The sequence below is a fragment of the Thamnophis sirtalis genome, unplaced genomic scaffold (assembly GCF_051295495.1).
Source record: "Thamnophis sirtalis isolate CommonGarterSnake01/CBP01778 unplaced genomic scaffold, rThaSir2_p1.2 scaffold_7, whole genome shotgun sequence".
NCBI lineage: Eukaryota > Metazoa > Chordata > Lepidosauria > Squamata > Natricidae > Thamnophis > Thamnophis sirtalis.
The window spans coordinates 49,082,883-49,154,971 of NW_028261387.1; the positions used below are offsets into that span (position 1 = coordinate 49,082,883).

Below are 72,089 nucleotides of genomic sequence, written 5' to 3' on the forward strand. Positions count from 1 at the left end.
TAAAAATTGAGTCCTTTTCTTTTTGGCAGTGTCATTAGTTAACTATTTGTGTCATTCAACTAACCTTGTATTATTAGTGCATTGAAAGGAAATAACCAGAGTTTATGTAATTTTTGAAAATGTTATGTTCTAATGTTAATGAGACAAATCAGCATTTAATAGAAAAGGTTACAAAGATAGAAATTTGAAGTTTGGTTTCATTACGCTGCTGATGTATAGCACTAATACAATACAAACTTTTTAGCTGAACATTTCAGTTGAAGTTTCAAATTAAAACATTCTAACAAATGACTATCCAGCCTGGAGAGGAGAGGCCATTGTTTTCCTTGATAAGTGGCTCCACCTTGTTTAAGTTTCCATAGCTAATACTGAGAAAAATGAATCTTAAGAGCCAGCTAAGGATTATTTTGAAAGACAGCAGGCAATGCAAGGCAGATCTTATTACATAAGGGGCTGCAAACATTGCTACTATGTGTAAAGATAAAATTCTAATCCCTGGCATGTTTTTAAAATTTAGATCCTTCATATTTAACTAAATTACAACAATCTGGAACGTAAAATACAAAATAAACACAATCGTATTCCATTATTAAATGATGGAGAAAGATTGAGAGAGTACCTTTTAAAAAGTGGTGATGCCACTATTGCTTATACCATAGCAAGGTGATCCTTCTTTATATTGTTTTCTTATTGCTCTTATCAAGCAAGGTTTTGAAGAGTGATGAAAATATTATAAAATATTTTGAATCAGCACAGATACTATGTATATCCTATGAGTAATAATGACTTGATATACATCTATCTACACTAAAAAACAATTCCCAATTCCTGCAGAAGTAATTCTACTCTGAAATTGTCACATTAGGTGGCAGCAGCAGCTAGCTGTTTTTGGCTGATTTTATAAAGGTGAGAGAGTCTGATCTGGTTAGGATTTTGCTAGTTCATCAAGAAATTCAAGAATTGTAGATGAGATTGGGCAGTTAGGAAAAAAACCCATCCATGTAAGAAGAAAATGAAGTGAAGTATTGTACGTCATAAATGTAGAGTTGGTATCTACAACAGGTGAGATAGTAAATACTTTCTAAATTGTACAAAGGTTAATTGAATACTTTCAATTTTTAGGGATAAAATCTTTCACATAATAAATTATAGAAAAGATTATTTCTGATCTAATGTTCCCCTGAGGATATTAACTTTATAAGTGCAAGGACAGCCTGGCACTTTAACTTGGCATAAAATAGATCGAGAAATGAGTCTGCTCATTAGAGGTAATTGTTGTTCTGGTGGTGGTGGTGGTGATGATAAAATGGCTGCTAGTATATCACACAACATGGAATCAGATTTTGCAGCATTATAGTCTCTCTTTTTGTGTTTGTCCCTCCCAAATAATTCAAAATGTACAGTATTTGCTGTCTAGTATTTTCTGCTTGATTTTCTTTTCTGTACATCATCTCCATGCTACAAATATATGGAGTATGACAGAAGCCTGTCCTCTTTCCTATAGTATCTTTCAATTTGCAAGGTTTCTGATCTTGCTTTGGTACCTGAAGTTTGGCTTGCCTGTTAGCTTCTCAGTGGCTAAAATATTATTGGCTAACTCATGCTTAATGTGTTGTGTGAATCCAGGGAATAGTTACCTAAATAGTTGGGCTAATTCAGTAAATCATGTTTTCAGTTAGTATGTTTTATGTGAAAGTAGCTAACGTTATTGAAAATTTCAATAGGTAAATTAAGTCAAAAGTGGTGGAGGAAAAAATTATTGCAATAGAAGTCTAATTAGAGATTACCATACCAAATTCTATAAACTAGGAGTGATTAACTTTTTGATGAGGCAAAATGTGTTTTGGGGGAACAAGGACTGAGGTGTGCAGAACAGCGATGTACAATGGGAGAGATGATGATACAGAGTGGGAGATAGTGCTTCATTTGACAAGATTTTTCTTCAGTTTGGGAAGGTGAGTATTTGGAGAATTTATTTTCATATGTAATCTACTTCAGGAGTTAGAAAACACAAATATATGTTTTATATTTAAAAACAGGAAATTGTGTAATGTTTGTTATTGTCTGAATAATTTTGGTTTAGGCATGTAGCAACTACTACAGCATGCTGTAAAAGAGTCTGGGATCCACAAAAGAGTTTGAAGTGATTTGCTGTCACGTTACTGCAGGCCATTCATATCTGCTATGGTCAATATAACCTGGGGAGTAGCCAAGATACCTCCCACACCTATGCAGTATTTTCTTTCAAATCTCAGCTTGTGGTTAGCTACTTAATAATGAAAATGCTACATCTTGCATTTTCAAAGTGGCCAGTAAGGTGGTTAAAACAACACACAACAAAGAGCAAAATATTCCCATAAATAAGCTAATTGCTTAGAAACTTTTTTTCTTGTAGTCAGAAAAAGAAAAAAAAAACCCAGAACCAGGTGAATTTTTCCAAAAAACTAAAGCTACATAATCATTCTCACTAGCTATTGCTACTTCAGAATTTCAGCAGATGGGTGTGTGACAAATATGACAAGTTGAGTAACTTGTGAAGGCTAATTACAGGATTTTAGGTGCTTATGTATGTGGTTAAATTGGTTTAAGTCATTTTATTTCCAAGGTCTTGAAAGGAATAATTCAGAATTTATTTTCTATTTGGGCAGAACATGAGAGAGATAAGACATGGTTTTGTAGTTGAGCACAATTGTTAATCCTATTTCACTAATTGAAGTACAATAGAACTGCATCCCAAGGAAGCTTTTTTATTAAAGCCAACTCCGGCTAACCACTCTTTTTCCATCCAGGACTGTAAACAGTTGCCAACCAATATCCCAGTTACCAAACTACATTCTGGAGTCTAGAATAATTTAAGAACATCCAGACCTTTAATAAGCTGGGCGACCTTGGGCCAATTACTCTCTCAGCCATAGGAAGGAGACAACTCACTTCTGAAAACCTTGTCAAGAAAACTGTAAGACTTGCAGCTAATGCATGGGAACTGTCAAGTAAAACATCTACAGAGAACCAGGTTGGTGGAAGCTAAACTTAAAAAAAAATCATGGTTTCAAAATAACTAAAAACACACATTCACACGGCACAAGGAGAACAAAATTGGAAATAGTTGAATGTCACTAGAACAAACTGCTATTAGTTCGTCTCCTAAATCTGACCAGAGGTGTGTGTTTTTCTCTCTCCGAAACTCTAAATCTCCGTTTGGATTTATCGTCTCAAATTCCTGGTGTCGGGAGTTGTAGACAAATATATCTAAGGGAACTCTAGTTTCAGGCTGCTCGTTATAAATTACCGCAATAAAAATGAAAACACGTGTTTGAAAAATTACTCTCCGTGTCCGGTAAATAGGTTCAGGTCTCGAAATGCCGAGGCTTAAATCCCGAGGCTTCCTTTTTGCACTACTTTGAAAAGAGCTGCCTCGTTGGGTACTGCCTGCTTGACTCGTCATTGTGCGGAACCGACTATGCTTCAGGGAAGAGCCGAGCGTCTCTTAACCCTGGTTGAGCAATCTTTCCGCCCTCAGGCAGTCCTGTGAGACGCACGCACAGGCTCAAGAACGCGACTCTGTGGGGAAAGGAGACCCCCCCAGTCCCGGAGGAACACCAGCGGGGGGAGGGGCGGGGAGCGGACGGCTGAGGCGACTCGATTGCGAGAAACAAACCTTCCTCGTAGAGGGCGGGAACAGGCTTGGGCTGTCGTCGTGGCGATATGCTAATACCACCCTCGGCTCGCTAGGCAAGCCAATGGGACCCAAGTGCGCGGGTAGCGTCAGGCTCAGCCTGCGTGACGTAGGAGAAGTGAGTCTCTGCTGCTGCTGTGGGCCCCGCGGGAAGGGGGAGGGCGTGAATGACCAAAAAAAAAAAAAGTTCTGCGGAGCGTGTGACCCGCGAGCGTGGGCGCCTCGCCGCCGGCAGGTGAGGTGCGGGTTTACCCGGGCAAACTCGGCGTGAAGAGAGCCGCAAAGAAGGCGGTGCGCTCTGGGTTTTTTCCCCGGATTCGGCGTGGTGGGCGGCCGAGCGTCGTTTTAGGGCGCTTAGAAGGCCCCAGAACCTCGTACGAGACTGTGGCGCCGGCCTCGTCCAAGCCCCTACTGAGCCGAACGCTCTCAGGTTTCGGTCCGGTCGCTTGGCTTTGCGTCCGCGCTGTGGCGTCGGCCTCCCCCTCGCTCCAGCCTTGAGAGGTCGCTGGCCTGATGCTCGCTGGCCGGTGAAACCGGGTATACGAGTGGCCCCCGTCTCCAGCCTCCCCTCCTCTGGCTCCGGGAAGCGCAGGATCCAGGACGACCGCTGAAGGGGATCGAGCGAAGGCAGAGCCACTTTCTGCTTTCTCGGAGCAACGCGGTAAATAGAAGAGTTGGCAAGGATGCCCCTGGGCGTTTGGGCCGGAGAAGACAGGGAGCGGGAGGGGAATAGAGTTCGCTTTGCTTTTGCTGACTTTCGCCGCCTCTTGGGTTGCTGGTAAAGCGGGCGGGACTCGGGCCTGCAGTGTTGCCTAAAAAGAGCACCGGTGACCGACCCAGTCGGGCTGCCTTTCAAAGGGTTCTGCCATCTAGGCATAGCAGGAATAAGGGCGGGAATGTAAGAGACCACCTGAGTCCTCCAGGTTCTCTGCATACTCCCTCCCAGGGGTAGACAAGAACAAGGTGTTTCGCTGCCTCAGGTAGAAAGGTAGATGGTCCACAAGGTCAGGCATATCTGCTCTCCCATTGACATTACAAAGGGCAGCACTCATAATCAATAAATAAATAACAGGTTGGTGTCTTTTCAAAGCAGCCGTAATGGACTTTCTGAGGCAGCTGAAGATCCCAGCCCTCCCTACAGAAATTCCCAGAGAAGAGGACAAGCAAGGAGAAATAAGCATCACTCTTCTTCAGTGGCGGTACTGAGCTCAGCCTTTCCCCATTATATTGTCCAGGAGCAAACCTGCCCATATAGTTTTATACTTCAGTGAGAGAGGGCATGTTTTTGACAATTCACCTTCAAATGTTGAAATGGTTGGGACTGGAGGAAATGAAATGGAAAAACATAGGTAAAACATTTTCCCAGAAAATACTGCTGCTGATATTACCTTGTCTGGTAAGGAAACTAAATTGAAACAAGCTTGGAGAGCAAACCACTGCCAGAATAAGTTTTTTTCCCCCTGCTCTTCCCCGCTGACCCCATAAGAGAGAACACAGTTTAAAAATATGATGCTTTAACCTTCATATGTATAATCATATATATAATCATAACTAAAGTGAACTATTTTTTTAAAAGTTGTCCTACATCAAATTGGAAGAAACTTTTTGTTGATATATTCAGATAGCAGCTATACACCCAAAGCTAAGCAGCTATCACAATATGAAAGTTCACAGTTGTAGATAATTGGAATTATTTTGTTTTAAACCTGATACAGTATTTTTTGTTTAATTAATGCCAGATATCTCAGTGATACAGAATTGAACTTTGAAGGATCTTTGTTATTTCTTCTCTTTGTCCAAGTTTTGAAGATGAATGCACAATGTACAGTAAAGTCTAATAAATACTGTGCATCTCTGATTGTTCATATTTGTTTTAAATAATTATTTTTAATTTTATTGAAAATATATATTTAAACCAATGTTATTATGCTTTGCAGTTCTTAAGTTAAGAATTATGATAGTTATCTCAATGAAAATTTTTATGACAAGAGCATACAATTATAAAAAAGTGATTAAGCTTGTTAATAGTTTTTTTTTTGAAATTCTTTGGTTGTGCAAGTAGATCACTTGACATCAGGTGTGTCTAAATGTTGATGAACATTTAGGATTATAAGAATTATCTGAGTATGGATAGAGGTACCGTGTTTTTTGGAGTATAAGACCCACCTTTTTTCCTCAAAAAAGAGGCTGAAAATCTGGGTGTGTCTTATACACCGAATACAGCATTTTTTGCCTCCCGAAGCCCATCCTCTTTGCCAAAATGGCTGTGCATACCCTTATGGAGGCGTTCAGAGATTCCTGGGGGCTGGGGAGGGCAGAAATGAGCAAAAAAATGAGCAGTTTTTTGCCCCCCAGCAGCACTATATAAGCCTCCATAAGGCTATGCATGCAAATTTTTTTAACAAAAAATGGGCCCGTTTTTGCAAAAAATGGGCCGTTTTTTGCTAGCTTTTGACCCTCCCCCGCCAGGAGCACTCTGCAAGCCCCCAAAGGCTGTTCATGCCTTTTTTTTTTTTGAAAAAACGGGCCTGTTTTTGCAGAGTGCAAAAACTTTTTTTTCCTTTTGGAAAGCTCAAACTGATTGATGAGAGTTACATTGATCAAGTGCTATGCCAGCAGAAACACCTTCCTATTTACTGTATTTCTCTCTATCTCTATGTCTCTCTCTCTCTCTGTCCACTTACCTACCTACTACCTACCTACACACACACACACACACACTCCCTACCTATCTATTGTATTTCTCTCTTTTTCTCTCTCTATCCCTTTATCTATCTACCTACCTACCTAACTACTCACTCTCTCTCCCTACCTATCTACTATCTCTCTCTCTCTCTCTCTTTCTCTCTCTCCCTTTATCTACCTACCCACCTACTCTCTCTCTCCCCCTACCTATCTACTGTATTTCTCTATTTCTCTCTATCCCTCTACCTACCTACCTACCCCCTCTCTACCTACCTACTGTATTTCTCTCTATATATATTTCTCTCTCTCTCTATCCATTTATCTACCTACCTACCTAACTACTCTCTTTCTCCCTACCTATCCACTGTATTTCTCTCTCTATTTTTCTCTCTATCCCTCTACCTACCAACCTACCTACTCTCTCTCTCCCCCTACCTATCTACTGTATTTCTCTCTCTCTTTCTCTTTCTCTTTCTTTCTCTCTATCCCTCTACCTACCTACCTTTCTACACCTATCTCTTTCTATTTCTCTCTTATATATATCCCTTTACCTACCTACCTACCTACCTACCTACCTAATTACTCTCTTCCTACCTACCTACTGTATTTCTCTCTCTTTCTCTCCCTGTCTATCCCTCTATCTACCTACTTTAAAAAAAATTCACCTCTTCAAAATCTTGGTGCATCTTATACTTCAAAAAATACGGTAATCAATACATCAGCTCTAGCGAAGGACATGAAATGCATATATATGAGAGCAAGTCCCAATGAATAGAGCAGGCTAACTTTTGTGAAGATAGGCACATAAAGGCATTATCTCAGGCATGTTTCCAGATGCACTGTTGCATAACATTGCAATAATGACTTATGGAATGAAATAATTGAAAGTTTTAATAATTATTTCAATTATTTCAAATAGTTTTCCCTGAATAAAAGTTGCTAACGTAAGACTAATGAGTATCTATGGAAAAGATATACAGTGCATGGGTGGGGCTGGAAACCCAGAGAATCCAAATATGGTTTCTGGTTTACTGAAACTTTAAATCTTAATATTTACATCAGGACATCTGGAGGGCATTACATTGAAGAAAACTGGTACTGGAGAAAAATTTGCACAGGAAGAAATATGTTAGGCAAACATTGAGCTAGACATTGTAGTATTTCCTATTTCTTCTTCTTGGTTTAAGGAAGTCTTTTGTTTCCTTTGCATTGTAATAAGGAAAAGAGAGATAACAAAAAGTCAAGTGCCAACCTGAAGAATAATAGAGTTCTAATATAGTGCAGGGGGTGAGGGGGCATGAGTTGAGCTGGTTAGTATTTTGATGAAAGATTACCAAGGAATATCAGGACTGTAAACCAGATAGAAAAAAAAACCAAGATAAATGAAAGAAAGAACTAAGGATTCTATTTTCTTTCCCAGTAATAGTTGCAAAAGATATTGTATTTTTTGGAGTATAAGACGCTCCGGAGTAGTAGTGGAACAAAATTCTGCCTACCAGGAATTCATCTGGCTAGCGTCCTTAGCCTTGTCAGTTTCAGTTGTGAACAAAAGTTGATTAAATCTAAGCATAGTGTACTAGTAAAGGATATAGTCTTCTTGGGGAGATTTATTTAATAAAAAAAGTAATGAGGGAATGGCTATTTTAAAATTTCCCCTTGTATATTTTAGTGTGCAGCCTGATAAGTGTTTTCAACTAGTGTAGTCTATTTAGATCTCTGTCATACATTCCATCTTAATAAAGTTATCAACTACTAACCTATGGATCCTTTTTCTTTTTTCTCTTTTATAGTTTCTTTGTTGTAGTCCCCATCACAATCTTCATTTTGCTTAAATTTGACTGAAAAAATGTCTAGAAAAAATACTTATTTAAATATTCTGACATTTTTCTTGATGCTAATATTTTTTTATTGCACCTTTTAATTTAAGCCCCTTTTTCTCTCTGATGAATAGGAGTGCTGTTACCTGGGCAGTTGCCTTACATCTGTATAAAAAGTAGCAACACAACATGTGCACACTCACCCCCTCTATATTACTTATTGGCATTTATTGGTATTTTTTCTATTACACACACGCACACAGTACTGTGCAAAAGTCTCATGCCACCATTAGATTTGTTGTTGTAGCAATGGTATAATGAACATATATAATTATATCTCAGTCTCCTTATTACAGTACAACCAGAAAATATAGGAAATTTGTATGCAGTTTTCCAAAAACAGGAAAAAGGCAGGAAAAAAATAGCTTCCATAGACTAAAGTGGCAAGTATGTATTGTGACCTCCCCTTCCACTTGAGCAACAACAGCAGACATCTGGCTCTGACATTGCCAACACCTGTATGTGCCCTACTATTTCATGCCAAACTGACTCCATAATACTCTTTCACTGATCCTTAGGCCAGTCTTTTTGAGCTTTAGCACATCTTAGCTTTTTTACCCTTTTTTCCTTCAACAAAAGTGGTTTCGTGGTTGCTACCCTTCTACAAAGACCATTTCTGCTTCATACAATAGAAGGGTTAACTCAGCATCCCAATAAAGCTGTCAGATGCTGAGCCAGGTCTTTGCTGCCAGGTCTTTGCTGGATTTCCTCCGGTCTCTCAAAAAAGAAACCGAGGAACTTCTCATCAAAATTTGAAAATTTCCTTGTCATTGACCTCTCCTGATTCTTTTCTTTATAACAGTATGAATACCACATCCTGAATATCCAGCTTGTTTGTTGATTTCCCTTTGAGAGTGGCTTTGCTGAGGCAAAAGTATGATTTTATGTCTGTCAAATTCTGTGACCCTTGGCATTTTGATGGGAATGATGTGTTTGAAAGTTGATTTTACTAGCAAGCTTCTAATGAATTAATCTCATACAACATGTGATTATACTGTATGTAATGCTCAAGAATGTCTTGCACAGACTGATCTAATAGACCTTTTTGCACAGCAGTCATTTTGGCATGAAATAGTAGGGCACATACAGGTATTAGTAATGAGAGTACTTAGGGTTCCATTCCATTTAGATTATGGGAACTAGATGTATGCTGTTGCTCTAGTGTAAAGAGAAGTCACGCTACATATTTACCACTTTAGCCTTTAGAAGCTTGGGGGTTTTTTGCCTTTAAAAAAATACTTCACACACATTTCCAGTATTTTCTGGTTATATTTTAATAAGGAGACTGAGGTATGTATGTATGTATGTATGTATGTATGTATGTATGTATGTATGTATGTATGTATATTATACCATAGTACAATAGCAAATCTAATGTTGGTCTAAGACTTTTGCACAGTATTGTGTGTGTATGTATGTATAATGCGTACATACACATACATATATATCTTCTATTATCCCAGTGATATACAATAGTAATTTTTCAGTCCTATTATATCATGATTTTGGCAGGTTTCAAGTTGCGCCACTGTAAACCTTTATCCTGCACCTTATTCTAAAGTGCAGATATGGACAGATCTGTATAAGGGGTCCTTGGTGCTCTCTGAACTTGCTTGTTTTTTTTTTTTGGTTTTTTTTTTGCAGATGTTTCATTTCCCTAACTAGGTAACATCATCAGTGCTATGTATAAATATTTGTAAAGATTACTAATGTATTATTCAGTAGTCCTCCCATTTGTTGGCTAGTAGCTAGTGTGTTGTTGTTTTTAAGCAAGATTAACTTGAAAGATTGATGTGACAAAGTGCTGAATATCGAGCTCTGTAGAGTTGTGCAGTGATCTTCATTCAAAACACAAAATGTGATTTGCAATGTGCATAGCCCTGCTATAGCATCTAGAGTGATCAGGTTAAAGAAGCTGTATTTTTTTTTCTGGCCTTGGCTGGCTGCCCTCCACTGCTAATGCATAAGCCTGGGAAAATATACATTTGGTTTTAAAATGTCCTGATAATATTCCAGATCTTTGTGCAACCCTAAAGTTCAGCACAACTGACTGTTTGGTTATCACACATCAGTATTACTTAGTCGATGTGTAATTTACCTTAATTTAAAAGTTGTTTTATATATATTTGTAATCGAAGATGCTTTATTTAAAGGTTGGGTAAATGTAGGAGGTCAAAACTATGTAATCTTAAGAGAAGTTAAAAGCTTTACTGTAATATGTTGCTTCTATGTTTTAACCCTAGTTTTTTGGGGAGGGTGTTGGGTGGATTAAAAAAAAACTCATCTATTTCCTATAAATAATTATTGAATTATTATACTACTGTTAACAGAATGAAAAAAATATTCAAACTATTCTATTCTTGTAGCAAATATATTTTATAAATTTGTTACAAAATTAGTAACTAATGATGTACCACTATTAAGTTACATTGGATTCACACATTGAGGTAATTTATAAGGTAATTTGTTATTTTATAAAGTAGGAACCCAGTTCATTACTTATGAAGATAACTATTGATTTACAGGTTAATATGTTTTAAACCATTATGGTTATTTAAAATGTAGTTAATGAAATGTTACATAATGGCGACAGTACTGATATGTAAAGAGAAGATACTGTAGATTGGGATGGGAGAGATAATCAATCAGGTTGCATTTAATTGGGAGGAAGCCCAGGTATTTAAATGAAAAATCATTTTTATAAACATATAGATATCACAATTAGAACTGCAATTTTGCATAATCTTCTTAAATTCTGCTTTGTTCAGTATAAATTATATATCTTTAAAATTGCTTTGTAAATTTAATTTTTGGAATACCATATTAAAAATATGTATTTTTAAAGGTTTTGAAATAAGATCATCTATGAAAAGAAGGCTGGGGTCATACCCTTAATAATTATAGGAAAGTTGGCATAGTACACAGTTGGAGTTGAAAAGGTGGGAAAAACTGCATTTGTCCTTGCTGGGTAGAATAGCGGCAGTAAAAATGAACATTTTACCAAAATTTTTATTTCTTTTTCAAATGTTACCAATACTTAAAAGAGATGCGAATCTTTTAGAATGGCAGAAGGGTATCAATAAATTTGTGTGGGCAGGAAAGAAGCCGAGGGTAAAGATGAAAATAATGCAAGATGCACGTGAAAGAGGAGGATTGAAATTACCTAACTTAAAATTATACTATGACGCAGTGGCATTATCTGCAATTAGTGATTGGATTCATCTAACTAATGACAGAATTTTGAATATCGAGGGATATGACTTGTTATATGGTTGGCATGCTTACTTGTTATTTAACAAAAAAACGGATAAGAAATTTAAAAATCACATCTTAAGAAATGCTTTATTGAGGGTTTGGAAAAAATATCAACATAAATTAAATGATAAAGTGCCCATGTGGGCAATTCCTAGACATGCAATTGAAAATATGAATGTAGAACAAAAACACGATAGAACCACCTATAGACAACTTCTTATCTCAGAAAGAGGGGTGATGGAACTAAAATCTTTAGAGGTACTTAAAGAAGAGAAGGTAGTTCAAACGTGGTTTCAGTATGGTCAATTACAGGCTAGGTGGAAAATAGATCAAAAAATTGGCTTTGTAAAAGTTGAGGATAATTTGTTTAAACAAATAAGAGATCAAAGCTCAATGCATATAAAGAGGATATATAATGTATTAGTACAGATGGATTCTGAAACGGAACTGATTAAGGATTGTATGATAAAATGGGCTCAGAATATTGAGGAACCAATAATGCTTGAAACATGGGAAAGAATCTGGGTAAGAAATGTGAAATTTACACAAGCACAAAACTTGAGAGAAAATTTTTATAAGATGTTTTATAGATGGCACCTATATCCTAAAAAGCTTGCCTCTATGTATCCAAATGTTCAACCTAAATGTTGGAGATGTGGTTCTTGTGATGCTACATATTTTCATATATGGTGGACATGTCGTAATGTCAAGGCATTTTGGATAAAAATATGGTGGATCCTGCAAAACATCTTTAAAAGAAGGATAAAATTTACCCCCCAGTTGTTTTTACTGGGTATATGTATTGATTTTACAGCAGCAGAGACTAATTTGGTTCTGTATTTAATAACGGCAGCAAGACTCTTGGTGGCGCAGTATTGGAAGAAGAAAGATTTACCTACAATTCAAGAATGGACTTTGAAAGTTATGAACTTAGCCGAAATGGCCAAAATCTCAGCATATCTCAAAGAACATTCAAACGAGAGATATAAACGAGACTGGAAAAAATGGATTGATTACATAAAAAGTAAATATGGGACTAAGAAACTCCAGATAGCTTATGCTTAGTATCAGTAATAATTTAAATTGTTTAAAATTTGGGTAACAGTAAGAAGCTGAGTTCAATGTAGAGATATTTTAGACTGTGATTGTTCAAAAGTTATACCACGTATGGTCTTTGGGAAGTCGGGGGGAGGGAAGGGAGGTGGGGATTTAGGGGGAGGGGGGAGGGGGGAAATACAATATGTGTTAAATTCCATGATTGTATTTGTATACTGTGGCTTTTCAATGTTAGTGCGAAAATAGAACAAACCGAATATACTGGAAGGTAATAGATACCGAAGGAAAGAGTCGAGTGAAAGAAGAAGGAGGGTGGAGAGGGTGAGAGAGAGGAGGAGGAGAAGGGAGGGAGGGAATGGAGAGGGTGTGATAGGGTTAAGGTTAGAAAGAAGGGGAGGGGAAGTAGGCGTAGAGGGGTGTGTGAGAAGGAAGAATGAAAGTTGGAGGGGGTTGAAAGAGGGTGTATGGCGGGTCAAGGTGGTATACTGGGTTTGTATTGTAGAGGGCATTTTCTATATATGCCCTGATTAAGCACAGTGAATATGTGATTGTATAGAATGAAAACATAATAAAATATATATATATATATATATAAAAAAACTACAATATCAAAAAAATAAAAAATAAAAAAAAATAATTATAGGAAAGAGTAAATATAAAAAGGCTTTTCTACAGGTATAAAGATTGCTCTACCATTTATATTTGTTTTTGTACATGCTTAATAACAGGATAGAAACTCGTAAGAGGAGAGTTTCTTTTGAATAACTTAGATTTGCAAGAATATAAAGCTGACATTTACACATAGAAGGAAAGAAAAAACTCTAATAATTTTTCTCTTTAATTTAAAAAAGCAAGTATAACTTGATTTAACAGAATAACAAAGTTATTTGGGACCTTGAAAGTCTTCTAGTCCAAATTCCTGCTGAAGCAGGAAACCATATTAGACAAATGGTTGTCCAATCTTATCTTAAAAATCTCCAGTGTTGGGGCATCCCCAGCTTCGGGAGGCAAGCTGTTCCACTGATTAGTATTCTAACTGTCAGGAAATTTGATTCTAGGTTGGATCCTTCTTTGATTAGTTTCCATCCATTGCTTCCTGTTCTGCCTTCTTGTGCTTTGGAGAATAGGTTGACCCCCATCTTCTTTGTGGTAGCCCCTTGTGGAAGACTTCTGTCATGTCACTTCTAATCCTTCTTTTTGTTATACTAGACATAACCAATTCCTGAAATTGTCCTTTACATGCTTTAGCCTCCAGTCCCCTAATCATTTTTGTTGTTCTTTTCTATACTCTTTAGAGTCTCTACATCTTTTTTTTTACATTTTTTTGCATATTAATGCAGCCTAGGACTGCATTGGCTTTTTTGACTACATTGGCTTTTTTGGCAGCTGCAGCACACACTGCTAGCTCATATTTATGTGATTGTCCACTAGATCCAAGATTGTTATTAGTATTGAACCAAGTATCACCTATTCTATACCTGTACATTTGTTTTTCTTGCCTAAATGTAGAACATTACTTTTTTACCACTGAATTTCATTTTGTTAAATGGGGCCCAATGTTCAAGTCTGTCAAGATCCTTCTATATCTTAAGCCTATCTTCTGGAGTGTTGGCTTTCAGCTCTGATGAGTTCTATCTATCCCCTCATCTAAATCATTGATGAAGATATTGAAGGATACTGGGTATAAGGCAGAGCCTTGACGTAATCCATTGCATGCTTCCATTCATGTAGTGAGTATGCTTTATTGCTCTATATAATTGCAAGAAAAAACTTTATAATATTGTGTTGCCCAAACTGGTGTATTCTATAGGCATGTACAGTGGGGCAAAAAAGTATTTAATCAGCCACAAATTGTGCAAGTTCTCCCACTTAAAAAGATGAGAGAGGCCTGTAATTGACATGATAGGTAGACCTCAACTATGAGAGACAAAATGAGAAAACAAATCCAGACAATCACAGTGTCTGATTTGGAATGTTTTTTTTTGCAAATTATGGTGGAAAATAAGTATTTGGTCAATATCAAAAGTTTATCTCAATACTTTGTTATATATCCTTTGTTAGCAATGACAGAGGTCAAATGTTTTCTATAAGTCTTCACAAGGTTGGCACACACTGTTGCTGGTATGTTGGCCCATTCCTCCATGCAGGTCTCTAGAGCAGTGATGTTTTTTGGCTGTCGCTGGGCAACACGGACTTTCAACTCCCTCCAAAGGTTTTCTATGGGGTTGAGATCTGGAGACTGGCTAGGCCACTCCAGGACCTTGAAATGCTTCTTACGAAGCCGCTCCTTCGTTGCCCGGGTGGTGTGTTTGGGATCATTGTCATGCTGAAAGACTCAGCCACGTTTCATCTTCAATGCCCTTGCTGATGGAAGGAGGTTTGCGCTCAAAATCTCACGATACATGGTCCCATTCATTCTTTCCTGTACACGGATCAGTCGTCCTGGTCACTTTGCAGAGAAACAGCCCCAAAGCATGATGTTGCCACTCCTGTGCTTTACAGTCGATATGGTGTTCTTTGGATGCAACTCAGCATTTTCTGTCCTCCAAACATGATGAGTTGTGTTTCTACCAAACAGTTCTACTTTGGTTTCATCTGACCATATGACATTCTCCCAATCTTCTTCTGGATCATCCAAATGCTCTCTAGCAAACTTCAGACGGGCCCGGACATGTACTGGGTTAAGCAGGGGGACACGTCTGGCACTGCAGGATCTGAGTCCCTGGCAGCGTAGTGTGTTACTGACGATAGCCCTTGTTACGTTGGTCCCAGCTCTCTGCAGGTCATTCACTAGGTCCCCCCGTGTGGTTCTGGGATTTTTGCTCACCGTTCTTGTGATCATTTTGACCCCACGGGGTGAGTTCTTGCGTGGAGCCCCAGATCGAGGGAGATTATCAGTGGTCTTATATGTCTTCCATTTTATAATTATTGCTCCCACAGTTGATTTCTTCACACCAAGCTGCTTGCCTATTGCAGATTCAGTCTTCCCAGCCTGGTGCAGGTCTACAATTTTGTTTCTGGTGTCCTTCGGCAGCTCTTTGGTCTTCACCATAGTGGAGTTTGGAGTGTGATTGTTTGAGGTTGTGGACAGGTGTCTTTTACACTGCTAACATGTTCAAACAGGTGCCATTAATACAGGTAATGAGTGGAGGACGGAGGAGCCTCTTAAAGAAGAAGTTACAAGTCTGTGAGAGCCAGAAATCTTGCTTGTTTGTAGGTGACCAAATACCTATTTTCCACCATAATTTGCAAAAAAATTCCCAAATCAGACAATGTGATTGTCTGGATTTGTTTTCTCATTTTGTCTCTCATAGTTGAGGTCTACCTATGATGTCTCTCTCATCTTTTTAAGTGGGAGAACTTGCACAATTGGTGGCTGACTAAATATTTTTTTGCCCCACTGTATTGCATCATTATAATCTTTTTCAACATTGTTGGTGCATAGATAGCTAGAACAAAATCTTCCTTTGGATAGGATTACAACTGGTATACTAGTCTAAATTAGTAAGCAGTATTGCTAGCTGCTACCTGAGCTTCCCATTAAAGTGGAATCCAGGACAACTGCCAAGCTGCATATTTGGTCCTTCAGGGAAACTCTAAGATTAGTTGTGAGCCTTCATATACAATAACTGATTCCTTTATCCAGAGTACCTCAGTTTTATGTAATTAAATTTGAATAACTTATTCTTCCTTCTCCTTTTGAAAACTACTATTGGGCTATAAGTGTTATTTACAGTACAGATGAAGCAGAATGTTTCAGTTAAAGTTTGATTTAGAAATTATATGTCTATTGTGGAACTATTTTTATTTTATTTTGTCGTTGTCAGCCACTCAGTCGTGTCCAATCCTCAGCCACTCTATGAATCTGCCCTCTCCATGCCCCTCTGTCCCATACGCCTTCCTTCAGGTCTGCCATGTTCATCCCAGTGTCACCCTTGTGTCCAGCTAAGGGGTACTAGGGTGGCCCCTTCTTCTGCTGATCACTCACAGCATGATTGACTTTTAGAATGAGTCACTTCTTATGACATAACCAAAGTAAGACAGCCTCTATTTGACGATCTTGGCTTCAAGTAATATTTTTGGGAGATTTGGCCTAGGACTTCTTTGTTTGTTATTTTGCAACCCATGTAAGATGCGTAATGGTCGCCTCCAGCACCACAGTTCAAAGGCATCCACTTTTCTCTTATTTGCCTTTTTCAAGAGTCCAAATTTCATAGCCATAAGTAGCAATTGGAAAAAATGTTACATTAACTAATCTGCATTTTATTGTGAGACCAATGTCTTTACTCTCCAGAAGTTATTCATACCAAGCATTGCAGTTCTTCCAAATGCTATTATACGCCTTCTAATCTCAGGGTTGCAGTCACCACTTTAGTCGATTTTAGAGCCCAGGAAGATGAATTCCTTTAGTGTTTCTCATGGTCAATCTACATTTTGGCCTGTGTGTTCTCTAGAGTTGTCAATATCTTATGTTAACATGTAGTCTAAATTCTTTACTGTCTTATTTGACTCTCAGGATTAACCGCCTTGCTTTCCACAAGCAATGTCTTATCTATCATCTGCATACTGGAGGTTGTTGATATTCATTATACCAATTTTAACTTCAATGGTAATTCTTCTAAATGTGCATTTCTCATAACTATATCAGTCATGTATAAATTTTATGGTATATATTTTATTTCATTCTTACTTATTAGTTTTATATTCTACTCTTCCTTAAGGAGCTCAGGGCACTGTACAAAGCATTTTTTCCTTCTGTGACTGAAGGTGGACTAGAACCTGTCTCTCCCCATTGCCAGTCCAGAACTGTGCTCATTGCATTATATTGCCCTTGAATTTTTATAATTGTTCTTAAAGTAGTTGTGCTTATATCTGTTGTTTTCGTTTATTGAGAATATACTTCATTGCAGAATTCTAGTGTGACAACATTTCTTTGAAAGAAAAAAAAAAGATGGTTCAGCAAAATTTATGGTGCCAGGTATGAAAGATGTATTGAGTGCTATCATGTTTAATTTAACATCATTAACAGTAAAGCTTAATTAACTGGTAAGTAGTTGTTTATTTTTAGTATAGTAAGAAAATAAACTTTTTAAATTTAGTTTCCTCTCTCTCTCAGGGTTGAACATATAAACCTAGGCACTGCTGTAACTTTGTGTGTTATATAGATACCGAAATTGCCAAAATGAAATAGCCCAAGGCTTCTTGTACATGTTAAGGACTTGTTTGGTGCTTTTTATGACTTATTCTGCATAAAACTATTTTAATAGCTGGATTTTAATACATAGATTGGAACTGTAATTTCATGAATAAATTAGAGTGAACTAATTAAGATGAGCAGGGTTGATACTGAAAGGGTAAGAAATCCTCACATGGTCTTAGTTTTAGAATATAAGTTTTTACTCATTCATCACTCAAAACTAGAAATGTAATAAATATAGTGTTAATACTTTTCTGGATTTGTTGCAACATTTGTAGCACCTTAAAAATTGGCATAAGGTCTGGCTGATTATATCTAATTCATCAAATTAAGCTGATACATAAGGTTCCTTTTAACATTGTTTCAGCTAAGAATCTGAGTCCTGTATGGAAATCCTTTAAGAGGGGTTCCAGCACTACACTTAGAATTCATAAAGGATCTCGTGCATTCTTGTCCCGCAATAAATATGCTGTTATGCAGCATGAATATGATTGCATTTGCTACAGTGGAATATGCTGCAATGCTATATAACAATAAAAAACCTTACCATACAAATATATACTAGGAAGTAAGCCTTACTGAATACAGTCACATTTATGTCCTGAATTTAGAATTAGAATTTTTTTTTTTTAGAATTTTTATTAGAATTTGTAGGCCGCCCTTTTCCCTGAGGGGACTCAGGGCGGCTCACACAAAAACTGGGAAAGGGGAATACAGACAGTAGGACAAAACATGTAATAAAATAGCAAACAACAAACACTCATCATTCGGGCGGGTAACTATCCTATCCCCAGGCCTGACGGGCGAGCCAGTTCTTCAAGGCTATGCGGAAGGCCTGGACGGTGGAGAGGGTACGAATCTCCACGGGGAGCTCGTTCCAAAGGGTCGGGGCTACTGCTGAGAAGGCCCTCCTCCTTGTAGTTGCCAGCCGACACTGGCTGGCCGATGGAATACGGAGGAGGCCTAATCTATGAGATCTTATCGGTCGTAGGGATGTAATTGGCAGAAGGCGGTCTCTCAAGTATCCAGATCCACTGCCATGTAGGGCTTTATGGGTGATTAATAGCACCTTGAAGCGCATCCGGAGATCAACAGGTAGCCAGCGCAGCTCGCGGAGGATAGGTGTTATGCGGGTGAATCGGGGTGCACCCGCAATCACTCGCGCGGCTGCATTCTGCACTAGCTGAAGTCGCCGGATGCTCCTCAAGGGCAGCCCCATGTAGAGCACATTGCAGTATTCCAGCCTAGAGGTCACAAGGGCCCGAGTGACTGTTGTGAGAGCCTCCCGATTCAGGTAGGGTCGCAACTGGCGCACCAGGCGAACCTGGGCGAATGCCCCCCTGGTCACAGCCGTTAAGTGGTGGTCAAATGACAGCTGTGGATCCAGGAGGACTCCCAAGTTGCGAACCCTCTCTGAGGGGTATAAAATTTGACCCCCCAGCCTGAGTGGTGGAATAATAGCCAAATCTTTGGGAGGGAAACACAACAGCCACTCGGTCTTTTCTGGGTTGAGCACAAGCTTGTTCACCCTCATCCAGTCCATAACGGCCTCAAGACCCCGGCTCATCACGTCAACCGCTTCATTGATTTGGCACGGGGCGGACAGATACAATTGCGTATCGTCCGCATATTGATGGTATCTAATCCCGTGCCTGCGGATGATCTCTCCCAGCGGTTTCATGTAGATGTTGAATAGTAGGGGGGATAAGACCGAACCCTGAGGCACCCCATAATTTAGGGGCCTAGGGGACGATCTCTGCCCCCCCACTAACACCGACTGCGACCTGTCCGAGAGGTAGGAGGAGAACCACCGTAACACGGTGCCTCCCACTCCCACCTCCCGCAGTCGTCGCAGAAGGATACCATGGTCGATGGTATCGAAAGCCGCTGAGAGGTCAAGGAGGACCAGGATGGAGGAACGTCCTTCATCTCTGGCTCTCCAGAGATCATCCATCAATGCGACCAAAGCGGTTTCTGTGCTGTAACCGGGCCTGAAGCCTGACTGGAAGGGGTCTAGGTAGTTTGCTTCCTCCAAGGACCGTTGGAGCTGGAAGGCCACCACCTTCTCAACAACCTTCCCCAGGAAGGGAAGGTTGGAGACTGGACGATAGCTATTAAGAACAGCTGGATCCAAGGATGGTTTCTTCAGGAGGGGTCTCACCACCGCCGCTTTCAGTGCGGCGGGGAAGTTCCCCTCCCGAAGGGAGGCGGTCACAACCGCCTGGATCCAGCCTCGTGTCACCTCACTGCAGTTAGTAACCAGCCATGAGGGACACGGATCCAAAACGCAGGTGGAAGTACTTACAGCTCTCATGGCCTTGTCCACATCCCCGGGGGTAACGTCTTGAAACTCAACCCAGAGCTGTTCTACTTGGTCCCCCTGCGCCTCGGCTGGAACTGCGGGGGTGGAGTCCAAGTCCGACCGAAACCGAGCAATTTTGTCCGCTAAGAATTGGGCATATTCTTCAGCTCTGCCCTGCAAGGGTTCCCCCGCCTCCCTTTTGTTCAATAGGGAGCGGGTTATCCTAAACAGGGCGGCTGGGCGGGACTCAGCGGATGCTACCAGGGTGGCTATGTGCGATCTTTTTGCTGCCCTAAGTGCCCTGGTGTATTCCCTGGTGCAGGTGGTTACCATTGCCCGGTTCGATTCGGACTTATCGGACCTCCAACGGTGCTCTAGGCATCTCCTCCGGCGCTTCATCTCCCGGAGTTCCTCGGTGAACCAAGGGGGTCTCCGGGATCCGCCGCCTCGGAGGAGCCGCAGTGGCGCAATCCGGTCGAGGGCCTCCGACGCTGCCGAGTGCCACGCAGCAGCCAGAGTCTCCACCGGATTGTGGGCGAAAGAGTCAGGAATAACCCCAAGCTCTGTCTGGAACCTTACTGGCTCCATAAGACGCCTGGGGCGGAACCACCTGGTCGGTTCCTCCTCCCTACAGTGGGGGTTTGGCCTCCGGAAGTCGAGCCTCAGTAGGCAATGGTCTGACCACGACAGGGGTATGATGTCACTCCCCCTCAGACCAAGATCACAAATCCACTGCTCCGAGAGAAATACGAGGTCAAGCATGTGTCCCGCTGAATGGGTTGGGCCCTGAATTACTTGGGTCAAGCCCATGGCTGTCATGGAAGCCATGAACTCCTGCGCCCCATCAGAGTTTTCACCGAGCGACGGCAAATTAAAGTCCCCCAGGACCATCAACCTAGGGAACTCAATTGCCAGCTCGGCTACCGACTCGAGGAGCGAGGGGAGGGCTGCTGCAACGCTGTTGGGAGGCAGGTACGTTAGCAGCAGACCCACTTGACCCTTGAGGTCCAACTTTAACAGCAAAGACTCACACCCGACAATCTCCGGAGCAGGGACCCTACGAGGAACTAACGACTCTCGGATAACAGCGGCCACACCCCCACCCCTTCCCTGGGCTCTCGGCTGATGCAGCACCTGAAATCCTTCTGGGCACAGCTCTACAAGGGGGACTCCTCCCTCTGGGCCCAGCCAGGTTTCAGTAATACATGCCAGGTCTGCCCTCTCGTCTAAAATTAAGTCCCGGACGAGAGGAGCTTTATGTACAACAGACCTGGCATAAGTAAGTATACATAAGATTCAACAGTAAACTTCTACTTTTCCTGATTATTTTTATGCTTAAAGTGGAAATCTATTTTGCTCTTTTGCAGCTTCCCTCTACTATACTTGGAATGTTCCTTATGCTGATATGGTAACTTCAGAGTGTCAGTCATCACAGGTGAACAAAGGTAATAATCCCATATTAAAGAATATAATTTACAGTTTTTACATTTCAGTTTTGAGCTTATGTGTATTTGCATATTGCAGATTAGATAGTTATTCTGAGTAGTGAAAGCAATACATGCAGAGATTCACCTTGTAAGAAGCCTGAGATACTAGTACTGGATATCTATTTAAAGTTTAATTGTAAAATACATTCATGGGTCAGTGGATGCATATTATTCTTTTCATTCAAAGCAGTGGAGTATGAGTTTATCTCTGAGTTTTTACTAGTATGCTAAAATCACTACTCACTTTTGATGCTTCATCTCTGTTGCTTGCATCTTATTTCTATAAGACGATGTTTAAAAATAAGAAAAATTAAAGTGTTGGATGAGGTTTGTTAAGGGTCATGAGCTTGATATCAATAGTATTTTGTAGAAGACTAAATTAGCCTATGAAATTATTCCAGACTATAATTTTATAAATATTGTGTGGTAAATACTATGCTGCAAGAAAACATTAACATTTCAAGGATTGTTATAGGTTCTTCTTGGAACTTAAGTGTCTGATGCACAAAATCTGCACCATTAGTCTGTTGAAGTTATAATTTCTAAACAGAAAAATGAAAATGTATACTTTCTTGCCTTTATGAAATGAATTATGGTATACAACTTCATTCCTGTTGTGCATTTTTTTTAAAAATAGAACAGCATAGAACTGTGATGGCGAACCTGTGGCACAGGCATGCAGAGCCCTCTCTGCGGGCACATCAGCCATCGCCCCAGCCCAACTCCATTGTGCATGCGTGCGTGCCCCTCTGGCCAGCTGTTCTTTGCATTTTGGGGCTTCGTGCAGTGCCTCCGTGCCCCATTTTGGCTTCCAGGTTGGCGCAGGAGGCTTTCCAGGCCCAAATCAGGGTGTGGTGGGATGTGTGTGGCCTCCCACACCCTATTTTGGCTTTTAGGTTGGTGCACAAGGCCTTCCAGGCCCAAAATGGGGCATGGAGGGTGCATGCATGGGAGAAGGGGTATGCGCATGCGCCTCCACAACCCATTTTGACCGTACATGTGAGGGGTGTGTGCGCGGGATGAGTGCGGGGGGGGGGGAGATTACACATGCATTGCATTATGGGTGCAGGCAGGCGCACACGCTTTTGACACTCAATGACAAAAAGGTTACCCATCACTGGCATAGAACGTTGTAATGGTTTACTATATTGTTAGGTGGATTTATCAATTAATATAATATGGTCAGTGTAGCTAGCACATGACCACACTGCTCAACAAAAGCAAAATCTGGGTAAAAGAAGCAGGTACAGTGTCCCCTAGAATTTTGTGCAGTCTTGTCTTAGTTATGTTGGTCTTATAGGTTTTCTGGCCTGCTAAGAGCATTAAGTGCTGGTCAATATAATTCTATGGCAAATGAAGATTTGTTAGCTTGAAGCAGTGTATGCGAAAATAAATAGATATCCCACTTAGTGTGGATTTCTGCTGAACAGCTACATGATAGCTTGACACATATTCAGTATCTATGTCTTTTTGTTATAATTTGAATTACTACTTTTATATAAGAAATCTCTTTGAAGCTAGAATTTTAAAAAGCAGATTATCTGGGCATCTATTTATTTGTTCTCTTTGCTAGTTATAAAGAAAATCCACGATTTTTTGCAATTAAATTACTATCATTAATTGGAAATATAAGTGGATTTTGCTGAGTATTTGAATAGGAGATTACATTAATATATTACTTTTGCTTGAACAGTGTCAGTATTGGATCAAATAATCTTCCTATAATATATGTTTTCATGTATGTGTACTGAATAATTATATATAAGAAGCTTCAATAATTGTATTGTGGAATTTTAGAGCCTGCTAAAATCTCCTCCGTTTCCCTGTATACAGAAATGGGTTACCTTTAAATAAAATACAAATTATATGAAATCAGTCTCTGCAGTTTTAGAATTAAAATATACTATTTATAGAGCTAGAGTGTATTAAAACAACATATAATTGTCTGATTGCACAATTAATAATTGTAGTGTTTTAAAGGATTGGTTCCATTAGGCTTTGAAAAAAATCTTTGTAGAAAAATAAATCAGTCTTCTCTATGTATTAACCAGAAGAAATAAAACACTACAGTGATGCCCTAGTCCTATTAATTAAGCATTCAAATTTCTATAATACTTTTTTGGTAACTTATATTAAGATCTTGAATGTTTTGCTACTAAAATAATTTTCTGGCATTCTTTTAATGTCAATGTAATATTAGTAGTAGTGACATATAATATGGTAAGAAACATGAAAGATGATGCAAGGAATGTTGTTCCTCTTATAGACTTCAGATTTATGGAATACCGAAAACCAATATAACACTTTAAACTCTGCAAGAACATTTTTCTTACTGTGTAAAGGCAAAACATGCTTGAACTATTTGAAATTACATCTACAATTTGCTCATATCTATTTCTCTAAGCTACTTGAGTAAAGTCATTGGCTAAATTTATAGAAGAATCTATGTATCATATCTAACAATAATTTTATGAATGGCCACTAGCAGGGTAGAAATTAACGTTTTCTTTTCAACCTTTTATTTTACTATTAATCTCACTGTTGTTCTGCCCATAAAAATAAGGGGGGGGGACAAATTGGATGTGTGCTTAAACTCCTATATCGGGATAATGTACCACACATATATAACATATTTCCCAAAGCATATATTGCAATCAATATGTTGGTTTTAAGATTATAGTATTTTTTTTTCTTCTGAAGCAACAGATTAACAGATTAAATAATTTTTCTGGAAATTGTAACCACAACTTTTATCTAAAAGGGGCTGTCTTTATGTAAATGCTGAGAGCAAAATTTTCAGAGTTTAAGAAATGGGACACTTCTTCCTAACCATTTTAACGTTGGTTGTTATATTCAAAAGACAGAAAGGAACATTTTGTTTGCTATCCTCATTCTAACCCTAATTTGCTATCCTAATTCTAACCTTTTATCTCTGAAATATTTTTCAAATTCTTAATAAAAAATTCTGCATGCTTTTTTTCTTGTAAGAAAAGTTCTCAGTCATAGACTGAGAGAGCTGGAAAGCATCATTTAGATATTGAATCCAGTCCTCTGTTCAGTGCAGGAATCCAAATCAAAGCAGTTGTGACAGATGGCTGTGTACCCTTTGTTTGAATGCATCCAGTGATGAGAAACTCACTTCCTCTCTGCTCATTTGGTATTGCTATCAAACAACTCTTACTTAAAAGGCATTTTTCTTTAATGGTAAACAGGAATGTGCTACCCTGTAATATAAAACTATTATCCCATGTTTGCCCACTGGATCCTAAACAACAAATCTTGGTCTTCTTGTGATTGAGATTTTTTCTTAAAGATTGTTTTCAAATTCAGTTTTCACTTTCCCCCCCCCCCCCATGATATATGTATTAGTCATTATGATCCTACATTTTTTTTCTTTGAAACTCTGTATGTATTCCATGGAAATCTGCAAGTTGCATTCAGGAGCAGTTGTAAAATATTACCAAAACACCCAATATATTGATTTGCATTCTGGGCAGAAAGGACAGAATAAAAATATTACAAATGTTATGCTTTATTCATTCTTACGATGATACACCGGTATAAACTATGCATAGTAATCTGCAACTTTAATTACAATTTTATATTTAGTATACAGCCATTATTTTGTTTGTACTTACTGAAATGTCAATTTCAGTAAATAATAAGTCCTTTGTACTGGCAAGAGAATGTACTGGGATAAATGAGTAAGCAATAATCATTTTAATTTTCAGACAGACAAACAATATTAATGTCTATAGAAACATTGTCTTGCAATCTATTTTTAGTTGGTTGAAAAATGGAATAAAATATTCATTTAGTAAACAAATCTATTTAACATTTTATGTAGACAGTCCCATAGCAAAGGAGTAATGCACACATCTTTTGGTGACCATTTCTCCCTTAACACCCAATTTGGGTATTGTTTTCCAATTCAGTAGCTTCGGCTCTGTGTGTGTGTGTGCGTGTGTGTGTGTGTGAATGGATAGATCTAATTGAAGATAAACTCTTTCAAATTATGCTTCTGGTAATTTCATAGACATGCCATTCAGTTTTCTTTGCCTATAATTATAGAATTTCCAAGCAATCCTCTATCCAGATATTAACTAGGACTTTGTGGTGCTTAGCCTCTGAAATCACATAAGGTTGGTATATGCTGCTATCTGCTAATAATTGCATATATTTTAAACTATATCTGGAAAAGGTACTGTCACATACTCCCTTTTAATTATAGTTTTCCTTTGAGACCTTTAATGATGCATATTGAAGAAAGCAGGATGGATGGATTTATGGTTTTTGTTTTTGTGTACAAATAAGTAATGTGATAGATTAAAAATTGTCTTTATTTAAATTCATAGTATATTTATGTATCATCAGATACTTGTATTTGACAAATTTAGATCTTATCTTTCCTTCAAAAGGTCAAGGCAAGATGCATTGCATTCCCTCTTCCAGTTGTCCTTAAACAAAAAAGGTAGGTTGAGCTAAGACATAGTGAAGTCATATAGTAAATTTCTGTCAGAGGTGGACTTAAACCTGGGTCTTCCCAATCTAAGTTCAATGTCCTTTTTACACTATATTCTTTCTCTCATGGAACTCTCTTAGTTGCAATATTATAAGCAGTGGTGGGATTCAATTTTTTTTACTATCGGTTCTGTGGGTGTGGATTGGTGGGCATGGTGTGGCATGGTTTGGTGGGCATAGCTTGGTCTTGGCAGGGGAAGGTTACTGTAAAATCTGCATTCCCACCCCACTCCAGAGGAAGGTTACTGCAAAATCCCCATTTCCTCCCAATCACCTGGGACTCGGGAGGCAGAGGATAGATGGGGCAGGGCCAGTCAGAAGTGGTATTTACCGGTTCTCCAAACTACTTAAAATTTCCGCTATTGGTTCTCCAGAACTGGTCAGAATCTGCTGAATACCAGATATGATTGCAAGGCTATATAAATTGTTCACACATTTATTCACTCATTTTTGCTTTATATACTGAAAATGTTTTCATTGTGAGACATGATAGTGCTGATATGGTTGGTAAAGGAGATAAGAAAGAATTGCTTTGATAATTCAGTTATTCTTAATAATTCGTAGAAGGACAAGAAACTTGGTAAAGATTTACTGGAGGAAGAAATGATTTTTAAAAGGAAGATGGAGCAAAGCAAGAAATAACTACTACAACGGTATAAGGCACACTAAGATACAGTAGACAAAGGTAATTAGATTACCATAATGTATGGATGGAAAAAACTGCTGGTTTAGAGTTAGATTGTGTTTCCTGGCCCCCCCGGAAGGGCAAAAAATCAGCTGGCTGGCGCATGCATGTGTGCCGGAGCTGATGGCTGGCATGCCACCAAAAATGGCTCCGTGTGCCATAGGTTCGCTACCACGGGACTAGATCCTAATTAAAGACTTACGATCTGTTTCAGCAGGTAGCAGGATCTGGCTGTCTGTGGCTTCATTACTATAATTTCTTTACCCTGGTTTGGAGATGGTTCACTTATTGGTAGTTTAGGACCTTTCCTTCCGTCTAATCTCCATCTTATTGCCAGCTTTCTTCTGTGCTAGGCTGAAGCCAAACCAAGAAGACAATGTTTTTGACTAAAACATTGTGTGTCATATAGAGAAAACCTCACAAATATCAACAGTCTGCAGGGTGCCCTCTACACATTCTCATTCCATATTTTCCATTGTGGGTGTCCACAATGCCATCTCATTGCCAGAAGAAAGCTGGCAATGAAATGGAGATTCAACTTTGAAGAATGTGTGCTACTCGTATGCCTTCCAAATCCCTTTGGTGCACTGCTTTCACTCAGAAGTTGGCCCCAGGTCGGCTTTAGCCTTTCTCAGTAGTGGGTAGGTAGAGAATACATACAAGTGAAATTAATGATAAGAACAGCAGTGGCAGCAGTTTGGCTTTGGGACAGACAGGGAGAAGGATAGATAACCACCACTGGTGAACGGAAGTTGCAGTAACATGGCATGGCATCAGATTGTAGTGTCCACTCTTGTACAGTAGCATTGGACTGGATTAGACTCTCATGCTTTACTTTTGTTAGAAGGCATCAGGTGTTGCAGTGAACGGTATAATATTGTGCTATGAGAGTGCTAGATGCAGGAAGGGAGAAGGGTGCCTAGGAGCATATCACTTTAGGAACAGAAAGTTTGGAAGCAAGATTTCCCATTCCCAGTGGACCCCATTCTACATCTTGAAGATGTAAAGATAAGAAAACAAAGCTCAAGATTGGTCTTCGTGCTGGGAAAAAGTAGTATGCAACATCATCTCTTGTTGCAAACACTGTTTCTCCCTAGTCCAGATGAACCAGTTACCAAATAGGAAATGTACTGTTTTCTTTGCAAGGAGCAGTTTTATTAACTTTGATGCAGAATTGTGGCAACAGTATCAATGTTGGGGCAAAGATATGAGGTGATGTACAGTATTTTTTGCTTCAGGAATAGGAAAGCAAATCCATAAGCATGAGTGCATAAGTACCTTATCTGGTCTTGGAAGCTAAAAAAGGTCAAGGTTGGTTAGGACATGGGTGGGAGAATAAAGCAACTTGGAAGAAAACAATAGAAAATCACTTGTATATTGTTAGATGTATGTGTCCGACTCATCTGAAACAAAACTTTATCTACTTTATAATGAAAGGAAGCACCCAATGGAGTTTTTTGAGTCTTGCACATTTGGTTCTATAAGAAGAAAATGTAAATTGAAAGCCCATTGGTTAATTTGCACAGCACTTTACAAGAACTATCCCTCATATGTCTAATGATTTAAGTGTTGTGGTTCAGATTCAATAGATGTAATGTTGGCCTCTGATTGTCCAATTATAATAGATATTTTTCAGTAGTGTAGCCTGAATAGAGACCAGGTCTTAACAAGTTAGTTAGATGGGCTTCTTCCTCTTTAGGCAGATAGAACTTTTTAAAAAGTGCAGCTAATCCTTGAGTTACCAAAATTTCTGTCACTAAGTGATGCAGTTGTAAAGAAGAAATTAGTACTCTAACTTAAAAACATCAGTAGCATCTTAAATACTTTCTCAAGTACTGCACATCCAGGCAATAGGGGCTTTGGAGATTCTTTTTGTGTTTTTCCCTCTCAGATGCTTTCGAAGATGTTGTCTTTGCTGCTGTGCCTGTGGAATGGATGGATGCTTGTTTCTGCTACCCAGAATGCGTCTACCATCCCTGTGAAACTGTGGGCTTGTTTTCCAAAAGGAGGAGCATCTGAAATAAAGTTGACATGCCGCATGCATGGATTATATGCCAACAGTTCCAACCCCGGAGTGTTCCAGAGCTTGTACATATTCCATGCTGCTTCAGACTCAGTCAGCTGCCATTGGAGAGATTTGGCTAATTGTTCTGTCAAGGCCAGTGGAGAAATTGGACATTTTTGTTATGACATGCAAACGGACAGTTCAACTTTTAATATACCTGTTTCATGCCGACCTTTGCCAACACATTTGGAGCCCCACAGAACTGGAAAGATCATAACTCAGGATAATTCATGTGACATTGCCCTAATTTCTGCTGCTTTATGGAAATTTGGTGCACCATTGCATCTGAGAACTATTGTTGGATCCCAGCATGATAAATTTCTTAAAAATCATTTGCAGCTATCCTTAATTTCACCTTCTGGGAAAAAAACTACGCAAACGATTGTTAATTGGGAATCACATGACTGGGAATTAAAAGGAAGAGACCTAATTAGACAGGGACCCCCAGATTGGGTAGTTCCAATTAAAGGAACACATTGTGATCAGATGGCATCCTCTGTTAAGTTTAAATTCTATGGTCATATTTCCATAACAGAAAAAAATAGTGAACAAGGGTTGTATCAGTTAGAACTAGGCTTTCAAAACAAAACAGTTCTTCAATTTAACCCACTGATCACGGATCTTCTTTCACTGCGCCATATGAAAAATCCAATTATTGGATCTCATGTATTAAAATTAGATCAGCCTGAGCAAATTGTTAGGAACCCACAGACCTCTCTGAAGGAGGTACAGATTAATTTTGAAGGTTTGAATGTGTCACAGAAAGTGCCCCAGTGTTCTCCCTTTCTTGATATTAGCCACAGAGGTTGGGTAGAATGGGTTAAAATGTGGGAAGGAGTACACCATGGAGAAAGAATAAAAAGGGAATTGTTAGATTGGCTGGGTCCCCTGGGGGCGGGAGTTTCTTTTATAGATGCAGCCAACATAGAAGTATTAGCTAATAAACTTTCATATTCCACAAAACAAATAGGAAAACTTACTGCCCCATTAACCAAATCTTTCTCACAGCTCACAAAACAACCACAAGCTATCAGTAAAGTGCTTCCAGTCTGGGAAACAATTTTAGAAAACGATAACATACTGATAGTCTCTGGGATTCAGTCTCTCCAAAATAATGTTTCTTTGGCTTTAGCATGTGCACAGGCCCAGGTAATCACCCAAAATGTAATCATGGATATGATTCGAGAAGCTAAGGCAGGAAAAATTCCCATGGAGGTAAGCAATTTAATTCGACCAGAACTCACACCAGGTGAAATTGCTTTAGAAGCTTGGTGGAGACTACTAAATGCATCTTATGACTCTACTCAAAACATACTGCGGTTATTTTTAATAACTGTGGAGGCTACTCAGATTATTTCTATCTATCCAATAGTGCCCTTGGGATTCCAGATTGACAGAGACTTGGTCATGTATTCCAGAGACTCTAATAAATGGGCACACTTGAGGGATGGTGAGTGGCAAAGCGTTAATGTGCAGGGTTGTGTTAAAAAAGAGAATTTAGGCTTTGTATGTGATGATAACAGCTTAGAAGAGCACCATGAATGCTTTTCTCCTCAACTTATAAATAACTCTCATTGTTCTTTTGATGTAGTCCAAGAAGAAATGTCTACTGTTGTATATACTGGTAAGGGCTGTATTTGTGTTAGAACTCCATGCGAATTTATAATCATTAATAGTGTCATCATCCAACCTATGCTGCCATATATCAATCGTTGCTTTTGCAATATTAGCTTGATTGTAGGGTGTGATTTCAAATTTCATGTACCTGTTTGGACTGTGCAACATATGAAAGCCTATCCCTCTTTATATAAAGAAATATTTCCTATTTCACTTGGACTTGGCCTTTCTACTCTTAAAAATCTGCTTTCTCATCCCTCTCTCAAGCAAGAATTATTGAAACTCAGAAATATGGGTGAAAATGCTGCTCTTGAGATTCACCACAACAATCAGGAAATTGCCCAGATTGTAGCAAAGGTTACATCAGCTGGAGACCATGCCTGGTGGGAGGTGCTCCTGGGATGGTCACCAAGTTCAAATGGAGTACTAAATATTGCTCTACACCCTATTGTGATGATTTTAGTCTTTCAAGTAGCACTGGTGATTTGCTTATTGGCATTGGTCGGGTGGATGAAATGGCAAGCAAGTAGATTACGTTATCTACAGAAGCAGATAGTTTCCACCAAAACAAAGATGTAATGGAAATACTTGCCAGGCCACCTGCCATGAAAAGGGAGACATGGCTGTGTCATGTCCTTTTGAAGGCCATAGTTATGTTCTTAGTTCTAGTTTGTTTCTACTTACTAAATGTTCATTTGCTAAATGTCTACCAGTTTTAGAAAAGAATATTTGTTTGTAAGGGTTGTGTGATAGTTTTTGTTGTTGTTGTTGTTGTTGTTGTTGTTAAGGAAAAGTGAGTGTCTTAGTGCTTGAATCTCTTGGGTGCACAAAACCAAAAACTCCTTGTGTTCTAATGCTGTCAGGATTGCTATTTACAGTTTTATAGTTGATAAAATCATATATGTTTCAGTCACTGTTCTATTAGTAACTACCCCAATTCAATATTTAGTGCTCTTCTTTTCTGGAAATAGCTTGGGCATTTCCACTTTTCTATTTGTCATGGAAAACCTTGATATCCTTCTTGATAGAGAGATGGTTCTGATGCTGTAGCACAGTCTGAAAAAAATGACTTAATCCTACCATTGAAGAGCCGCCTTATGCATATGTTCACTCTCAGTAGACACTGCCTGACAGCTTTTTAGATCACTGAACTCATTTTCTCTTAATATTTTCCTTATGTCAAAGATATTTTGGTTGTGATTTTATCTATTACTGCTTTTAATAAAAATGTTATTTTGTTCCAGTGTCTACTTCGTTTTAATTCATGAGAATGCAAGGATTCCTATTGAATATTCACAAGTGATCAATATTTAGACCCTGATGATTAAAATTGATCAGCATCTTGCCCCTTCCGCAGCTTTCCTAGAGGTTCACAAATGTTTTGAGGGTGATAAGAGAGTTTAAGGGAAATTTCAGCAATTCTTACTGGCTTTATGCCCACATAAAGATGGGATGACGGGCAATTATTTGGTTGCTTTGGCTAACTGTCTTCCTTATTCTTGATACTGTGATGAAAGTTTGGTTCTAGAGATTTTTTTAATAAATGCATTCAAACTTCGTCCTTTTAAAATATTATCTGAGAAATTTAAGGTGAAAAACAGGTTTACACATTTTTGATCAAAATAAAAACACTGGATATATATCTGGGGTTGCTAGTGAAAGTACAACGGAAGTTTTCAGATAACAGAGACAAAAATTATATCCATGCATTTAAATATCTCTTTAATATCTTTAATATCTAAAATCATAAGAGTATGTCTGATTTACTTTGGTGATGTCATGCGTGCAAATTTATTGAAGAAGGCAATGATGCTAGGAATGGTTTGTGGAACAAGAAGAGGAAGCAAAGAACATGTTGGCTTGATAATGTCAAATCTGATACAAAACTGAGCATGCAACAATAGAAAGAAGTTGTGCTTGATAGAGTAGACTGGAGAGCACTTGCCTATAAATTCACCAAGAGTCGAACATGATTAAATGGTTAAAACAATAACAGCTTTATCTCACCATTGAAACAGTAATCTAGTGATCATCTGGATGCCTCTTGTCATATTAGTTTAATAATATAAATCCAGGTTGTATCATTATATGCAGAAGTTCTAAAAAAAACCCAATAATGACCAATTTTCTCTTAAGAAAAAAAACCATGTTCAAATAAATAGGATCTGTATTATCTTTCTTTATTACAAATATTTGCCAGGAGTAATTTATCCAATAAATAACTATTCACCCAGGGTCTTTAATTCTTTCACGTAGTGCAGAACTACATGTGATAAAGAAGCTTTGTTCTTAGAATGTAAGTTGTAATTCCTTAACAGTGGCTAGTGTTTTGTGAATGTAATTGGTACCATTTATCAGTAACATGCTTCTGCCATTAACATGTTGTTTTGTGACCTGATGTCCTTGGGAAGTTTTCCAGAGGTTCTGCCTATCTCTAGTAATAATAGTGGTACATAGCAGCATTTCCTGTTCTGCCAATATATGGGTTGTCTGCCAATTACAATATAGTCTGTCTTTGGATATGATCAAGGACAGCACTAAGACCATGGTGGCAACTAACTACTATCATTTATAAATAGGGAAATAGTGTACTTTGTGGAAACAGTTGTTTTTCCTTTTAGTAATTCAAGTGTACAAAGCAGATACATATTGATAACTTCTTTTAAAATGAGTTCTGGGAATAAGTTGCTGATTGATGCTTAAGTAAAGGCAATAATGTACTACTTTATTTCCACTGGTATGAATAGAAATAGGAATACATGTCCTAGAATTGTGCTTGTTCTCTGGAGGTTTAGAAATCTGACCTGGGTCACTCCATATGAAGATTTTTCCCTAGTTTGAAAACAGATCCCGACCTTGGTGATCTTATAACTCTGACATTGTTAAGAGAAAAGCCTATTTATTTCTGGTTCAGAGACAACATATAAAAACCACACTAAATAAATTGAAATTTGTCACTATTTTGATTGCTTGATACATGCTTTATAAATTAATATCGTATTCTGAAGATCTTTGAAATATGAACATCTCCATCATTCTGTCTCCTAAAGTCAAAACAATTATTACTACATTTTTCTTCAACTACATGTTCTATAGAGCTTTAATGGAACTTACAAGGAAGTTGAGAATTTGTGGATGGTTTGCAGCCCCACAGACTCCATTCTGGATTGCAGGTAGTGTTCTTGCCAAATTCCCATTTCACTTTTTCAAGGCTGTTGTATGCTCAGGAGGAGTTACAAGGATCTGCAAAGAATTTACAAAAAATGAATCAATCCTGGCTGCATTTTCTTATTCCTGCCATTGCAGCAGCCCTATTGGAACTGCTGCAAAATAGTTGATATTTGCATTTTTGTTTCCCAATTCATAGTAACATTTTCATTGTTGCCACAATTCTGCATCAACGTTAATAAAAACAAGTTTGACATTCTGTATGGAGGTTCTACTTATCAGGCTTTCATTCAGGATTGTCTTTTTTCCTAACAACTTGGCCTACTAATGCTGATTTTTTTTCTGCAGCATAGAAATCATAATGTATGACCTAGTGTACAGAATTGTAAGGAAATCCTAAATGATATATAGGCAGTCCTCGACTTAACAATAGTTCATTTAGTAACCATTCACTGTTACAACAGCATTGAAAAAAGTGTCAGATTTCCTATTCATGTTTTTCTGAGTTGCTTGTGCAAGGTATCAGTTTAGCATTGTTAGTAACTTATTCTTGAGACTAGTTCACTGCAATTAGTTTTCTGAATCCTGGTGTTCACATTATTCCTTATATCATTTATATGCCTTAGTGCCATAATAATTTTTAGCCATAATAATTGTAGAAATCCACTGCAATGGACTATCTGTTCTGCTGGACTTTAATAGGCTATAGTTACTATAAATACTGCTATAAAGATAATGGGAAGAACTGCTGGTGCAGAGGTGTGAAACTCACGTCATCACGTCAGCATTACGTGATGTATCGGAACTTTCCCCCCCTTCGCTAAACTGGGTGTGGGCGTGGCCAGCGCATGATACATCTGGCCTTGTGCCAGGAGGTTGACAGTCCTGTGCTTGTCAGTTGAAGAACAGCAATAGCCAGTGTCATAATGATGTCTCTGATTCTATATGATAGAAGTGATCAATCTGTAGTCCTCCCGATGATGCTGAACTCCAGCTCTTGTTCTGTATGGTGAATTCAAATTGTTCAATAATGTTATACTGTGTTGTTTTTAAAAAACTACATTACTTGCCAAAGCAAGAAAAATGCACAATACCTTCCCCTTGACAAGTGCTTATTAAACAAAGTTTAGCATTTATTGTATATACTTAGATATTTTTTAAAATATACAGTACTGTGCAAAAGTTTTAGGTAGGTGTAAAAAATGCTGTAAACAAAGAATGCTTTCAAAAATGGAAGTGTTAAACATTTATGTTCATAAATGAACAAAATGCAGTGAATGAACAAAAGAGAAATCTAAATCAAATCAATATTTGGTGTGACCACCCTTTGCCTTGAAAACAGCAGCAATTCTTCTAGGTACACTTGCACACAGTTTTTGAAGGATCTCGGCTGGTAGGTTGTTCCAAACATCTTGAAGAACTAACCACAGATCCTTTGTGGATGTAGGCTTTCTCACATCCTTCTGTCTCTTCATGTAATTCCAGACATACTCGATGATGTTGAGATCTGGGCTCTGTGGGGGCTATGCCATCTCTTCCAGTACTTCCTGTTCTTCTTTATGCTGAAGATAGTTCTTAATGACTTTGGCTGTATGTTTGGGGTTGTTGTCCTGCTGCAGAATAAATTTGGGGCCAATCATATGCCTTCCTGATGGTATTGCATGATGGATAAGTATCTGCCTGTATTTCTCAGCATTGAGAACACCATTAATCCTGACCAAATCTCCCAACTCCATTTGCAGAAATGCAGCCCCAAATGTTCAAGGAACCCCCACCATGCTTCACTGTTGCCTGCAGACACTCATTATTGTACCACTCTCCAGCTCTTCGACGAACACACTGCCTTCTGCTACAGCCAAATATTTCAAATTTTGACTCATCAGTCCAGAGCATCTGCTGCCATTTTTGTGCACTCCAGTTCCTATGTTTTCGTGCATACTTTAGTCGCTTGGCCTTGTTCCCATGTCAGAGGTATGGCTTTTTAGCTGCAACTCTTCCATGAAGACCACTTCTGACCCGACTTCTCCGGACAGTAGATGGTTGTGCCTGGGTCTTGCTGGTTTCTGCCAGTTTTGAGCTGATGGCACTGCTGGACATCTTCCGATTTCGAAGGGTAATAAGCTTGATATGTCTTTCATCTGCTGCACTAAGTTTCCTTGACCGATCACTGCGTCTACGATCCTCAATGTTGCCCGTTTGTTTGTGCTTCTTCAAAAGAGCTTGAACAGCACATCTAGTCTGCTTTGAAATCTTTGTCTGGGAGAGACCTTGTTGGTGCAGTATAACTACCTTGTGTCTTGTTGCTGTGCTCCATCTTGCCATGACATGAAACTGTCTTTCACAACCTCACCTTGGTAGCAGAGTTTGGCTGTTCCTCACCCAGTTTTACGCCTCCAAAACAGCTATTTCTGTTCAGTTCATGACTGGGTGTCAACCTACGTGTGACATTGATGATTAGCACATTTTGGCATAATTGGTTGATCGCACACCTGACTATAATCCTACGAAATCCTTGACTTTTTGCAAGTGTATGAGAATGGAAGCTGGTTTGGAGGTAAAAGGTAGTAACATCAAATATTAATTTGATTTAGATTTTTCTTTTGTTCGCTCACTTTGCATTTTGACAATTGACAAAAATAAATAATCATTATTTATATTTCTGAAAGCATTCTTTATTTACAGCATTTTTTCGCACCTGCCTAAAACTTTTGCACAGTACTGTATATATATGTCTTTCTCTGCACACTGCGGGAGAGTCCAACCCACCCTGTTCTGTTCGGGGTTACGGATCGTCGTGTCAACACGGTTCCATTCTACGGTCGTCTTCAGCTGCATCTCCACGGCCAAAGTGTCTCAAATTTCTGGGGATTAGGCCGCCTGGAGGCGTGGCCAAGGAAAAGTCTTTCCTCAGTTCCAGGGCAACCAGACTGAAGTAACCCACAGCTTGGACTCTCCCGCAGTGTGCAGAGAAAGATCCTTCAGGTAAGACCAATGGTCGTTTGCAGCATTTTTTCGCACCTGCCTAAAACTTTTGCACAGTACTGTATATAGTTTATTGTTTTTTAATAGCTAAATTAAAAAAATCAGAGTGAGCATTTTCAAAAATGTATTTATTAATTTTCCCTGTTTTATCATACATAAATTTATATATTTTCTAAATAAATAAAAATAAATATTATCAGGATAGAAACCGGGAGACCATGACTTCTAGTTCTGCCTTGGCAAGCCACTTCTGAAAATCTTGCCAAGAAAACTACAGGGGCTAGTCCAGGAAGTTACTAGAAATCAAAGGCACAAAAACAAACAAACCCTGTCCCAATTATTTTTGTGATTTGTTCACTGTTGCTTCATCTGTTTGTTTTAGTTATTAAAGAAAATACATTATGCACTATAGGTAGACGCTGCATATGTACAATACTGTTAGTCAAGAAATTCTTAAAAATTCAGCATTTCAGGATTCAGTATTGCATTCAGAAGTTGCTTATCTCGCTGGTACAGCTATTGGAGGTAGACCAAACATGTGGCAATCATTTAGGATAAGAACACCTGCAGTTTATTTTTTGCTATTGGCACATGAGATAGCCATCCTGTTTAATATTATGTGTTCCTTTCTGCTTTAGATTTTATTTTTGTCAGAAACATTTAATGGGGGAGAGGTGGGAAACTAAAGATCCAGATAGCTGAAAGGGAACATTCTCAGCTTTATTGCTCTTAAATTACATCTTGTTCACTAGTCATAATGTTGCTGCTATAGATAAAATTTTCAAAAGCTTGAATGCATCTCCCTGGAGCATTTTAACTATTGTTATCCCAGTATTGTTAGTTGATAGTAGCAGAAATCTTTCCTAGCCTGCTGACTTTTTAAAGTCTTTTTTTTAAATTTCATGTTGTAAACTACCAAAATGCCTTACAGCACAATGTTAGTTTGTGTCTGCTGTGTTCTCTGCTTCAATCCGTTTTTAATTACTTAAAATTGCTTTCTTATATGTTGAGATGTCTGGTCTTGCATTTATCTGAAATAGATAAAGCTTTTAAATGAGTGTTAATTTCACAGGAACAAACCCCTCTGCCATCTTGGGAAATGAGAAGTGTTATTCCCATTCATGACTATGGAATTCTGTGTTCCTTTGTGACAATAGCTATATGGGTGCTGTATCCTGTTCCAAAACATCCTGATTAGAGGTAATTCTTTTAGAAAAATGTGAAATAGATATTGTTGATGTGGCCCGATAATTTCAGTAGAGATCTGTCTTCAATTTGAATATGAGTTTGGAATCTTTTACAGTTTTACTTTCACAATGGATCACATTTTAGGTATTGTGTCATACATGTAGATGCATCTGTATTTTTGACAATGAGAGATGCAATATCCAGTTCAGTCGCTTGTATGTAGACTTTTAGCCACTGTTAGAACAGAATGTTGCCCAGGCTATACTATTATGAAGGTAGTCTACACTTCACATCCCTTCATAATTATAACATCTATCCTACTGTCTGTGGTGCCATATTATGGTGATTTTTATCATGGTTTTACCTTAAAACTTTAACTTGTATGTTGTATTGCCCACATATTGCATATACTCATATATACGTGTGTGTGTGTGAGCGCGTGCACGCACGCATGCACACACACACACACACACACACACACTGATGTTTTATTAAAACTTATATTTGTATTTTTGTGTAGGTGTTTTATTAGTATTGTTAATCAGTGATTGCATGACCTCTGTAGATGCCATTTGCTAATAAAAAAAATATATGTAGCATTATGCTGATTGGAGGAATGCATTTCCCAACTCCTGCTGAGTTGAATTAAAGTGCCTATAAAAAGCCATAATGGCACAGTGGCTAGAATGCAGTACTACAGGCTACTTCTGCTGACTGCCGGCTCCCTGCAATTTGGCAGTTTGAATCTTACCAAGCTTAAGGTTGATTCAGCCTTCCATCCTTCTGAAATGGGTAAAATGAGGACTCAGATTGTTGGGGACAATAAGCTGACTCTGTAAACCGCTTAGAGAATGTTTTAAAGCACTGTGAAGTGGTATATAAGTCTAAATGCTATTGCTGTAACCTATAATCAGTCCTATAGTAGTACTAATATCTCATTTTTTAGTAACCAGTTGTCATTTGGAGACTTGTCATGCTTTGTACAGTAACGACAAGTATTCTGTAGAAGTTGATTAGTTTGTTGTACTGATTGTGTTAGAATTTCAAAATGGGATTGATTGTGTGCTACTAGAATAACTTGTAGATAGCAACCTTTAATTTTATTTTCTGTTTGCTCAAAGGAATAGATTACTCATTATAGAAACATTTTAAGGAATGTCATGGAATCATATTAAGCTGGGAATATATAGTATGTAAATTCTTTCCTAAATATAAGTTTTATTGCTTTGATGGAATTAAAAAATGAAAATAATAGGAGATTGAGTAATTTTTGTATAATATTGGTATTTTAATATATATTTTTCTATGTCTAGTTTCATCTTAATCTACCTTAATATGCATTAAATGCTCATCCTGAAGATATTGCATTCATTTTATATAGCCTTTTTTAAATCAAGCAATTGTTTCTAAATCATGATGAATGGTTTCTCTTTTATGTGATATTTCCTGCAGTGCAAGTGTGAGAGGTGAAGCCAAAAATAACACTGTATATGAATGGAGCCTCAGTATCCATTACGAGGCACCAAAGAAGGCTCTGAATTTTTCTCTTTTTCCATAACAAAAGACAATTAAAATAATTGTCTGAGCCAAAGATTACAGAAGTACCATTTTTGATTTCCAAAATAGATAATTTATAAAGCTGCTGTAAGAGAAACTTATATCAGTTATTCAGATAAGCTGTATATACATATCATTTGAAAAGACAAAGGATTCACATACAAATTTATTGAATTAGATTTTTTTAAAGTTTTCTGTAAAATCCCAGAGTTATTTAAACAGATGTAATTCATATTTATTACACAGTGCTAAACTAGGATTTGCACTAAACTATTTTTATTTTTTCCAGATATTATAGTTTTTATTTCTTCTGCTAGAATTAGAGGAAATTATACAATACAAGAATAAAAAAAATCAGAATTTAAAAGAGGAAATTAAAAAAAATCTGAAGAAGTAAAGTAAGATAAATAACACTAGGCAAGCACGAGAAAACAATGGTGAAAAAACTACAAAGGGGAAAACAGTATTTCTACCAACACTGGAAAGGCAACTTACTATACATAAACAGGGAGCCAATACCACACTCACTTTCACTGATTATGTTATCTAGTTGGGTAATTAAACATCTTCAAGCAAACAGACATGGTCTGAGAGCACTAAGAATCTGTAATTCTTATAGTTGGAAATAAAACAGTTTTCGCAATTAGAATATTTGGTAGCCATATGTGTAATTATCTCTTTTACATATTACTTGTAGTTTGTTTTCAAGGAGATCTACTCACACATGCTCCCTACCATCTATAGAAAGTTTAGAGTAGTGATAGGTATTGGCTTCCCATCCTCTAAAGTCTTATTTTCTATTTAGGGGGCATGTTTTTGTGAATAGTGAAATGCCACACAGATAGAGTTTAAAAGTATTTTCCATAGCTTTCTGTTTTTTTGTGGTATCAAATCATCATGGTCCACAGGCCTTTCTCTTCTTTGTATTTGAAATACTAAGACAATTTGCATTGAAGATAGAATTTATATTTTTTCACATACAAATAAGCACCATTATTTTTAAACTTCTAATGCCCTTCGGTGTGTTTTTCTTCTTCATGAAGGTTAGCCGGAACAGCCTGATAAGGGCCCATTTCCAGAGAGACGTGGATGATGCCAGAACTATGACAGGGGCTGCAGTCTTGGCATTGAAGGGAGGTGATCAGTTATGGAACAGTCAAAGGAGGAAGTACCTGAAGTCAGGGAAGAAGAGGAGAAAAAGGAAGAGACAGTGATGGCAGTAAATGGAACCTCAGAGCCAAATGAAGGTCTAGGCAATTCAGCACCATCTGCCAGCTATACAGGTAGGTTGGAAAAAGATATTAATGCCTTAGAGACATGTAAAGGAGCAATGGACATATATTAAATATTTTTTCTCAGTGGGATGACATTTTCCTTACAATTATAACAAATTTATTATAGCCCTTATTAATTCCCAGCTCTCAAATATATTAAGAAATTTTGCTTTATTTTTGTTCTGCACACTTAGTGTGCTTTGGGTCCCTTAGATTTAGGAAGCATGCCTTCTCTTCAGCAGCACCTGCCCTCTGGAATGAGGTTGCCCCTGAGATCTGGATGCCCTGATGTTATTCCAAAGGGTCTTGAAGACCTGGCTCTTTGCTCAGACCCTTTGTGAGGGAGAATTAGGACCTTCATCCTTGTCCGATCTGTCATTATTGCAAATGCTAAGGGCACTACTCTGAGGACTGAAAATGTAAATAGTCTTCAAGTTTTAGTAATAAAAATCAATAAAGATAGTGAAAAAAGCAGGACTAAACATATAAAGAAGATTAAAATAATGACAACAGGTACCACAACCAGGCTTACAACTAACAGTGAATTTATTGAAGTGAATAAATTGCTTCTTTTTTTTAGGCTTCACTATCAATAGTAAAGGGACCGTCAATAAAAATATATATCGTAGATTAGCATTTAATAGAGTAGTAACGAAGGACTTGGAAAATACTTTGTACGTTTAGATGTGTTTATAACTAGAAGGATCAGAATTGTGAAGGTGATGATCTTCTACTTCATACCCTATGGAAGAAAAAGTTGGACTTGAAAGAAGCAGGATAGAAAGCATATTGATGCTTTTGAAATTTGCAACTGGAGAATCGCATGGATAGCCAAGAAAGCAAAGAAATAAATACCATGGATAGTTAAGAAAATATGCCCTAATTTTCTCTTGCAACACTTACTGAAATTCCTGCAGTTTGATCACAATACACAAGCCATCTTAGTTAGATGATAGGATGGATAGGTAGGTAGGTAGGTAGGTAGGTAGGTAGGTAGGTAGGTAGGTAGGTAGAGTCTACTAAGTGAATCAATACAGAGTGATAGTATACAGACATTGTCTTTTACCTTTGAAAAGCAGTTGTCTTATCCAATTGAAAGAATATTGAATGAAGTTCATATTATAAAATCATTTGCTTGTACAAAAATATCTGCTGAATTTATTGTTATGCTACATTGCACGTTAAAATTTGAGCATATATGGGTCAAGACATACATAAGAGCAAGCTTTCAACAAAAGTTGAGAAAAATATGAAAGAATAAATATGATTCTGAAAAAATATTTTAGCGGCTGCTAAGCTTTGTTGCAAATCCATGTTCAAATTTCTGGACACAAAGATGGGGATTTTTCCCTATAAGATAGTTGGTTCCAAATTTTGCATCACAGTGTTTGCCATTTAGTACCAGTAGTTGTCAACATATGACTACAATTGAGCTTGAAAATTTGATTGTAAGTTGAGTCATCATGGACATTAAGTGAACATGATTGTTAAGCAAATAACATGGTCATGCATCCAAATACAGCTTATCCAATGGGGTAGTTTTTGCTGGAAAACAGAAAAATATGATCATGTAACCGTAGGACAAAACAGTGGGATTGACTTGTGACCTCCTGCCAGATTCCCATTGATTTTGCTTATGGAAAGCTGGCAGGGAAGGTTTCAAAAGATGACCAAGTGATTGCAGGACGCTACAACCTTTATAAATGTGAGCCAGTTCCTAAGTGCCCAAATTGCAATCATAGGACCATGGGGATGTTGTAATGGTTGCAACATTGAGAACCGGTCATAACTCCCCTTGTTCAGCACTATCGTAAGTTTGAATGATCACTGACTGAATGAACATTCATACTATACTTTCTCAGATTCGGTAATTACAAATGCAAGGTAAATAAGCAAAGCAAAAAGGCCAGAGATTTGTACCAGATCGTACTTTATTGCAAAATTACAATGCAATACCTTCTCCATTCTGTTTCCTATTAGATCTTTCCCAGAGTTCGTCTCCTTCTCTGTTGGACCAACTCCAGATGGGCTGTGATGAGGCAAATTCAGGAAGTCTAAATGTGGAATGCAGAGTCTGTGGTGACAAGGCATCAGGGTTTCATTATGGGGTACATGCATGTGAAGGCTGTAAGGTAAGGACAACACAGAGATTAGATATAACTTTATGAGAGGTAGACTGTGGGTTCCTTGGTGTTCTCTAAGTTTGGAGGTTTTCTTGCAGATGTTTCATTACCAAACTAGGCAACATCATCAGTACTAAAAGGGAGTGAGGTTTGCTTTTATTTTTATATACTAGTGGCTTGTCCTGCCAGTGTTGGTGGGAGTGTGGTGGCTTCCCAATTAAGCTGTTGTTTACCGTTAGCTTGCTTGTTTGAGTTGATAGTTCCTTGATTAGGGTATTGTTTACTTCTTAATTGTTGGTCTAGTGTTAATCTTGGTGTTAATCTCTGCTCATATGGGTGTTGATTGTTGGGGGGAGATTAGGGTTTTGGGCTTTTTGATTGTCTCTTTTGAGTGGTATATAGATGTTTAACTCTATGTGCTTGTTGATGGCCAATTTATCTGAGTACCAGGCCTCCAGGAATTTTGTGGCGTTTTTGGACATTTTTGATCTAGGATTGCTCACAATTTACCAGGTGAAACTATGGTTGACTCTGTTCATGTGTTGTGAAATAAATGAGTTTTCATCATGTCTTCTGTCTGCTAGTTGGTGTTCAAAGATGTGTCTTGCCAATCTTCTACCTGTTTGTCCTCCATAGTGGCTGTTACAGTCCTTACACTGTAGGTTGTAGATGATTCCTGTTTTTTTTCTCCTGGGTGTGCTGCGTCTTTTGATTTACTTAGGATGTTTTGGAGGGCTTTAGTTAGTTTGTGTGCTACAATGATGCCATGTGGTCATAATAGTCTTGGCGGTTTCTGATATGTAGCAGTAGTTAGACTTATATACCGCTTCATAGGGCTTTCAGCCCTCTCTAAGCAGTTTACAGAGTCAGCATATTGCCCCCAACAATAATCCGGGTCCTCATTTTACCCACCTCGGAAGGATGGAAGGCTGAGTCAACCTTGAGCCTGGTGGGATTTGAACAGCCAAACTGCTGAACTGCAGTCAGCTGAAGTAGCCTGCAGTGCTGCATTTAACAACTGTGCCACCTTGGCTCATGTTTTTGCTATATGGCAGTGTTATGCTTTATGCTTTTCATAACTTGTGTTGGTTAAGCTATGGTGTGTTGAATGATCAGGCACTCTTTGATAAAGCTACATGGATATCCGTATTGTTGGAAGACATTGTATAGTTTCTTTTTTCAAGGTTGCTTCAGTATGTTTGTGCTTGTCTAAATAGACAAGCATCTCTTGAGTAGTTACTTTGTTAGTGGAGCACCTGGGTTGTGTGGGCAGTTTTTCAACAGACTTGTGTTTCTAATTTACTATCGCTGCCTCTGCTGTTGAGAATATCTAGGAAAAGGAGTGTATTGTTTTCTTCTTGTGAATTTTATTCCTTTGAAGATGTTGATAGTTTTGTGTGTTTTTTCTAGTTGGTTCTTTTTTTATTATTAGCATTGATGATATTGCCTAATTTGGTAATGAAACATCTGCAAGAAAACAATTGAAATAAGAGAGTGCCAAGGAGGCCACAATTTAATTCTGAGCAACAATTATTTTTTGGGGAGGGAAAAACGGCACTTGAAACTGTGGAAGTCCTCTTTTTGTTGTTCTTATTTTTCATTGAATCTCTCATATCTCAGAATGTAGAGATCGCTTTTAGAAATTAAGCCTAGCTGTGAATGTGATAACGGAAGCAAGATCTTTGTATGCATAAAGATGGAAAGACTCACAGATTCTCACAATGGAAGAATGGGTGGTGAAGTTAATGGTAATAGCTGAGATGGCAAAATTAATACCTTGATTAAAGAAAAGGATTTTGTCAAGCTTTGTTTCTATGTTGAAACCACTTTTGGACTTTTTCTTAGAAACCAAAAGAAATGCTATAGTGATTTTGGGGTTTGACTGTTGGAATGGTTTATGAGTATAGAAATATAATATTGAATTTTAGATCAAACGATTAATGTATTTTATATTTGTAACTGAATCAAAGAAAGTTGGAAGTTACCATTCTGTTTTTTTTTCTTTTCTCCTTATTCCTTTGCACTTTCCTCTTCCATATTTGTTTTTTCTTCTTAATTTCTTTTCTTCTAGTTTTTTTTATTATTTATTTATTTTAATTATTTAGAGGATTTGTATGGCTGCCCACTCTTTCAACAAAAGAGCAACTGACAATAAAAATCAATAATATAAAAAGAATAAAAACAATACCACCACACCTGGGCAATAATAAGCAATGAAATGAGCCACTTGATGGGTTCCATGGATTGGAGTCCTCAGGCCTGTTGGCTGAACCAGAACTTCAGTGCTTTGTGAAAGAGTGTTAAAGTGGGGGCCAGTTTAACCTTTGCGGGGATGATGTTCCAAAGGGAGAAAGCTACTGTGGATAAGGCCCTTCTGGGTCCTGACAGATGTACCTCCTTAGGAGATGGGACCCACAACATTTCCCTGCCTCCCCCTCTAGTGGGTTGAGTGGATGTAACTGGGAAAAAACAAAGTCCTTCAGATAACCTGGTCCCAAGCCATGAAGGGCTTTAAAGGTGATATCAGCAGGTTGAACTGCACCTGGAAGCAAATCTGCAGCCAATGCACCGCAGGAGAGGTGATGCTTATGCACACTTGGGTCTGCATAAAACCATGCAGGGAGCTGCATTGTGAACTAATTTGAACTTCTGGATGTTTTTCAAGGGCAGCCCCATGTAAAAAATGTTGCAATAGTCAAGACGGGAAGTGAGTAAGGAAAGCATGAAATTTATATTTTATTTTTGGTAGAAATTTAATGAAGTATTTTTTCTTAAAAGAAGAAGCTAGAACTGGCTGAAATGCTGCAGGACACATATTAACTTCCTCATGGTCCCAGGGTAAATGCTCATAGTATCTTAAGTAATACCAACAAAGATGAGACAGCAAGGATGTTATGAAGTTGGGATTTGTTGATTACAGCAAAGTCCATCTGGTGGTCACATGTGAAACTGCATGCCTGCTTTTTATATATTAAACATATTTATTTAGGTACTCTCCCCTACCTCCCAATCATTATTTTATGCATGCATGCATATTTTCATCTCAGAAGGTTTTTTTGTAATATGTTTAAGCCATCTACTTATTGCTGAAACTATTGTCCTAAGATCTAAGGTAATAGTAAACCTGGCTAATAAAAGGATATTAATATCAGAATGAAATATCTAGTTTGTTTCCAACATCTGTCTTATCTCTTACCAACAGGGATTCTTTCGTCGAACAATCCGCATGAAGCTAGAGTATGAGAAATGTGAGCGGAATTGTAAAATTCAGAAAAAGAACCGAAACAAGTGCCAGTACTGCCGCTTTCAGAAATGCCTTTCACTAGGCATGTCACACAATGGTGAGATCTCCTTCCTCTTGCTCTGGGTAGGGGTGAAGCATAGAGTTATAGTGAGATCAGTGCAATTATACATTTACTGTAAAATTTAATAAGGGGTAGAAATTTGAGGAATGCCTCACTGGATAGACCTGCTTTGAAAAAAGATATATTTAAAGCATGGGTACCCTACATACCATTTTAAAATACAGTAGCTACCATGTTTCCCTGAAAATAAGACAGGGTCTTATTTTCTTTTGACCCCCGAAATAAGTGCTTGGCCTTATTTTTGGGGAGGTCTTATTATTTTGGAGGTGCAGAAGGCAGCGATTGTGGTCACCTCATGGGTGCTGCTGTGTTGCAATATTTTTGGGGAGGCTTATTTTAGCACATGCGCTCAAAAGCCCAATTGGACTTATTATCTGGGGGCTCTTATTTTCAGGGAAACATGGTAATAAATCAGTATCAAATAAAATGAACGCTAAAAGCTCAAATATCATTTGAGCATAAAATAAAAATATGGTCTATGCAACCCAAAATGTCTATTTGCATTTCCAGAACAAAAATAAAACTGGTTTCCCTCTGAAATCTATATAAAACTATTCTAAATAATTGCATGTGTTTATTTTTTTTCTTAAAGGATTTTGAGAGTGTTTTGTATGTTTCCGTGTGTTGATGCCTATATTGCATAAAGAAAAATAATAATAAAAAACTAGGGTATTTATATGAAGGCACACAGTAATTTTAATGCAGGCTTGTTGCAAAATTTGTATAGTCAGTGTCCAATTGGACAACTGTATGGGAATTCAGTGAATGCTGGCCCACGTTCAAGGTTAGATGGCACTGCAGTAAAAGCTCTGCTTTTGATTATGAAACGGTTAACATCCTACAATAATCTACCATATGTCCAAACTGTTGATACTGAACTGAAGACACATGAACTAACATTTGATCTCCTGATCCCGACTGGCATATGGGCTGACAGGAAGAAGAATGATTGCATTTGCTTTAGAGCAATAGGTAGTACTTTTCCTCCCAGATTTGCCTGTGTGTAGCAATATGTTTGTACTGCTGTGCCATAAATTTGAAAATGCCTACTAACTCAGCCTTTCAGTCAGCACAAAAGCACCCATCCAGAAGAATGGAAAGTTTCTTTCCACCAAAAAGACATGCCTTTGCTTGCCTGGAGAAGCCTGCTGACATAGGATATGCTACCTTGCACTCCTCTTCAGCATTATACTTGGGGAGGTAATTATCATTAACTGTGTCACCCTGCATGTGTTTACTTTTTTTTTGAATGCCCTTAGGAAGATATTGCTATATTTTTGAATTAAAATGAATTCAATTAAAATAAAGATTTGTCGTGGAGCAGCAGGTGTGGGCATAGTAACTTGAACAGTAGATTAGAACCAGATGACCTCCGTTCAGTCCCACTCAACCCATAATGTTCATTTATGACCTTGAGTTAAAGTCCGTCTCTCAGCCTAACAAACTTCTCACAGCTGTTATGGTGATAAAATGAGGAACATTGTGTATATTTTCCCTAAACTCTTTGAAGAAAAGATGGCATATAAACTGATATATTTATATTTGTCTTTTTCTATAATGTTATGTTACAAACAAAAAGCAGTTTTAAAAGCTATGATAGCATGTTAATAAAAAATAACTGTTAACCTTTTTAGCTCAAGGCTTTTAAGCCACCTGCTTTGTTTTGTTTCTTTAGCCATTCGTTTTGGCCGCATGCCAGAAGCTGAAAAAAGGAAGTTAGTGGCAGGACTGACAGCTACTGAAATCAGCTGCCAGAACCAGCAGGTGGCTGATCTGAAAGTCTTTTCCAAGCACATCTACAATGCCTACCTGAAAAATTTCAACATGACCAAAAAGAAAGCACGAGGCATCTTAACTGGAAAAGCCAATAGCACCCCTGTGAGTACCTCAATTCTAGAGGTCTATGTAGTGTACTAAGCAAGAAAGATATTCTTCTCAAAATAAATTAGTATATATGCATATTTTTTTAAAAATGCTATTTTTTAAAACTATGAGTAGTGTTTAAAAGATTTAAGTGAGATTGGTGTGCTATATTTATAGATAGCAGTAATTAAATGAACTGCCAGCAATTTACATTCCAGTAAAAACTATATATTAAAACTTCCATTAAAACTTGTATCAATAGAAATGACCAATAAATATAACCCAGTTTAACAGAAGTCATATTTAGGTTTCAAAAGCTCCACAAATAAACTTCCCAGTCCTGTGAAAAATTCCAAGATACATGCTAATCAGATCTCTTCTGGAAGGCTTTTCCACAGGGAAGAACATCCCATGAAAGCACTTCTGGGGCCCCATTCTTCTTACCTTCTGCCTATGGGAAATCCTAAGTATTCCCACCTGAGATGACTTCACAGAATAGACTGATTCTACATGAAGAAGATAGTCTTCAAGATATCTGAAAGTCAGATTTTTTTGAGCTTTAATAAAGTCATAAATTGAATTTTAGTGTTATTATTTTTATATAATTCCATATTTTCACATATAATAAAAAATAATGATTTCTTTCAACTTGGTATGACTAAGCTACATTTACCCGAAGAATCTGGTTCTCAGTTTGTACATTGTATTCTGTTGCATAGCACAAAAAGGGGAGGCTTTAAATGATCAGTAGTGTAAATAATAAGCATTGTCACACTCTGCCTCTGGCTGCTGTTAGGTTTCTCATGATCAAATCTTAACTTTATATGTTGTTTTTCATAGCCTTTTGTGATTCATGACATGGATACCCTGTGGCAAGCTGAAAAGGGTCTGGTGTGGAAACAGCTGATAAATGGGATGCCACCATACAAGGAGATTGGTGTTCATGTTTTTTACCGCTGCCAGTGTACATCAGTCGAGACCGTGCGGGAACTCACTGAATTTGCCAAGAGCATTCCCAGCTTCATCAGCCTTTACCTTAACGATCAAGTAACTCTCTTGAAATATGGGGTACATGAGGCCATCTTTGCTATGCTTGCCTCTATCATGAACAAGGATGGACTGCTGGTGGCCAATGGCAATGCTTTTGTGACACGTGAATTCTTGCGCAGCTTGCGCAAGCCCTTCAGTGAAATCATGGAGCCCAAATTTGAATTTGCTGTGAAGTTCAATGCCCTGGAGCTAGATGACAGTGATTTGTCTCTGTTTGTAGCTGCCATCATCTTGTGTGGAGGTGAGAGATTAGAAAAATATTAAGCAAGAGGGAGAGGTAATTCATTTTTAGCAAGAGATCACATTCAGAGCACTTGATAAGTCATTCTCCTGTCAGTTCATGTCACAATATTGGGTAGCAGTTTCACAGTGTATAATTATGTCAGAAATCTATTAGATACCTTTCAAAACTTTCCTGCTATTAATGATAAAGCGAGAGTAATATATGTGTGGATATAAAATCAATTTAATATCAATATTAAATTTAACAGCATAATAGAATGAGTGAAACTATTAACAAACAATTTCATTCAATACTAATCAAAACATTATTACATTATTACAAAACATTATTATTTACTACTAAATTCATTTATTAGATCCTGCACATCCTCCAGAACTTCAAGACATCATATATAACATTTCCTCCTCACATTTTTCCATACAATTACATCCTAGCAAAATTGGCTGAGATGGCCCAAATAGCCAACTGAATTTTCATTACTGAGGGTGAATCTAGGACTTCCCATTTCTAAAAAGTACTGCTACATGTATTGCTAGTGATGTGAAATTAATATAGTGTAGTGACTGTAGTCCAATCATTTAATTCTTGTAAATTTTGGCTGTTATTCTATTGCAGAAACTTAATTGTGCTATAACCAGACTAATAACCCAACTAAGAATCCTTAAGACACTATTTTATGAATTAATAAAATTAGAAAAAAACATAATTTCACTTGTGTTCTTATCTATATTGAATTGGCATAATTTGGAAAAGTCTTTTAATTATAAGAATGATTATAGCTATAACTGTAGAGAAAAATGTTCTTTTAGAGGGAGAAAACTGTTACCATCTTCAATCAGCTAAGGTGTCATATTGCTGATCTTTAAAAGAAACAATAGATTTAGGTGCTATTGTTTATAGAAAAAGAAAGTGATTTTTACTCACAAGGAACTTGTTTGTAATAGGGATAAAAATAATTTTAAAATAAATATTTCCATACAAGAAGTCAAGTCTAAGATGATTTTTAAAAAATTCAAAATATTTATTCCTCCATGAAGAAATAATGGGTGGAATACACACAATCATGCTTTTGTGTTTTGTTATTTTGCTTGAAATTGATTTTGTTTTCAAATCTTGATAGTTTTCCCAGTTTCTCTGCCAGCTTTTATATTCAGCAGCATTATGATTTTGCCCGAGGCTGTTGATACATTAAAGTCTAGAGGATGTTTAGTATCAGTTAATATTCTTCTATGAAAGAAACTCCCTAAGCACGATACCGTGGGGCAAGGTAACCTGGCATTTATTTCTTAAATATTCCTGAGGAAAAAAAGTAAAAATACTGATAAAAGTAAGCCACAAAATCAAATGTTTTATAAATAACTTGGTGTATTTCTTTTCTTATAGACCGCCCTGGCCTAATGAATGTTAAACAAGTGGAGGCGATACAGGACAATATTCTCCAAGCTCTTGAGTTCCATCTACAAGCTAATCACCCAGACATTCAATACCTCTTTCCTAAGTTGCTGCAAAAAATGGCTGACTTGAGACAGTTAGTGACTGAGCATGCACAGTTGGTGCAGAAGATCAAAAAGACAGAGACAGAGACTTCACTGCACCCTCTCTTACAGGAAATCTACAAGGACATGTACTGAGGAGCTTATATTTATCAGATAGGTGAAAGCCATGGAATCCAGCAAACGCTTGTATATTAGCGAAGAAATCCCTGCGTCTTCCATTTCTTTACTAGAATTACTTTTACTAGATGATTGGTCTATGCTGTTGTGGTGGCTTACAGTGGAAAATGGAAATTTACCACTGGGTATAGACCAGAGGGCTTCCGTTAACATACACTAAATGAAATTTAATTTGTTGCTACAGTTCAGCTCTTAGCACTATACCAGAGCTGCTGAGGCAATTTACAACCTCCCCCCCTGTAAATTTACTTGAACTGTTATATTATATTAACATGAATTGTGCCCAAATTATTACAGCAAGCAGTACCTTGAATTGGGAGGTACAGAAATAGCACTTCATCATACCTGTTACATATTATTTTTATATTTCAAAAATTTTGGCTGGCCCTAAGTGTAAATTATAGGATATTATAAGGAAATATATTACAAGGAAATGCGAATATATAAATTTTCCAAAGAAATATCCAAGTGTTGCATGAAAAGTATGAACACTCCTTGCAGAAATTCTTTTACTGGAAAGGCATTTCGTTTTTAACCTTAGTGCACAAAAATAGATTATGTGTTCTGGCTGAAAGTCTTGTCTTCCACATGGGTTTTTACAGGCCCCTGCTGATTCTATACTGCAGATTGTTGAAGCTCTTCATGAATTAGAATAGTGCTTGCTTATTTACATAGAAAAGTGGGTTTTCCCCTTCCTTTCTGTTCAGGTGCTCACTCAGTAAAGAGCTGGGTCTGAAAAAGAGTGGGAATGGCATTTTCTCTTGGACGATAGCTGCCAGACACATTTGTATCCTTCATTTCAGCTAAATTAGCTTTAATGTCTAAACTTTGAGAAAAAAAGAATCATCCTGATCACCTGAGCACTTCACTTTTGGGAAGGGGAGAATACAGTGTAAGAAAGATTTTAAAAGGCAGCAGTCAGATTCCTGTGAAATTGGGGTGATTTATGGATGGTAAATAGAGTCAATAGTATTTTATTTCATGATCTGTGGTGCAACTTCTTATGATGTCCTTTCCAAGAGGAGGATTCTTAATAATTGCACTTATGTCTTTCCCACAAGCACAAACACATACCCTTTCATAATCAGTAATTAGGAATACAGGTAATCCTTGACTTAAAACCACAATAGGGACCAGAATTTCTATTGCTAAGCAAAGCAGTTGTTAAGTGAGTCATGCCTGATTTTATGACTTTTTTTTTGCCACATTTAAGTGAATCATTGCAGTCAGTAAGTGCATTATGCAATCATTAAGGCTCCCTCATTGAGTTTGCTTGTTGGAAGCTGGCTGAGAAGGTTGTAAATGGCTGTCACATGACCTTGGAAAAATGCCACCATTGTAAATGCATGCCAGTTGCCAAGCACCCAAATTTTGATTATGTGACCATGGGGATGCTGTAACTGTCCTAACTGCAAGGCCTGGTCATAAGTTATTTCTGCAGTGCCATTGTAACTTCAAATGGTCACTAAAGGAATGGTTGTAAGTCAAGGACAACTTAATTGTTTTATGGTAAGTTTTCTATGTTTAGAAAACATTTAACAAAACTTTCTCAATGGGTTTTGTCAAAAATTCATGATAATTTAATATTTCCCGAGCATTTCAATTGGGTTAGAATACAATTTTGGTTCCTTTTTCTTTCATGATTGTTCCTACTTTATTCCATAGGTGTGCCAGACAACTTTTTTAAATATAATTCATCAGCATAGATCTTCTTTATTATAGAAGATTCTTGGGTGTGACTTTGTCATATTGATGTGCCAGTAATGTGAAGTGATTATGCCTACACCATGTTGATATAATGTGGAGTTTGTTTGACTTCTTTCTTTCATAACTTCCAGTGTGTCCTGACTGAGTGCAGAATAGATCAACATGGTGGTTGAATGTGGCATTAAGAGCATTGTCATATAATGTGATAATGTTTTTCTTGCTACATTGTTAAGTGGATCCTTAACTTTCAGAGAAGAAAAACTATTATAAAAAGAACCATGAATACCAAAAATAGTACACATACAGTATATACAGCATATACAGCAACAGAGTTTTAGATGATGCAAAAATTGCTTAAATTGGCTGGTTATCGTGACATCTTAACTCAATCATGTAGATTTTCTGTTTGTTCTACATAATACTTTAGTTTTTCATTTCTGGATTTGGATATAGGAATTTACAAGGAACGTTCAGTCTTAATTCCTGACACTAATAAGAAACAATATTTTGAAACTAACTTTTTTTAAGTGCCATTCTTTGGGGGAAAGGGACAAATGAAGCAGTGTTTAGCAAGAGCTTTACATGGAGGAAGCCTCCAATTCACAACACCAGTTAAAACATGAGTGTCAAACTCATAGCTTTACATTGTCATCATGTGATATATTGCAACTTTTTTCCCCTTCGCTAAACCGGAGGTGGGTGTGGCCAGCATGTGATGCATCTGGCCTGTGGGCCACGAGTTTGACACCTCTCAGTTAAAAGAAACATGAGGCAAGTGATAAGAAAATTTCCACCCATGCCACTGCCATGGTGGGGAGAGGTACATTTGTCAAAAAACAGTTTGATCTTATGCTCTTAGCTGTTCAAGAAGGAAAATGCTACATAATTGATCTGTTTTGCTGACACACAAATAGAAAGATACATCTTAGGCAACATGTACTCTTGCTTTAGCAAAATACCATTTTTAATCTAACAAAGCATAAAGTTACCATTTAGGGATGAGGACTGTGGTAATTTGCCAACAAGCATGTACTTCAAGTGAAGGAATCCCAGCTTCTGTTTAAAGGTAGGACTTCAGTAATCACTGTAAACAGTACTGAGATAAGGCAACTTTCTATTTTGCCTCATTAGTTTGATTATTTAGCTATCCTACCCAGTTATTATTCCATTATGACTCATAATATATAATTCAGTAGATCCAGAGCTTAGGTATTATTTTTAAAGAAACAAATGCTTATTTTTTAAAAACAGATGATCTTGAAACAGAAATAATTAAATGGAAATTTAAACTGGGCAGCCCTGTTGCTTAAATTTTATTATAATCTTAAGTAATTTACTACCAACTTTTAAACAAAAACTAGAATGAATTTTGTAAGCTGTAGATACTCTTGCAGCCAAAGCACAAGTTTTTGATAAAAGACATATGTTTAACAACTTGCCTAATATATGCATCTAACTAGGATTTCAGATTAGATTGATGAAGCTAGTGAAAAATGGATCGATAATTTTCTCCACTTCTTTATGCCTGTGGTTGCAGAAAGTATCTTGTTAGAAATACATTTTTAAAAATATTGATCCTTTCTTTGCAAGCTACCCTAACAATCCAGACAACTAGACCTGTAGGAGACAGGTAAAACACGTTTTGCTGGTGGTAATGCTTTAAAATATTTAAGGGACTGTGTACACATCTATGCAGAAATAAATTATTTGGAGATTGTTTTGCAGCTATAATATTCCTCAGTTAACTTTTCTGCTTCAAACGTTTTTTTCCATGTGTTCCAATTTCAGACTGCCAATACTATAGTGCTATGTTTTTCTATGGTTGAACCCATTATTTTTTTAAAAAATCTTTTGTGATCTTCATGCACAGGATAGTTACATTAATAAATCTGACATAATAGCTACCATGTATAACTAGCCAGAATGTTGTTTTCCTTGCTAACTTAAGGGGAAGCAAGGTCCCTTCTTCCAACTCAGCACAGATGTAGAGCATTTGCTTTTGTTGTATCTCTATTTCCAGAATGAAATAAGTGCGAAGTTCTACCTCTACTTTGCAGGAGTGATGTGAAATGTGTTTTATTATGAGAATTCATGCTTTTGGAGCCACAGGTGGGCAAATCACTAAAAAAAAATGGCTTGTGATTTTTATATTTCAGCACCTGCCTTAGACCTTGATTTTAGCCACTCTTACTGAAGGCCTCTTTTCCCTGCATCTTGCTGTTCCTCAGGAGATGCAGGACAAATATTTGCAGCACTAGAAAAGTCTGCACCTTTTTTTTTTGCTGAGAGTGTGATGGCAGAACAATGTAGCAATCCTCAAACTGAAATGTATATTTTTGCTAGAAGTTCAAATTTCAGATGTTTTAAAACAAATAGGGACTGACAATATATAAAAAAGAAATAAATATTTAAGAAACAATTACAATGTAGCTTTTCTTTTACCTACTTCTAACCTTAGCTTCCCTGAAGACATAAGACGAATGTTTCTGTTACAAATTTCACAGAAATGCTGAACAGTAGCTCTCAGTCACAATGTATTATGCAATTTTGAGTAATGGTAATTTTGAGTAATGGTAATTTTTAAACTTAAAATCTTTTTAGGGCAAAATACATTTCTGGTCCTTGGGAATCTTCATTTGAATGTGAATCTTTAAAAAATACTGTATTTAAACTGAAGTAGAAGTATACTGAAACAAAAGCAAATTTAAGATACTTTTGGAAGTACAAATATAAAAATGATTAATTTTGTCTCTAGTGTTAATGTAGACTTTCAGGTATAAAATAGATTGCATACCTTAATGTTTTCCTATATGCAAATATCATGAAATGCCATTTGTTTCAGAATCTTGTGTTTATACACATAGATCAATTTGCATGTATAAAGCAGCCTTCAGTAACCCACAAGAGAATGTCAGTGTGACATGCTGTTAATCCAAACCACATTTAATTACTTTGTTTGTGTGGACTCAGTTCAGTACACATAATTTTAGGGTTATCTAACTACAATTTGAGCTCAGACATAACAGCTGATAGGATGCTGACACAGAAATCCAAACAAGTACTTGTAAAAATGATATTTCATTGAGCAAAGTAGGTTATACTTCTAGAAAAGATACATGGGATTTCAGTGCAAGATTCCACATAGTCATGCAGGTTATTTCATGTTGAAAAACTTTGAAAATAGCGCTTCATACATTTTAATAAAACTAGCTTGGCAGCGGATCTTTAACTGGATAAATGGGGCCTTATGGTAACTGTTCAATCCCCTTCTAGCTTAAGCAGTTGTTAACAATTGCTTTATGAACTCCATTGCTTCCGATGTATGGAAATGTTTGTTACATAAGTTAAATTAACTTCTAAGAATGTCCAGGACTCCTGGGCTGTTGTTTAACTATGCTCCTTTTTAAATTTTGAAGTTTGAATTCAAGCTTACAGTGCTTGTAGCTGTTTCACATAATATCAAAAAGACATAATATAGCTACTGCATCTGATATTATCTGATATGAAATATACAGTGAACTATTTATATGTACTATATGCATTGGCTCTATGGGAGCGGTTTGCAGGTTCTGAAAGAAACACGAGGAAAATATTTAAGGAAGCATGAGGGGAAAAAACAACAAATGGAGAAAGGTAATATTTTAGTTTATTGGTAAGGAAAGGAAAGGTTTTACCTTTCTTAAATTATGTGTACTGAACTGAGTCCACACAGATTTTACTCCACTAGTCATTGCCAACTATAGGGGGCGGTGTTCATCTCCATTTCAAGGCCATGTTGTCCAAAGATATTTCTATGGTCATGGCCAACATACCGCCATGGAACACTGTTTCCTCCCCACCAAAACAATACTTATTTACCTGGTTGCATTTGCATGCTTTCAAACTGAGCAGGAGCTAGGTGAAGATGGGCACTCACACCTGTGACATGATGCTGTCATGTCTTGAACCCAGGCTGTCAGTTTCCCAACCAAAAAGTCTAGCATCTTAACTGCCGAGCCATTGCGCTGCCTTTATGGTGAGTAGAATAACCCATATCCAGTTTAAATAGACTTTTATGCATAGAACCTAAGCACATGCTGATTTAATAGGGGCTATAATTCATATATTAATAAACTGCATGGTTACTTCCCCACATTCCCATAATTCATCTCATAATGAATTATTCAAAACAGTGCCTATAAAGTTTCTGAAAAGTAATGGTAGTAAGAGAAAGAAATGATATGACCAGATGTTTCCATTAAGTCCACATGTATCAACCTATTGCTATGAATACATTTCATTATTTTTCAATAGGCCGAGAAAGAATGAATAGTATGTGTAGTCTACTACTTTTTGTCAGGCTAAGGAATAAGATGACTGATTTTCAGTGGGATAGCTCAATCTGATGAACAACTTTTGCACGCTTCTGTGGGTTGACAAGAGAAAAAACTAACTGGTTGATGCTGTTTCTTGTTCTCATCAGAGTTGTCAGAAGTGAAGAGTATCTGTATGACTAGTTTGCAAATGCTTTGAAGTAATTTGGGAATGGAAACTAGCATGTAAAAGTGTCCTAATTATCCAGGATGTGTTCTCCTCTTAAATATTATTCTAATTATAAACCATTGAAGATATAAATAGTAATTGCAGAAATGAAGAAACATTATTGACTAGTTGTTAAAATGGCATTTCTATAAGTTCTTACTTAGACAGTATCCTTGTATTTTTAAAGATCCTGATATTGGAAGCATTTCATAGATTTGTTTCAGCAACTTTAACAACAGCTGAATAAGGTCAGTATTATTCCGTAGCAGATATAAGTTGGAAGGATGCAGTTAGTGACTAGTTAGATTTGAATCTGTCAAAAATGCTATGAACTATGTATGGATATTAAGTCACGTTCTCCCAGTTATGTATGCATGCTTCTATATCCCAAAATTAATATGCTTACAGAATAACAGAGTTGGAAAGGACCTTGGAAGTCTTCTAGTCCAACCCCCTGCTTAGGCAGGAAACCCTACACTAAGGTGACCAGATTTTAAAATTGGTAAAGCGGGACACCATTGACCGGGGTGTGTGTGTTGTTCTTGATTAAAAATTTTGCCACCCGGCGGTGCGGCTGAGGTGAAACAGCCAAAGCTCCCGCTGGCGCCCCTGCCTGTGGCAGCGGCAACGCCGCCTCCCCCTCCGTTCAGAGCACCTGAGCTGGGCACCGCATTACCCCTGCCACCGCCGCCTCCTCCGCCGTGCTTTTGAGAAGCCATGGGGCCTTTTTTTTTCCTGCTCCCGCCCCCTCCGCCACCTACCTACTGGCTCCCGCGGCCTCATGGCTCCTCAAAAGCACGGCGGAGGAGGAGGGGGCCAGGGGTAATGGGGTGCCCAGCTCAGGTGCTCCGAGCGGAGAGGGAGGCGCCGCTGCTATGGGCGGGGGTGCCGGTGGGAGCTTGGCGGCTTCACCTTTCAATGTTTTTATTGCAGAGATCCTCTGAAATCCTTTGTATTGTTTAAAACTCCTCTAGGGTGTATGGCCTGGTCTCCTAACATGTAAACAAGGGCACCTTTAAACATCTGCAAAACTGCATTTCTCTCACTGCAGCCTATCTCCATCATCTCTAGATAATAAAGGAGATGCTCAGTGTGTAACTTCTAGAGCAGGGGTCCCCAAACTTGGCAACTTTAAAACTTGTGGACTTCAACTCCCAGAATTCTCCAGCCAGACTGGATAATTCTGGGAGTTGAAGTCCACAAGTCTTAAAGTTGCCAAGGTTGAAGACCTCTGTTTCAGAGCTATGTTAGCTTTTGAAACAGGCTTTCCCATCCTCAGTTTCTGCGGAGACTCCAAGCCCTAACAGCGGAGCCTCCTGCCTTTCTCCCACTGCTCCTCTTCAAGCCAGAGACACTTACAGAGTGTGCCCGCAAACGTTGACCATCAGTTTGAGGGAAGGGTTCCTGTTTTTGGTGGTCTTGCACCGGGAGCAACCTTGGTCATCCATGGCGAGAATCTTCCTACTAAATTTGCCGCCGGAGCCGCCACCACCCTCACTCCAGAAAAACGGCGTCCACCCTTTACAAGCGTCTGTCTGGCTCTCCAGCAAGGGGAAGGATCGTTCCGCTGTGCAACAGGGAAAAACGTCCTGCGCCCTTTGCTAATTACTTTATGTGTGCTTTGAAAAGAGGAGAGCGCGTGAAAAGCAGGACTTTTTTGAAATGCCCCGGGACGCGGGACAAATTATTAATAATTGGGACTGTCCCACCAAAAGCGGGACGTCTGGTCACCTTACTCTACACCACTTCATTCAAATAGTTTTCTAATCTCTTCTTAAAAACTTCCAGTGTTGGAGCATTTACAACTTCTGGAGGCAAGTTGTTCCACTGATTAATTGTTCTGTCAGGAAATTTATCCTTAGTTCTAGGTTGCTTCTCTCCTTGATTAGTTTCCACCCATTGCTTTTTGTCCTACCTACAGGTGCTTTGGAGAATACCGTAGTTTGACTCCCTCTTCTTTGTGGCAAGCCCTGAGATATTGGAACACCACTATCATGTCACCCCTAGTCCTTCTTTTCATAAGACTAGAGATATCCAGTTCCAGCAACTGTTCTTTATGTTTTATCACTGAGTCCCTTAATCATCTCTGTTGCTCTTCTCTACATTCTAGAATCTCAACATCTTTTTTACATTGAGGCGACCAAAATTGGATGCAGTATTCCAAGTGTGGCCTTACCAAGGCCTTACCTTCCAGACATGTTTGTAGGAAGAAAAATGTATGAAGCATTTTGAGTACAAAAAGGTGCCTTAAGAATGCTGTGTTATGATATACATGTTTTCAACTGGAGGTTTCTAATTCATTTTATTGGCTTTACAACATGTGTTCAGATAAATTTACATCACAAAGATAACTACAGCTGAGGTCTTATATATTTTTAATCCTAGTGATTTGACTATTTTAAATATATGATTGCTCTGCTTTTCCCTGCCATATTTTTAGCATTCTAACATCCCAAGTTCATTTATTTCTGGCAAGAGAGCACTGTATCCATGTAATGTTTGATTACTTATAAATGTGCAAGCAGATGCAGCCTAAAACAGCCCAATTGTAGGATATACCTACAGGGAATGATCTAATCTAGTTTCAAATATTCATTCAAGCTGCCTTTCAAAAACATTTACTTTTTGCCAATCGAATCAGAGAAAATCAGAGAAATGGTCTTATTTATGCCAATCAAGATGACTTGAAACATTGATAGATTTAGAAACACTCAAAGTACAAAATGCTGTTACTGCAGAACTACCTAAATGGGAATAAAATAAGTCACTCTTATTTGGAAAAATAAATGAAAAATGAAACATGAAAAATGTGTCCAACCTTTCAAGACCCACTTGCTTCTAAGAAGGTCTGTGAGGTCACTTGCTCCTTTTACTCCAAATGACTCAGCAATTATAGTAGCATCTAGAGATGGATTGAAATGATGTCAGAAAAATAGTATTTCTATATACATTGGAATTTGGGTAGAAACTTTTAAGTAGTTTGTGGTTCATTTAGAAGCTTTGCAAAGGCTTCTAGTGTCTTCAAAAAGTAATTTTAAAACAAAAGCTACCATTCAGAGAAAGGGAGACTGTGAATAAATTGTTTAAGATCCTTAAACAGATAAGGTCTTTATGGTGCATTCATCCTATAGAAATCTACAGAAAGTACAAACCAGATTATTTTATTTTGGTAATCTTCTGTTTCCACATTTTATTCTTCATTTTCCTCTTTCCCATCCCCACCCCAGGAAAGGATGACAGTGTTGCATTACATCTCTTGACTTACAGGGCTAAGAGTCATTACCTAAAAGCTCTTGTATATTTTAATAAAACAAAAGAGATATTTTGGAACATTTTAAAGACTCATTTATTCCACCCTTATACTTACGTTCATTCCTATTCAATTTTACTATCAACTGTGAGTCAACATTAAAGATCATCATAATTTGCACTTTTATTCCAAAATACATTTCAGTTGTAAAAAAGTTTCATCATTGATTAAAATAGTTATATTAAGGTTTATGCTATAATTATTTTGAGTATCAAATGAAACATTCCAGACACTGAATACTTACTTTATATTCAGTCTTATCCTTAATAAGTTTAAAACAGTATATTGGGTTTTCTTGGTTCTTCATTTATCTTCTTTTGTCAACCTTCATAGACTTGCTCAGCCCTGTTTTTCTTTCTACCAACTTCATGTTTTCAAAATAGAAGATTAGCTACATTTTCTTTGTGATAGATTTAATCTATCATAATAATAGGAAATAGGTACATGCACAAGATTAAAGAGGCTTTTTCATTGTCTCCCTCTAATTGATATATGCCAACAATGCCCCTCTATATTTTATGTAAAACAAATGGTGCAAACTTTATGCAAAAGATTAACACAAATTTGTCATCAGGTCTCAGAACAAAGACAAAGCATATAGCATTTACACCTCCCAAGATTCTTTTCAGACCTTAAAGTAACATTTTTTGGGGGAAATAAGACTTTAATACCAGTGGAAGGTTGCAATTTAAATACATCAAAACATTTCGTTCAATTTCAAAAGGTTTCAACAAGCACAATGGTGCTTTAACACATTACATTATTTTTATTGAGAAAGTACTTGTAATTCATCTCAATTGTAACCTATATCTACATAACTAACTTGTCTTCCCCTACACCCTCCCTTTGCACTTCAGTCCTGTTTAAATCAACCATCTAGCATTCCAAGGAATTGGGGTTCATAAAAGCTTGTGACTTCTAATACAATTAGGAAAGATTCAAAACCTTAATGGGTTTTTGTCACCATAAAGTAATATAACTGTTCTGCAGTGTGTGCTGTTATCACCATATCTCGTTCATTCATTTTGAATGGCTGTCCATCTCAAATTCATGATTCTGGGCAACAACTACTGTTTAAAATATTTAAAAACCATATAACAAAACTATAGCATACATAGTAGCTCAGAAAAACCAAACAACATAACCATGATATGGCTTAATCACATATCTGGGGGATTGATGAGAAAAACCAGATTTTCAAGGCCTTAAAAAAAGCCAGCAGGATTGTGGTAAGTCTGATCTCCAAAGGGCAGATGACACAATCAAAAAGCCTCTCTTCTAGGATTCTGCCACATGACACTCCCTGATGGACAGGATCCGGAGCAAGCCTGACCTGTTGGATCCAATATAGCACATAGATACTGTACAATGATAGACAGATGGTCCCACAAATAACTTAAATTATGTAGGGTTTAAAAGGCAACAATTAGCACCTTGATTGAATTTGGAAGTATATTGGGGGCCAATGCAGTTCATGAAATCCAGGCTAAAAATTGCGTATGTGTGTTGAATTGAAATTTATAGGACTAATGTGAGTAATGATGAACACCTACATAATGTACTGGGATTCGGAAGGAGATGCTCCAAAGTTTTTGAAGTGGTGAACTGAGAAATATTTGGCAATTTCAACTTTTAGAGAGGTTCACACTTATATTTTGCTTCCATTCTCTCCCCATCTCCATGATGAGACTGGCCAAGCAGCTTAATCAACGATTCTTTGGAGAAACAACTATGCCCTGATTTTCTTGCTTGGCCAGAAATCTATATGCTCTACCAATCCCTGCTATAATCCTGGTTATATTATACGAGTTTTGCCTTAAAAGTAACTATTTTTGAAAGAAATCCATGACTACTGTATTTTGTTTTGCCTAATCGGTACAGAAAATTGTGGCACAATATTTTTTGTTTGAAAACAAACCTGTTTGCGTCCTGTTTTATTTATTGTAATTTGGATTTTGCTTGGTAAAAGCCTACTTAGAGAAAATTACTCCTCTACTAAACTTCATGTCAGTAAGTAGGACTTGAGAACAACAATTCAGAATGGACGAGACCAGCTCATAAACACAATCAACACCTCCCCATATGCCTCCTATGCAAAAACACATCTGGAGTATCTGCTGAACGATTTATCTCCCCTACTTGAATATCTCTTGCTCGCTGAGATGCCGCGAAAGTAACCTTTTCAAAAAAAAAAAAAAAAGACGAGCCACTCCATTCGGCCGTTTAAAAAAAAAAGCGGGGTGTGTCCATCCTCCTTTCTCCAATGGGCTCTTCTTGCTAAACCCCTCCTCTGTCATAAAGTGCCTCTGGGAAGGGGGAAAGGCCAAGTAGATTTGGGAGTTTCTGCGTGTGGCTGAAAACGCGATGGAGTCTTGGAAGGCGATAGGAGGAGGCGCTCGCCCGGCCAGCAAGAGGCCTGGATCCAGTAGGATCCCATGCAGGTAAGGCGTTTTTGGAGAGCGATCTTGAGCGCCGTCTTCCCTTCTCGGCTGGATCGCCTGCAAAGCAGGGACGGGGGAGGTGCTGTCTCGTGCAATGCGCCCTCTAGTAAGTGTTTTGCACTTTTTTACTTGCTGTAGTCCGGCTTAGCGGGCAACCTTTGCGGACGCCAGAGAGATTGAGGTTTAAGCGCTATTAAGTAACTGGCCTGGAGTGTGTTCCGAAAATGACTCCGCAACATTCTTGCTGTATTGTATCGGGCCCGACCGCTGAGCGATTCCTTCGCGGCTGTAGGCAAACTTTCTTGCTTTTGTTTCTGCTTGCATCATTTCCCGCCGGGCGTCGCGCTCGGAGTGGCGTGCGCGCGCAGCCTGCAGTTCGAAGGGGTTGCTTCTACGGCCTCCCGACTCTGCTGGTAGAGGCGGCGTGACAATGTCTGGCTGCTTTAAAACGATCCCTGACATGAAGTTATTTTTCAAGGGCACGGCCTTATTCTTTACAAAAATAGGTCCCGAAGAATAAGGACACGCCTTTTGATTCTAGGAAGCACCCACACGAAAATGGAGGGCCTCTTCCTGTATACTTTGTGCTTGAAATGGAAAGCTTATATGGTAGCTAAAGCCACACTTGGGTTTAAGTAAAGTTAGGTGGGAATCGTCCATTTTTATGGGTGCATATGTAAGTGGCTGCTGTGTTAGTAACTTGTTAGTGATAGTGGCCTCTTAGCCTTGAGAGTTTGAGAAATACCAACTAGGCTTGTGTGTATTTACTCGCCCTACCCCCACGGAACAGCAGGAACAAAGAGTTGGAATTGCACTCAACTGCCAAACAACGCCCATTGCTGCTCCTTGCATTACCTCGGATCAGCATTCCTACCGATTGGTAAATTTAGTTTCTAGGGATGAAGGGGAAAGTATGTGGCTCTTTAGTAGATTATGAAAATTCTTGCAAAACCACCATTACCTTGCTGATTTCGGTTACAACCACCTCTTTGCAATACATATTAGCCTTAACTACAAAGTGTAACTTTGTACAATGTGGGCTTCCTTTAAATGAGCTGAACTTCACTTCTCATAATTTTAGGCTAGAGGAAGGGGGGAGGGGACCACTACTGTTATTCATATCAGGCATTGTTAATAACACAATTGGTTAATTTACAAATGTAAGGCCTGCAATTATATGTTGGTATCTTTGTGTAAAGTTCACTTTGCCCAACATGGTTGCGTAATGAGCACCATCATCATAGTGCTTTTCATCTTTGTGTAAATATGATTTTGTCTCCCTCCAACTTTTGTTTAAATTTCTTGCTATCTCACTGTCTTTCATTGCTCACCCCCCCTCTCCAATACATATTAGCATTAACTATAAAGTGTAACTTTGTACAATGTGGGCTTCCTTTAAATGAGCTGAAGTTCACTTCTCATAATTTTAGGCTAGAGGAAGGGAGAGGGGACCACTATTGTTATTCATATCAGGCATTGTTAATAACACAATTGGTTAATTTACAAATGTAAGGCCTGCAATTATATGTTGGTATCTTTGTGTAAAGTTCACTGTGCCCAACATGGTTGTGTAATGAGCACCATCATCATAGTGCTTTTCATCTTTGTGTAAATATGATTTTGTCTCCCTCCAACTGTTTTGTTTTAAATTTCTTGCTATCTCACTGTCTTTCATTGCTCCCCCCCCCCACAACTGTCCGCCAGCGTTTGCAGCTTCACAGATCAAGCTGGAACAGTTTCCCTTTCACTTTTGTTAATTTCATTAGAACACAGAGAAGAATTAAGATGGTGGTGTAATATATTAAAAAGGAGGAATAGTTTGATCCAGTTGCTGCAAGCTGTTCTTGGAGCTTGTTGAGGCCCCTTTCACAAATCTCTATCCTGAACCCTAAAGCACTCTGTTGTCATAATTCAGCCAATAAACAAGCATGGAAAAAGATTTGTAAACTACTTTGAGTGCTATATAAACATGTGGAATATAAATTTAATAGCTAAACTGTTCAACAAAAGCTATTAGGAAGATTTTTGTCTTCAAAGATACACATTTCAGAGATAAGCAAATGATGGTTTGGTGGTGGAAATGGTGGAATGAGAATTTGAAATTGAATTTGAAATATTTGCTTAACTGCATGGCCACTACCTCTAGATTAAAACAATACTGACAATGGGATTAGGGACCAAGACTCTGCAGGTGAGGTTTCTGCTTCCTAGACCTCTCCTGTAGTCACCCATTTTTCCATGCCTTTTCTTCATTCAAATAATGACAGGAAGTACATTTTCTTCCTATCTTTGATCCTCTATCAGAATGTCAGTGTTTAGAATTATAGAAATGAAAGAAACCTGAATTCTGTCATTTGGTTTATGTGTAAGAAACAAAAACATCTCTGGCAAATATATGTCCACACTTTGAAGAAATGCCAACCAGGCAAATGCCACATCTTATTGTAGTCAGCTTTACCATGGAACTGTTCCTTCTATTAGGGAACTTTTCAAAGCATTCGTTCAGATAAACTAGACAGAAAACACAATCATATGAGCTAATTCTACTTCATTGTAAAACTAAGTTAACAGAACCTTGCAAATTTGAAAGTATAAATCTCTCACCATTTTTTTAGTCTGATTAGCTTAGAAAGATATTTCCTAAATTCTTTTTCTGGCTGATAAGCAGTTGTGGGCATTTCTCCCCCTTTTTATTGTTTCCTAGGCAGTATATCTTCCTCTTTCAAGGTCATTTCACATAAGCAGTAAAGGGAAAGCTACATTCAAACAGAATCTAGTTTCCTGTAATTGAATACCTTCCAGATGACAGAAAATAATTAGGGATTTTGTTGTGTGTGACACCCTTTAGGTGATTAAAGTGTGTGTTGCTCTTTATAATGAAGCCTCTGGACTGAATATCGCAAACCATCAAATACATAATTAACAATAAAAACTTAGATTATGCAGTTGGCATTTTTGTTATACTAACGCCAAATACTTGTTGGAACATTGTTACTTTGGCTGCCATTTCCTTGTTTGTGATAAGCTTTTAGTTGACTTAACAGTTGACTATTCCAATATACTTTTGGTGCAGTAATTTTGGTTCTAAACCGACAAATCCATATATGTTAAAATATTACCTCTTTCAGATACTAATTTTCTTTAAACAAACTCTTAAGAATTAGAGTGAGCTGCTTTGTTGTGTGTATCAAGTCTATTAAATATAAATAGAGCTATATCCTTTGAATGAATGCTTTTGTGAAATCATCTCTTGACAGTCAAAAGATGGGAACAGGACTTCCTGCAAAAGTTTGATCTTGCTGGCTTTCTTGGAACATAAGCTTAAAATGGCATGTTCCCATATTCTTTTTATCCTTGTGTAACATGGAAAGATGCTTCATAGGCCTATATTTGGGTAACAGAATCTGGTTTAATTAGGAATTTTATTTATTCTCCACTTATTGGAGAATATTCTCCATGTATTGTCCATCACTTCATTTTTTTTCTGTTTTCATTTTAACAAACTATTAGAGATGGTGTTTGGGGTAAGAATTACCTATAACCCAAAATGGAATAAAGGGTTTCTCTCCTTCCTCCGCCCTTCCTAGACTTCTAGTTAAGGGAAAGTAGAGGGGAACCAAGACTAAGGTGTGACCCGCAGCAAAATGGAAACTTTTTGCTTTCTTCTCCACTTCTTTCTGAATAGACCAAATATGAATGATGCACATTCATGCCTGACTTAGATAAAACACGAGTTGATAGCTTTCAGAGGTCTGGTTTAAATGGGTAGCGATGGGGTAAGGATAATTATAATATATGAAAATGAACCCAGAAATGTCCTTCTGGGTTCAGTTCCAAGTGGGGAAAAAGACACTGGATTTATGGAAGTTGCTTGGAAAGAAGTTTATTGATGATGGACAGGACCACATGGTTTGAGGTCCTGGGAGAAAAGGGAAGAGATGCTGAGAATGCCCTGGTTTTATACCCTCTCTGGGCTTTTGAATTTGAACTTGTATTCTGATTGATTGTCAGACTCCCATGGGACCATGCAGGGGCAATTCTGTAGGCTGTCCTGAGTCCCAGGCTTGGTTGACCCTTGCTGGGCAATGTTGTAATGAAAGGACTTTGGGCAATTCTTACTATGACTCTGCCTGAAGGAGGTAGATCTTTGTTATATAGAATAGACTGGCCCAGGAAAGGGGGGGTGAATTTCTACCTCCCTTTTAGGGGAAATATTCTGCCCTTTTACTATTTCCCAAAATATTTCATTTTTCTAGGAGAGGGGTGGGTGCTAACTTCCTACAATATTTTAAAAATCTATATCCATGTGGGACCTGATAAATTCAAAGTTAAACTAGAAATGCATGTAAATTTAACACTGGTTGTAATATTTTTACTAAGATACTGGCATCCAGATGACCCTCTTAAGAATTGAATTCTGATTCCTACTGCACATTTTCTTATTTTGCTTTTAGGAACTTCGCCCGTGGAGCATGCAGATGGGGTCAGAACTGCCGATTTTCCCATGATAGAAGATCTACCCAGATCTGCAGGTATTACCAGAATGGGTTCTGTGGCTATGGAGACTGTTGCAGGTAAATATTTTTTAAAATATATAATTTCTATGTGTCTCATAACAATTAGATAAGGAGTCTTAGTTGTGCTGAGGATGAAAAAAGAAATTTGTTTTAAACTTAGAACAAACCACCAGGTTCTGGAAACTCTGCCAAATCCTCAGATCAGTCCTAGTTCACCGGGATTGAAATCTGATTCCTTTGGCTTTCCTTGTTTTGATCAAAAGAGCAAGGCTGATATATGTTACCATCTTCTCTTTTTCTCATAGTAGCTCCCTGCATTCATATCCTTAGCTTTCCACTGCCAATCTTCACAGTTTCTTCCCTCCCCTCAGCACCTACAGGTACTATATTTTTCCACCCCTTGTCTTTTCTCTTTGTATTTCTCTGCATCTTGCTTTCATCCATGTTTCAGAATACTTTCTCAATTTCTTTTAAGCAACAAGAAAACTAAAAAAAGGCTTAGCCTATGTTCCACATCAGCCACAAACATCTAAAATACTCTTCTAACACCTGGTGCCTTCTAGATGATTAGATTACTGCTCCCACCTGACAATGATCTATTCTATAGAAAAATCCCCCAATTTGGCCCTCAGTATGTCAATTCTAGATAGCAAATAAAGCAGAGCACTAGTACAATTTGCTTAATGCCTTACCCGTGAAGGACAGAAGAAATAGTAAGTCACCATGAAGATGTTTGAAATGTATCTAATGTCTGTTAGATCTGTGATGCAAGTTCTGATATAGCATCTGTCTTTTGGTTTTGCTTTTAGTGAACTGTTTCAGTTTAGGTTAACTTTCCAGAATTTTACAATATGTTACTGGCTTGGATTTTTCTTTGTTAGCTAATGCTTGACATACTGAAAATTTTAAGATGTTGCATAGCAGCAGGACATTGATTTTAAATACTTTAGAAAATTTGAGAGTGGGGATGGGATATAGGAAGGTTTCATATTACTCTATATTGTAGATAGTGTGTTAAGATGATAATGGCTTGAAAATCCAAATAGAAACTTCAGACTTTCCAACTAACATATTATGGGTTAGCAATCAGATTTTTTTCTGGTTACTTGTCTTCGGAGTTACATGGCCTGATTCACATATCATGCTAAACCTTGGTTTATTGAACAAGCTAGAATGACCTAGTTTGCAGATACTACTAAGCCATAAGCCATGGCTGGGTGACATAACTTGTTAAGCACAAATCATACCTAGCTTATTTTAAAGTATGCATGTGGTTTTTATAGTCCTTTTTCAAAATGCATGTTAAAGATATATGCTAAAGTATTAAAATGAAATGGTACTCAGAATTCATATTCTGATTTACCTTGTGAATTAGGCAAACAAACAGTCTCTTTAAAGGGAGGTGTAGCCTTACACATAGGGTTAGCATGTCATTTATTCCTTGTGCTGAATATTTTGATTACCAGAAGGCACAGGATTAGATCCCAATTGTCCAATCCATGCATGGAAACCATATGAATTCACAGAAGGCGCAGGGATCCAATAGGGGTAAAAAGAGAAAGATTAGAAAAATCCCTTTCAAGTTTGTGTGTTTCATCCCCTTCTGTCATCTTTCTTGCTGCTTTAGCTTTCCTAGTACTCTGAGCAACTTTGAGAAAGCACTAACCCCTTCTCTAGCAGGAGTATTTTTAAGTATCATTTGGCAATCATTTTGTAGAGTTATAATGATTCCTGTCTGATTGGTTATGAAAATGCAGTTTCATTTACCTGAGAGTATGACGATTTGGAAACTATTTAGCAAATGGTGATAACATGGCAGAGGAGAAGTAAACATACACACCTAGTTGACATAATTATATATAAAATGTATATGGGGCATGGCATTGGCCTCATAATTGGATGTCCAATTCAGCTATCCAAGCCATCGCCTCTGGCATCGTTTTGTTCAGATCTAGGGAACCAGAGAATGCATATCATGGGCAATCTTGCACAGTATGTTTAATGGTTTATATATCAGCACCATAATTGCAGCAAGGAGAATTTGGAAACTATAGTGCAATGAGAGATATGTTTGATATGCTCTCAGTGAAATAATACTATCACTCCACCTCACTTGCTGTTCAATATTTCATTAGCTACCAGCACATCTCAGAAGCCCCAGCCTACAGCTGGTGTAGTACAGAGTCTGCCTACCATGGACTGGAAGGAACTGGATTGTCGGGAAACAACCGAGGGTCAGAGCCAGCCATCTTGCCAGAAGCTTCAGTCAGGAGCCGGAGAGGACCTTGGCATGAGTCTGAGCCAGCATTCTTGGGCATGGGGCAGCTGCAAAGAAACTTTGAAAGCATGAGCATGTCATTTGATGAGGAAGATGAAGACAAGGAAAAAACCTTTATCCCTAAGCGTCCATCAAACTGGGCTCTCAGCAAAGAATTTGCCCCTAGGGAGACCAATGCAGGTAGGCTTCCAACAGAGCTAATGGAATAAAGTAGTGTGTGTTATATATTTTATTGGAATGTTCACAGTATACATTGAACCCATATACAGCTTAGCATGTGTAAAAGCATAGTACTCATGATATGTTGCTAATCTTGGGCTCATCATTTCAGGTCTTGTGATTCTCTCTGCATTTTCCAGGTCTTTATTATTTGACTGCTAAAATACACTTTTCTCTGTCCAAGTATGCTCTCAATATCATCATCTCCATTGTTTATATTCCATTTGAGTAATGAAAGCACTTCATAGCCATACTTTGTTTGAAGATCTTCAAATAACATTAAAGTTATATCGAAACTACTTTTCTGAGTAGCTTCAGAACTTGTGTTGTAAGAGTCCATTTAAGTGACCACATAATTGGATAACTTTAATAAAAACTTATTATGCAATTCTTGCTTAAGTGAAAACCTCTATATTTTGCATTAAAATAAAAGAGGTTGAAGCCAAGATCCTATGTAAATCTCCATCTGAATGGCCATTTAGTCTTTCCACCACCAACATTGTGCAAAAAGTTCTGTTGCTCTTCTATTCTACTTCTACTTCTTGAAGTAAGACTTCTGGGGTTGTGATTTTTGTGATTTAGACTCATTTATAATATTGCATAGAATGAGTTAATGGAAAGAAGTTTTCCTGACTCGCTATATTCCTTCTACTTAGTTTCTAGCTCCCAGGAATTGAACATTGGTGCCACATCCCTGAAGTCAGAAAGTGAATCCTCCAAGGAGACTGCTTCTGCTTCTCTCCCCTCAGAAGAATCAAAGGTAGGTGGGAGAGCTGAAAATGAGAGACTAGATACTATCATTTAAAAGTATGTTGTTTTCTTTGAGTATCCGAGTATGTTTGAGTATCCGAGTATGTTTTATACTTCTTTGACAATTTATTCTAGAGTGCTCTCTGTTGTTGGGAATAATGTCTCTAGAATCACTTAACTGAACTTCTTAGCCAGCACAACTGATGGTTGGAATCACTAGCAATTGTAGAATATCTGCAGAAACCAGTCTTGCCTCACTCACACATCCTGTTCTTTTCCTTCTGTCTGAATTTACCTAAAAACAGGTTCTACAGGCTATGAACAAGTAGCATTAGGCAATTTTAAAGGGAGAAAAATGGAATGGGTAAGGAATAGATCAAAGTGAGGGAAAAGAAAGGAGAAAGAGAGATGAAATAGGAAACAAAGGAAATAGGTGAATGAAAAACGATGGTGATATAAAAGAAAATAAATAATGCGATACAAAATATCTTGGTTTTGGTTTTTAAAAAATTATTCTACATTTCTTTGTGTTAAAGTACATTTATTAAAATGAAGCCTAATTATTGTGGACTTTCCTAGCCTTATAACTTTTGTTTGGAATTTATTGAAAGTTGCAACAATACAGTGAGGGGCAACAGTTTGCAGAAATAAATTCATCCTATTGAAGGCTATTGTTCTCTTGTTGCTATTAAATCTCTGGGCATTTAAATATTAACATCGAACTATTTATATAGACTTTGCCTAATCTTGTCCCAAAGGTGCTTTTTTAAGAGGCAACTGGACTTTCTAAATGTCTTCAAATGTCTTTGAAGACATTTCGCTTTTGACACAAGAAGCTTCTTCAGCTCCGACTGGATGGTGGAGAATGTACTGTTGAAAGGACAGTGTGGTAGACTGGTGATATATGATGTATTCTTCCCCTCTGTGTTGAGAAAGGGCTGTTCAATTTTGACAAAGATGGCCTCAACAGAGGGTGAGGGATACAACATCATCTAACTCCAGTCTACCACACAGTCCTTTCAACAGTTTCAAGAAGGCTCCACACCCATTTGCACTACTCAGGTGACCCTGATCACACACACACAAACTTCCAGATGGCCTCAACAACTCCCTACAAGAATGCAAATGATCAGCTGCCTGCAAGGAATATAATTCCCTACCAGTCAGAGCTTAAGCTTCTTGGATGAGAAGTGAAACGAGCTCCCCGTGGAGATCCGGACCCTTACTACCCTCCCGGCCTTCCGTAAAGCTACTAAGTCCTGGCTGTTCCGGCAGGCTGGGGACTGTTAAAGCACCCAGCCCCGTCTTAATTGTGACTGTTGTGGATTTTAAAATTGTTTGTTTGTATTGTCTTATTTATTCCCTCCCTGTTTATTGTGAGCCGCCCGGAGTCCTTCGGGAGTGGGCGGCATACAAAACCAATAAACCTAACCTAA

General features: G+C 37.9%; 2 protein-coding genes across 13 annotated transcripts in view; both read left to right on the forward strand.

Annotated features, from left to right (window-relative positions):
* Nucleotides 1–3,789: 3,789 nt before the first annotated feature.
* On the forward strand, nucleotides 3,790–55,036 carry PPARD (peroxisome proliferator activated receptor delta). 12 transcript variants are annotated; one of them, XM_087719956.1, is made up of 10 exons: nucleotides 14,105–14,279; nucleotides 17,460–17,595; nucleotides 21,416–21,493; nucleotides 37,646–37,773; nucleotides 40,362–40,601; nucleotides 42,573–42,724; nucleotides 45,918–46,056; nucleotides 47,756–47,958; nucleotides 48,784–49,234; nucleotides 50,621–55,036. In XM_087719956.1, the coding sequence occupies exons 5-10, from the start codon at nucleotides 40,466–40,468 to the stop codon at nucleotides 50,866–50,868; spliced, it is 1,329 nt and encodes a 442-aa protein (XP_087576082.1). In that variant the 5' UTR covers nucleotides 14,105–14,279; nucleotides 17,460–17,595; nucleotides 21,416–21,493; nucleotides 37,646–37,773; nucleotides 40,362–40,465; the 3' UTR covers nucleotides 50,869–55,036. The 12 variants fall into 12 exon arrangements, with proteins under 12 accessions (XP_013908066.2, XP_013908067.2, XP_013908068.2 ...); XM_014052596.2 differs by lacking the exons at nucleotides 14,105–14,279; nucleotides 17,460–17,595 and adding an exon at nucleotides 3,808–4,337; XM_087719953.1 differs by lacking the exon at nucleotides 37,646–37,773.
* A 7,700-nt stretch (nucleotides 55,037–62,736) lies between these two features.
* Nucleotides 62,737–72,089, forward strand: part of LOC106538167 (uncharacterized) — a 15,960-nt gene continuing 6,607 nt past the window's right edge. Inside the window, exons 1-4 of the mRNA XM_014052597.2 lie at nucleotides 62,737–62,889; nucleotides 67,344–67,463; nucleotides 69,542–69,864; nucleotides 70,560–70,663. Coding sequence (XP_013908072.1) covers nucleotides 62,813–62,889; nucleotides 67,344–67,463; nucleotides 69,542–69,864; nucleotides 70,560–70,663 — 624 coding nt within the window. The 5' untranslated portion in view covers nucleotides 62,737–62,812. The remainder of the gene's footprint in view (nucleotides 62,890–67,343; nucleotides 67,464–69,541; nucleotides 69,865–70,559; nucleotides 70,664–72,089) is intronic.

What these genes read in the sequence shown, in the direction of transcription:
- PPARD (XM_014052591.2), top strand. Translation starts at nt 28,633, where the DNA reads ATGCTTTCGAAGATGTTGTCTTTGCTGCTGTGCCTGTGGAATGGATGG.